The sequence below is a fragment of the Pezoporus flaviventris genome, unplaced genomic scaffold, assembly GCF_033815535.1.
Source record: "Pezoporus flaviventris isolate CSIRO_AGI_PZ_B2104156 unplaced genomic scaffold, CSIRO_AGI_Pfla_v1 ptg000069l, whole genome shotgun sequence".
In the NCBI taxonomy this organism is placed as follows: Eukaryota; Metazoa; Chordata; class Aves; order Psittaciformes; family Psittacidae; genus Pezoporus; species Pezoporus flaviventris.
This window is the reverse complement of record NW_026892617.1, coordinates 1,058,659-1,117,800: the sequence shown is the minus strand read 5'-3', so window position 1 is coordinate 1,117,800 and position 59,142 is coordinate 1,058,659. Positions and strand designations below refer to the sequence as shown.

The window sequence follows — 59,142 nt, the reverse complement described above, 5'->3', positions numbered from 1 at the left end:
GTTCACACGGCAGGATGGGGTGCGCTCCAGCAAGGAGGCCCATGGAGCCGGCTCCTTCTCCTCACTGCCGACGCAGTCCCCTGCCCCAGCCCCATACAGCCCCGATGGTCCCCCCTAATTCACTGCAATCCAAGGGGCAGGGTTTGCTGGAGACGGGGAAGGGGGGGAAGAGAAAGCCATTGCACACGTGCATGTGTGCACACACGCAAGAAAACACAGCCGGAGCCAAAGGGAAAACGCTAAAAGCAAGCCTTGGAAGACGCAGCGGCTCGTGTAATCCCAGGGTCTGCTGGGCTGCGATGGGGGGGACGGCCGAGGGGAGACAACTGCAGTCTATTAAACTTCCTTTGAGAACCTGCCAGCCTGACAGCAGCTGGAAGGAATTAACATTTCAGGTCCACCAGCTCCTCGCCTCGCTTTCACCCTGCCCCAAAAACCAGCTTGAGGCCACAGGCATCATTTTTTCCCACTCCTCCGTGTCTGACATTACCTGGTCCAGGCTGATCCTGTCTTTGACCCCGACCGCGAGCAGCGCAAGCACCCAAGCGTGGGTCCCTTGGGTGTTGGGGTGTCTGCAAGGTGGCCTCAAGCCATCTGCACGAGAGACAGGAAGGGAAAACCTTCAAGAGAGTCGAGGAAGGAAAAACCCACCCCGGCTTCTGCTCCAGGCAGAAGGGCCCTGATGGGGGGGACCCGCACCCCGGCCATGGGGATGCTGCCAGCCCGTACATGGGCCCGTCTGCTCCATGCAGAGGAGGCTTTGGCAGGAGCTGGTGGGGAGTGGGATGGGGGAGCAGCCCCCAGAAGAGATTACACAGAGAGTTGTGGTGTCCCGCAGGGAGGGGGTGCAGGAGCAGTGAGCAATTGGCAAATGCAGGAGGGGTTCTGCTGCCAAACAGCAACGTGCCTGAAAGCACAGGCTCCTCCAGCCAGCCTCGGGGCCGGGACCCAGGCGGAGAGCAGAGCTCCCTGCTCTGCCTTGCTACCAAGTTGGAGGAGGAAAACGCAGGAAGGCTCGGGTTAACCCTCTGCTGGGGAGGAGCAGAGAGGGCTTTGCCCCCGAAGAGACACCAAGACCCCAGGGCTACAAGCCAGGATGCACAAGACAATCTGTATGTACTCATAGGCACATGTATCCAGGGACCACCACTCAATGCAACCCTTCAACCTCCTGCCTCAAAGGCAGAGGAACAAGGTGGAAGCCCAGCTGTAGGAGAGCATGGGCCCCATCTCGCCTCAGTGGGTATTTTCCCTTGCCTAAGAGCATCCTGGAGCTCAGCATCACCCAGGGATCCAGGCAAAGGGGACTCTGCATCCCGAGCAGTGCCTGGGCTCCGGGCTGGAAGGAGCAGGTCAATTGGGATGTGTGGGGAGCAGATGACTTTCCCAACGTCGGAGAGGTTAGGAAAACAAGAGGGAGAATCAGGCACTTCGGAAGGGTTGGTGGTGGGCTCAGTGTGTGGTCTGGCCGTGTGGGGAAGGCACAGCTCGGGCACGCCTGGGCTGGGGCATGGGAAAGCCGGCTCCTGGTCCAGCAGCACCGCGCTTCAGTGCATCACCATGACCAGGGTTAATGACACCCAATGAGCCTCACACTGGGTTCTGGGCCCTCTGTGTGTGCTGAGCAGGGCCCTGAACCAGGAAACATCACTAAGAATAATGAGTGACTTCCTGGAGAAGCGAAGCTGTGTGGAGACCTCATAGCAGCCTTCCAGTATCTGAAGGGCGGCTATAGGGGTGCTGGGGAGGGACTCTTCATTAGGGACTGTAGTGACAGGACAAGGGGTAACGGGTTAAAACTTAAACAGGGGAAGTTTAGATTGGATCTAAGGAGGAAATTCTTTCCTGTGAGGGTGCTGAGGCACTGGAATGGGTTGCCCAGGGAAGTTGTGAATGCTCCATCCCTGGCAGTGTTCAAGGCCAGGCTGGACAAGGCCTTGGGTGATAGGGTTTAGCGTAAGGTGTCCCTGCCCACAGCAGGGGGGTTGGAACTGGATGATCTTAAGGTCCTTTCCAACCCTAATTATTCTATGATTCTATGATTTTGGGTTTAATAATATTTCCTATGCCTTCAGCACCTTTATGTGTTTCATCCATGAGTAGCTGATATAGAATCATCAAATCATATAATGGTTCGGGTTGGAAAGCACCTTAAGATCATCCAATTCCAACCCCCAAACCCGTCTTGAACCCCATCAGCTCAAGAATCTCCTTTTTTCCTGCTAACAAAAGCCATAGCATGGGTGTCTTTCAAGTGTCACCTCCTCCCTCTTGGGCACATGCTGAGGCTGGTGCACGATGCCGAAAGCTGGTGTGCAACGCCGAGGGCTGAGCCACCCCATCAGCACAGGGATACCTGCCTTGCAGAGCACGCAGCGCCTTTTCCATGCGGCTCGTCAGGAAGAGGTGCCTCATAAACCCAAATAGTGATTTCCTGCTGCAGTCGGTGGGAGTTGTTTGCTTTCAAAATGCAGCTGAAACCGGAGAGGAGATGGAGTGAGCTTAAATATCTGGGAGCTGGGGAGTTTGCTGTGTGCGAGACAGCGCCAGCAGCCAACACACACACACACGCTCCCGCACCCGCCAGGGATGCCAGCATTTGAAAGCCATTAATGGGAATATTTGGGGAGGAAACTCCAGCCCTACCTTTAACCCCCCACAGCAAAGCGCTGAGCAGCCCCCGTGAGTTATAGAGTGAAAGAAGTGGCACCGTTTTCCTTTTCATTCCAAAGCCCTCGTCCCTGCTCCGCAGGGAAAGTTGGCCCAGGTCGTGCACACGTGCGGGACGGGGCAAACAGACACTCATCTCCCAGGCTTTAATTCACTCCTCTTTACAGTCTGGGCCTCAGATGGGCTCCTGCTCACACCCAGCCTGCTCCCCTCTGTGCACAGATACAGCGTGACCTAAGCACTCCGGTTTCCTCTGTGTGCCTGTGTGAGACAGACTCCTCTGTGTGCTGGAGAGGCTGACTGTATGAATACATATATACACACTGTATGTACATATAGACTGTATGTATATACACATATATGACTGTATATGTACATACACGCACATATATGTATGCATCTATAGAGAGTGACACACATAACTACCTATAGATAGATGGATAGATAGATAAATAGACAAATAGATAGATAGATAGATAGATAGATAGATAGATAGATAAATAGATAAATAGGTAGATAGATAGATAGGTAGATAGATAGATACATAGGTAGATAGATGATGATAGATGATAGATGATAGATAGATAGATAGATAGATAGATAGATAGATAGATAGATGATAGATAGATAGATAGATAGATGATAGATAGATAGATAGATAGATAAATAGATAGATAGTTGATAGATAGGTAGATAGATAGATAGATAGATAGATAGATAGATGATAGATAGATAGATAGATAGATGATAGATAGATAGGTAGATAAATAGGTAGATAGATGATAGATTGATAGATAGATAGATAGATAAATAGATAGATAATAGATAGATAGGTAGATAGATAGATAGATAGATAGATAGGTAGATAGGTAGAGAGATGATTGATAGATAGATAGATAGATATAGATACTTTTGACCATTCATTTCCCCACATTCCTATACTGGCCCCAGTGTTACTCCCTGCATTGCGCTGCTGCCGCAGGCTCTAGGGTTCATTTCCCTGTGGGTGGGTTTCCCCTCTGCACTGAGCTGCCCTGGGCTGGGTTTCCCGTGGCAAACTGAACCTCCTGCCCATTGCCAGAGCTCAGCAGCCCCGCAGCAATCCGGGAGCCACCCCCTCTGCGCTGCCATTTGATGGTCATTAGTTGCCGGCGCTGCTGATGCTGGAGGGATGCTGGTGGCTGCCAGCAGCGTCCAAGCTCCATTTCCACCCCAGCCCCATTGATTGCCAAGCTCGTTAGTGCCTGAGCCTGCCCCTGGCCATGGGCAATGAAGGGTTTTCTTTATACAAGGCTCTTTAAAGTGTGCTGAATCATCACCACTGCTGGGTGCCTGCCCTGCTTGGGTGCCCCTGCTGCAAAGGGATGATGTGTATCTGATGTGTCTGGCTGGGTTATTTCACTCAGGGGTTTGGCAGCACAGAGAGAGCTCTCGGAACATAAACCCTGCTCAGAGCTGGGCACTCGGCTGCCTTCCAGCCACCTTTTATCTCCCTGCAATAAAGTGAATGCCGGGGTAGCCCAGTGCTGCTGCCCTCCCAGTTGTGCTCCCAGGGAGCTTTGCCACACATCTGCAGAGCGGTGAAGCCGCTCAGAAATGGATTCCAGATGTTGGCAGCCACCAGATCCCTCCTGCATCCCAAAGGAGCCGGGGCACAGGAGCCCCGGAGCCCTTCGCACCCAACCTGGCCGCTCTCCCAAGGGCACTTCGGCTTCCAGGGCCCTGTCCTGCACTCACGAGCACCGCACGATGCCAGCTTGCCCAAGGTTCGAAGTTCTTCCGATGCTCTCACCGGGCTCATCCAAAATCGCAGCGGTTTAAGGCGATTTTGTTGGCATGCTGCTGCCCTCTAGTGAAGGGATGACCAAGCATCTCAGCCTCCCCACCTCGCTCTTAGGCTCAGTAGCCTGATGGACACTAATCAGTCCTTGAGCCTCCTTTTTGTTCCTCGGGTGGGAAATCAAGAGGCAGGGACCCCATTTCTATCGCATCTGCACCTCTGAGCAACAGCAAAGCTCCTGCACAACTCCAGCTGAAGCAGTTTCTCCTCTAAAAGCACCAAGCCAAGACAAATCATGGTAAAGAAGATTAAAAGAGCTGTCAGAGGGTGCATTGGCAGCAAAAGGGATGCTCGGGTCTGACTGATCTCCTCCCTTCGTGTGGGCTGTGCTGGAAAGGCAGTGAGCTTCTGTGATTTTGGGGCTGAACCCCCCTGTTTGCATCTACAGCTCTGCCCTGAAGTCCTGTTGCTCTCATTTCGTACTGAGCACCTTTACTTTCCCAGCCAGGTTTTGCTCTTCTCCAAGTGCCAGGGCTCCCTGGAGCATTTAAGATAAAACAAACTGCTTTCTGGGCGTTGGGCTGGGGCTTGGTGATGGTGAGGTTCCTATGGTGGCGGTGGCCTCTGCCCTTCCCTATAAACTTGTACCCTTTGGAAAGGCCAGAGAGTCCCCTATGGCCTCTCACACCCTGCCCAGGGGCTGTTTTGCCAAGCTAGCTTGATCCCAGGGCTTCCAAGGCAATAGATATTTGGGGCTCTACTCACTACTACGCACTGCAGCTACCATTAGTCCCATTGCCTGGCGTGCAGAGCAAGTCTGGCCCCTCATCACTCTGGTACCCAAATCCCCAGGCTCCTGGCTCCACAGGGATGGCATCGGGGCTGGGAGGAGCCCCTTCCCTGCATCCCCATTCAGAACCAGCCTGCAGGACCAGCCTCTGCTTCCCTAAGCAGTCCCTGCATCCAAACACTTCCCATGGAGGAGTGGACACAAATATCCCAATCCCAGGTAGTATTTCTTGGTTGTTAAGTGGGAGCTGTTGTGGCCACAGCACTCAAATAGCCCCGTGGGTAGTTTCCTGCTTTAAAAGCTTTGAGCAGCCTTGCAGGAGGTTGCTTGGACTTGGGGACTTGCTCAGTCCCCTCTCTGTGCTTGCTGAGCACATGTAGCATCCGCGCAGCAACATCCCATGAAGTCGGAGCTGATCCCTGTTGTGGTTTATGCCCCCTCAGTTTTATGTTTACATGGAGTTATTTTCAATAAAGGGTTTTTTTTTTATTGCCTGAACTATTTCATGTCCATAAAGGTTGTTATTGAGGATGGCTCAATATGGCATCATCAAAATCGGATATGGCAGAGACAGAACGAAATCCCCTTTGACGACACTGTTGCACCCCACGATAAATTGTCACTTAAACCCTGGAGGAAACTCCAGGAAACAGCTTAGAATCTCATTACATTTTCTCCTAGGAGCAGGCATCCTGTGCCTGTGGGTGCTGGCACAGCCTCCTTGGAGCTCTCCTCCCAGTTGGTGATGGAGAGGCCAAATTGGAGGGGGTTGGTCCTACTTTTTGCCCATGTAGACAGTTTTGCTGAGCCACAGACCCAGTTTTCTACCTTTCCTCCTGCATGGCCTTCACACATGGCCTGAGCCCCTAACCCAGCCGTTTGTTCCCCTTCCCCAGGGGCTGCTATGTTCACCAGTACCTGGTGTGATGCCAAGGGATGCCCACCAGCAGCAGCTTCATCCCTCTGTGTTTGACTTGTGACAGTGGCTGATGAGGAGGCTTCAAGAAGATGCTGTGGCAGCGTGGATGTGGTCCAGTGCTGGAAGTAAGGGCCTGACTGTGCAAGCCCAAAGCACAGAGTTATTCATCCTTCCCAACCCTCTCCCTTTTCCCTATCAGATCTGGGGATATCCCCATTTACTGATGGGACATTAACCTGTGGGCACTTGGGATTACAGAGGGGCTTCTGCAATGCAGCTGCTCCGTAGCCGTCCCACCCTGGGATGGGGACAGTGGGACACCTTGGGATCCAGTGCCAGGCTGGAGGATATGGGTGGCATGTAGGTGAGTGTCCCAGCATGCCCAGGTGGGCAGGGGACAGACAAACTCCTCAGCAACCCCAGAACCCATCCAAGTGTGAAGCGATGACAAAAAAAGAGGGAGAAAGATGAAAAACTAATGAAAGAAAACTCCATCAGCTTGTTCTTTTGCCAGTATCCCCAGGTCTAAAAGAAAAAACCCTGTCCCTTTGTCCCCTCGCTTGCCCTCTACAGATGCATGTGCAAAATCTAATTAAAATTTAGCAGAAGAAGGGGGGGGGGAAGAAATGACACAGGGTTTTTAGCTTTAAAAAAAGAGAAAAGAAAGATCTTTAACAAAGGCCATAATATTACCAGGGCTGATTCGTCAGCCGCTACCTGATAATATAGAGTTGAGCGAGCTTTATGAATGTTGGAAGCCTTGGCTCTTTGTTAATTACGGGCTTTGCTAATGATTTGGAATATTGGCCAGTTCTGGGGGATGTTGATGAATAGAGACCTCGCCAAGATTTATTCCTAATTATCTCATTTGTCTCCCTCCATTACTTTTTATGGCTGAAATTTATGGAGCTATTACCAGGGACCTCGCCACGGCTCCGAGATGATTTGGGAGAAGAGAGATGTTTAATAATAATAACAATAATAATAATAATAAAAAGCCAGATTAATAGGAAACCAATTACGCAGCAGCAGGCGGCAGGGGCTGCTCCCGGGTGACCCCTGGCCCCCGCTGTTCCCCTCCAGCCTCTGTGTCCCCAAAGGGAGCAATGTCCTTGCCCAGCAGTCAAGGGACACCTGGAGATGCTGAAAGAGCACCTGTAAGACTTGGGGAACTCCTTTTGGGGGACATGGTGGAAATCCAGCGTGGTTTTCCTGTGCGGCTTCTCCCTCAGGTCTCCTCCCTCCCATCGGATGATGCTCCAGCTCCTGCTGCAACCCAAGAGCTGGAGTTAGCGACAGCATCAAACGCCCCAAAGCATCCCAGGGATGTTCCTTTAACCTCCCGTGCTTCCATTTCCCCACTCATCCCACCGAAATAAATCAATGCCTCCATTTGATCCTTTGGGCCATTCATAAGACATTTTGCTGCGTCCCCTTGATAGGGCACAAAACGCCTTGGCTGAGGTTAAACAGAGCATCCTGGTGGACTCAGGCTTTGGGTTTTCCACACCATCCTCAGTTTGGCTGCCAAACCAAAAAAGGGACTTGCCGGCACATGCTCACCTCTGCCCCATGGCACACCCCTACCAACTCCAGTATGCCCCACAGATGCTCTGAGCCCCTTTACACTGCCTGGGTGCTGCAGAAGGGACTTTACACCCATTATTTCCCCTCAGTTTTTTTGCACCCAGGTGAATTTGGTGCACATGAAAACAGAGCTGCCTGGAACCTAAGGGAGCTCCACGTTGGAAGATGGAAAGTGATTGCTGTGGCATCAGTGACGATGGATGGGACATGGATGGAGCTCAGCTCAGCCATCCTGCCTGCCCAACCCATCCCCAGGGATCTTCACTTACACATCCCAGGACCCTCAACGAGCCCACGGGGACCACAGTGATGCTCAGATCTCCCCATTCCCGTTTCACCCCGCTCTACCCGCAGTGGTGCAGGGTGAGGCTCAGGCTCCAGGCAGGGAGGCGACACCTCCTTCCCACCCGAGCTGCAGCCCGTCAACACAGATGGCAAAATCTAAATGTTATGATAAGGTATTTCTCCCAAATTTCCATCTTAATAGAATTACGAGCCTGTAATTACCCTACAAGCCTGAAAACCTGCCGGAATCCCAATTAGGAATCTGAGGACATAATTGGCCCCTAATTAGAAAGATTTGTCAAATGTGAACAATTTTCTCACCTCTTCTTTCTTTTCTGGTTTTTTTTTTTTTCTTCCCTATTCTTTTCCTCTTCTTTTCCCCCTGGTGAAAACAGGGATATTTTCTTTGCCCCTTCACCTTTTCCCCCATAAACAGGGGCTGCAAGCTTCCAGCTCCGCATCCCGCTCCATCAGGTTCTTGGGAAAGATGGGCTCCACGGCAAGTGTTAGTGGAAAACTGCACTATTAAAAAAAACAATAATTATTAATTAAAAAAATAATTAAAAAATAAAAAGAGAGAAAAAGAGACCTGAAAAAACACAGCTTTGGGGTTTGATTTTGTCCCACACTAAGGATGGGCAGTGAGGCAGCTGCTGGAGCAGCTTTTGGGGCTGGGAGATGCAGGGAAGGTGGCAGATGCTGGGCCATGCTATGGAGCATCACCCTGTGGCTGTGATCCTATTGGATCAGAAGGTTGTAGGGCACCAGTGCTGGTGCGGAGATTGGAATGTAGAAGTCCTGTTCCCACATGGTTAAATCCCAAGCAATTCCTCTACCAAAACCAGGTAGTGAGCTTAAACCAGGCTGACACTGGCACAGACCCACCAGCCCCAAGCTCTGCAGTGCCCATTGAGCACACAGAGGGATGAGGTATGAAAATCCACCCTGGAGCAAAGCCCCATTTAAGGGAAAACCTTGCTGCCCCAGCAATGAGATGCTGCCACTGCCTGCCAGGAGAGATGGAGCAAGGCAGGAAAACCATTAAGAAACCAAGGGAATAAAGGGAGCAAGTGGACAGACCCATCCGAAGGGGGAAAAATGTCTCTTTGGGGAATGTTAAGCACGTGGCCATGGGGAAGGGGTCACAAGCCAGCCCAGAGCATGAGCTGCATCACCAACACATTACTATGAACAACCCCCATTGAGGTACCCACTCACCCCCATATCCCTGTCCCTCTGCCCAAACCCCTGTCTGGAGCCAAAGACCATCCCAGTGCCATGTGCTGGGAGCCCAACCACCCCTCCGTACCAGCCTTTACAGCCTTCCCCTTCTTCTTCCTTCTTCTTCTCCTCCTCCTCCCATCAGAGGCTCTTTAGTTAAAAGCTACCACAGGATGGGAGGGATGGGGAGGGGGCTAGGGGGAAGCCTGGTTTTCCTAATTAACAATTAGCACAGAGTGTGCTGCTAATTATGTGGTTCCATGTAATTAAGAAGCTAATTAGTGCGGTGTCAATTAAGATTTAATTAGTCCCCTTGTCAAAAAACACTTGAAAGCACAGTTTATACGCGAGTACTTCAATATTTCTCTGCTCTGTGCTGGTGCAGGGAGCACCCGGCTCTCCCCACTTCATTGATGCTGTCCTTTCAAACACTGGAGCTCTGGAACAGACCCTTGGTATTGATTCTGCTGGCGCTGGTGACGTGGCAGAGCTCAGCTTCCCATCGGGATAAGGCATCCCCTGGCTGCACCGGGCAAGCATGAAGCCTCCCTTGCCCTGGCCATATAGAAGTACTGAGGCACTGAGCATGGGGCTTTCTTCAGCATCATCTGCCATTAAGGAGCATTGGACAGCCCCACATTGCCCCAGATGCTTTTATTCTCCTGGTCATTCCTGCTGCCTCCAAAAATGACATCAATTTGCCTGAGAGCACGTCGATGCCCTGAGATAAACCTATGCCCATCAACTGGACCCACCACACACCTACAAAGGGACACCCTGACCACGCTGCTCAATGGAGCCATGCCTTAAGTGTGGCTTCACTGAGCTATAGACACCCCGTCCCACACACACACACACACACAAGGATGGGACAGAAAAGGGTCCCAAAAAGCCCCAGGGACCAAAGGTGGTGGCTGGTGATGGCAGAGGAGCAAGAAGGAGACATGAAGGAAGGATGGGGAAAGCCAGGGCAAATGACACGCACCCAGGCAGCACCTCTGTGCTTGGTGACTGTCCCACGGCCACCTGCAGCATCCCAGCTCTTTCCTGCAGGGGTTGGGAGAGCCCAGGAATCCCTAACATCAAGAAGGGTGCAGTTTGTAAAGCATCCTCTGGAGGCAGCTCCAAGGCTCCTGAGACTGCAGGGAAAGAGCCAACCCCTCGCTGCTTTTCAACTTGAGGCACAAGGGCTGCTGGTGGAGCCGGAGCTGGGATGTGCCATGACAGCAGCTGGGAGGAGAAGCAGCTTCCATACGCCTTGGGAACCACTCCATGCCCTCATCCTGGGCACCTTCCCATCAACAGAGTCATAGAATCGTGGGATGGTTTGGGTTGGAAGGGACCTTAAAGCTCATCCAGCTCTAGCGCCCACCGAGCTCCAGCCTCCATCCAGCTCCAAGCCCCGTCCAACCTGGCCTTGAGCACTCGGGGATGGGGCAGCCACAATCTCCTTGAATAATGAGAGTTAAAACGTGATCTCCTTGGGCAGATAAAACCCTCCAGAAAACTGAGTTGTGCTTTTGGAAGCAAGACCCAAGCCTTCAAGAGCTGCAAAACCTCATTCAGATCCTATGTGACCCCACGCACTCGGGTTCAAGCGGTCTTTGCCATCCCCCCCACGGGGCACAACCTGCAGCACTGGCTCCGATGTGTGCGTTTATCCCCTTGTTTTAAAGGGAAGGAAAAGGGGATGGAGAAACTCAATCCCAAAGCAGCTGGAGCTGAGCCCAGCAAAGCGCCCGCTCCGGAGCTGCGTGGACAGAGGGACCCGGAGCGCAGGGAGCACTAAGGAAGCACAGGAGATGCTGGGATATTTTCTGCCCCCCCCTCTTTCCTTTTTCCCTCCCCCCTGCCTTGTACGTGGCTGAGCCTCCTGCTCTCCCACAACGGCTGCCAAAATACAGCGAGACAGGGTATAATTACAGACACTTACTGCGGCCATTACACCACCAGCACGGGCTGCGCGAAGTGACACACGACCCGTCAACTCCTTATTCACGCCATTAAGGGGACTCATTAGCATCTTCGCTCAGAAGCAAAATTACCCTCACTGCTCATTTCGAGATGTCATAAATTTTAATTTAGGACCCAAAGATAGCACAATGGGAGCGAGCTGGCGCTCCCCAGCAGCCGCTGCCTGGCTCGGGGAGGTGGAGGTGGTGGGAGGGAGGTTGGTGGTGCTGGAAGAGGAGAGGGGGGAAGAAAGAGAAATGGAAGGGTTGGTTTGATAGAAGATGATGGGGTTTGAAGGGGAGATGGGGAAGGAGGGAATGGGTGATGAGCCCCAAGGCTTGGCAAGTGCTCTGCCCCGCTGGAGGCAATGGAGGAGGAGGAGGAGGGAGCCTCCTGAAGGATGGGTGCTTCCCCAGGGGAACTGGGGCTATGAGGATACAGCAGGGATACAGCAGACCCCGAGTTCTGAGCCACTGGCACAGCCCGGCATCGTCGCGTTCCAATCCCCATCGCCAGGGGCTGCCCTGACACAGCAGCATCAACCAGGGCTGGGCACCGAATGGGTTCTGCTGGGAGATCTCCACAGGTTGGGTGGAAGGTTCCAGCCTTGGCTTCCCACTGGGAAGTGGGGATGGGAGGGGTAGGAGCCCAGGGATGTGATGCTGCAGCAGCAGGGAGCAAATCCCTGCATGAAGATGCTCTGCATGCCCATGGCGCACATCAATGGTAGACACAAACTGTCTCGAGCAATCCCATTACCAGCACTGCATCTGCCACCACTCACCAAGCAAGCAGAGCAGTGGGAACACTCAATCCTATGGGGTCAGCTCAGCCCAAGTCACCCCTCAGCTCTCCGGTTTCACATCCCGGACCTGTCAGGACAGGATGTTTGCAGCCTGGGGCTCAGCAGAAGAGTGGAAACATGCCATAGCATCCCACAACACAGTGGCTTTTATTCTGGGGCTGTTGGACCCACATCCGAATGGGAGGCTGTAAATGTTCAGCCCATCTCTCCTTCAGCCAAGCCCTTGATAAGCTCCCTGCCAGGGTTTTGGTACCCTACCCACACCAGGAGGTGAGCACGAGCATCTCTTCGCTCCCACCCCAGCCTCTGGGTGCTCACTTAAACCTTCCCAGCGAAGGACAGACACCTCCTCTTCCCCTTCCCTGCAAACTCAGGCAGGACCAAACGCAATTACAAACCCTCTTCAACTTCACCAGCTCCCAGGCTCCGTGATTAATGAGTTCAAACAGCCACATCCTTAAAAAACGAGGGAGGGGGGAGAATTAGAAGGGAAGCAGCTCCAATTAGAGGTGGCTGAGGGACTCCGGCCCACTCCTGTGCTATAAGAACATATATCCAGAAAGGTTATGTTAATTTTTAATGTACAAGGCTGTAATTAATTTCTGGGGCTGCCTGGATTAGCAGAGAGTGTAAATTCCAGCCTCAGCTCAGGCTGCAGAGAAACCAGCACGGCTGAGGGCTCCCCAGGGCCAGGAGCAGCACCGTGCCAAGGCCACAGCATTCAGTGGCTCCTGGGGACCCCGTATCCCCACACATAGACCGGGCAAGAACCCCTTTGCCAGCCCTGGAGCGTGGTGCTGGTGGTACCAGGGATGGGGCTGCCATGAAGGGTCTGGCCACCCACTGCACCGTGTCAGCCACTGGAGATGCTAAAGCATCCAAAGGCACTTTGGAAAGGTCGAAATGCAAACTAATCCCTGCAACGGCCTTTGGAGAGACTGCATGGAAAGGGTCCGGACCTGGCAGGCTGGGATCATGTGGCCTGGAAATACAGTAAGTTTTTAAAGGGGGAAAAAAGGCTCCATTATTCTCCCATTAAACTCTCCCCGGCTCTCCCCCTTCTCTCCCTTCCCTCTGTCAGTCTTTCCTTCGCTCATTGACTTCCCCCAGCCTCTCCGAAGACAGATCGTTCCCTTAATCACTCTGGAAAAGAACCCCAAGCCGATATAATATTATAATTAATTAATTCACTAAAAAGGTATTAAATTTCTTTTCCCCCCTGTGGATATTATCTGAATTCATTGACCTTTAGAAAAATCACCCTCTAATTGTAACCAGGTTCAAGTGCATTTCCAGCCTGTCCCTTTTACATTAATAATATCTTCCAGGACTCCACTCGGCTGCTTAAATATTGTATAAATTCCACTGCCCCCTCAAAAAGGGAGACAGAGGAAGGCATGAAATGAAAACTATGAGCTGATTAAACCAGCTCTGCAGTGATGGGGGGGAAGAGGGAAAAGAACTCCATTGTAGCATGGGAGATGGGCAAACCCACAGCGGGACCCTCAAGAAGCTGGGGATAAGGAATTCCTCACTGCCGAGGTCCCCGTGGTCACCGGCTCCCAGGTTGGAGGAAAAATCCCAGGATTGGGGTGGTTTTCCTGGGAAAGCAGTCGCCAAGCACCTTGGGGTGCAGCGTGGTGGGAGAAGGAGTCCCAGCGCATCCATTGCAACCTCCTTGGGGTGTCTGTGTGGCAGAACTGGTTTTCCAGAGGGATTCCTGAACACCGAGACAAATGGAGCACTGCTTGGCTCAGCCCTCCTTTGGGTGCCAGCACTTCCATGCGCTCCAGGGCTGCTGCTCCCTGCGGTTCCATTGCTGCATCCACTGCTCTTCTCATCCCAGGTCCTCTTTTCTGGTTGCTCTGCTGCTCTCAGCTCAGCAAGGCCAATCCAGGCAGCAATTGCTCCAGCATCCAGCACTGCAAAGCCAGTGTCAGGCATGGAAAATCCAGCTGAGCTGCTGCTGTTAAGTCTATGGGGAATCCCAGGCCAAGCTCCCCTGGCAGAATTCCCAGCCTTGCCAGGGCCGGTGGAGTGGGGCCATATGGCTTCAGTGGAGACTTGGGGATGCAAATTCCTGCTGCTCTACCCGTTGTCTCTCATTCCAGCTGAATCCAACCCATGGGGCTGTGCTCAGCCAGCCGGGAGCCAGGGATCTGCTCTCTGGAGCTCAAGCCTGAGGAATTTGCATCCCCCAGGGAAGGGGGCCTGCTCCAGCATCACTGCTTCACGTGAGCTGCCAGCAGTACCACTGGCAAGGGCCAGGTCATCTTCCTTGAGCCAGCCCCTGCTTGGTGAGGAAACCAAGTCATGAATCTTCTCCATGTCCTTCTGTCCCTCTTTTTCCTCCTCCCAGGGCTTTTCCCAGCATATCTGTACCCCTCTTACAACCATAACCACTCTTCAGCCCCAGCTCTGAAGGCCCCTTGCTTTATAGCACCCAAAACCAAGCACTGAACTGTCTGGAGGGGCTCCATGCAGAGCCCAAAGGGGTCCCTGACCCCAAGGCTGCTGATGGAAATACAACAGGCCAATGCATCCAGGGAATAACCCTTCTGAGCCAGAGCCTCGCCCCAGGACCAGCTTGGCCCCTTCTCCTTGGAAGCAATTTCTGGACAGGCATCAGAGGTTTTCCAGTCTCTCCCTCTTTATTGCATGCAAAGATTTACTTGCAGAGGTCTGCTTTGGTTTCTCAAGCCAAGGTGGCTGCGCTGCCTATTCCCCCACCTGAAAAAGCCATCCCTCCCTCCTGACCTCATCCCAACCGTTGCCACAACAACAGAGGATTGGGGCTTCAGATGGGGACAGAACAGCAGCACCAGAAGTGCTCAAAACACAGAAGGAGCTCATGAGAGCCAGGAAGGAAATGAGACATGGGGAGGAGAAGGAAAACTCAGGGAGAGCCCAGCACCGCAGTGGGGGGGGGTAGGGGGGTCTGCCAGGCTACAGGACCAGTTGGTTCCCCCCCAGGGATGCCATGGAGCCATGCAGGGATGCCTTGATCCCGGAGAGCCCAAATCACTTGAGAAGGGGACTGGAGACACATTTGTACCGCGGTACTGAAGGATGGTGATGTGGAGGTTGCAGCTCTCTCTACACACATCTTTGCTCTCATACAAGTCCAATCTGATGATAGAACCAATGAACCCAACTCATCACTAAGACCTTTCCATAGGGAAGACCAAGGGGATGCAGCTGCATCCTCGTGGTACCACGGCTCAGCCCATCAGTGGGTTCTGGTCCCATCCCACTTGAGTGCTGGTGCTCATCCCCCTTCACTTCCCCAGCCCGGTCCATCCCCAGCCTCATCCAGGGCTTCTCCCCTTTCGCATCTTTTGCTGCCACTTCACACAGGTCCAAGTCAAAGCCGCTTCAAAGAGGGGACGGTGCCGCTGCCCGGCGGTGGGTACCGGGAGAGATGCTCTCTCTTACGGGGGGGGGCAGCGATCCCGGGGGATGCTCTGGGTGCTGGGGCCCGGCGAGCCCCGGCAGCAGCCCCGGGACCGCCCGGTCCTTGCAGCGGTTCCCAAGGGAGGGATGCGCTTCACTGCGCTCCGACGGCACCGGGGACACCGCGAGGGGGAAGGACGCGGCCCCGGCGGAGCCCCGCTCGCTCCGGCAACCATCTGGCTCTCCCTGGTGGCCGCTCAGCCCCGGTGCAGCCCCGCCGGTCCCCGGTCCTAACCCAGTGATGGAGGAGGGGGACACACACCAAGTAATACCCCAAAACTCCCCCGGTGCGATGACTGCAACGCGCTGCCCGGTACCCATCCCACTGCTCCGTGTGTGCATCCATCCATCCATCCATCCATCCATCCATCCATCCATCCATCCATCCATCCATCCCGCGGGCAGAGCCCGGCGCAGCTCATCACACCGCAGCTCCAGCACACCCGCCCTCCCTTTTATATCCCACTTGGAGCCCAGACACCGTTTTTTCCCTGTCCGTGGGTGGCTCAGACTGTAATTAAGAGCCCTTCTCCTGTCTGCCCCAGCTCCCGGCTCCAGCAGCCTCTGTTCAAGCAAAGGGAACCTCCTTCTGTCCTCTCTTCTCCTGCATCAGTTCATTTTTCCCCTCCCTTCAGAACATCAGGGGATGACAGCGCTCCAAGCCAGGGGCTTTTGCATTTCTGAGTTGGTTCTGTTAATTGGAAGGAGGGTTAAGAATCTGCAAGGTCGTTTCAATCTACATCTGACCTTCAGAGTAATCCTCTATGCCAACACCAGAGCATGTCATTAAAATGAGGCCCCTCTACCATATCCCGGCATCCCTTTATTCTCTCCTTGCGCACATTAATTGCTCATAAGTTGATTTGATCTCCCTCTTCTGCAAGAAGTAAATTGCCCTCTTATTTCGCCATTTTCATCCTGTTTTCTTAATTAGGCCCTTAAAAACCTCCAGGGCCTCAGCCGGGCCGCAGGCCTCGTCCTGGGAATAAATTCTGATCTCAGCCTGATAAAGAGTGAGCAAACGCGGAGCTCCAACAATGTCATCCTCTCCCCTGCCTCCCGCCGCGCTATTCTCTTGACATGAAAAGGCTATCAGTTTTTCCCTGTGTTAATATAGGAAATAATTCACACTTCAGGCGTTGTTCTCTATTTAGCGCTCGCGCTCCCCAGATAAATCAAAGCAGGGAGGGCTGGGGGATTTTGAAGGGTCTGAAACTCCTCGCTTTTCCTCTGCCCCCAGCCTCCTCGAGCTCCTTTTTTCTCCCCTTCCTAATAAACTTCCCAAGATTCGCCCCTGTGGTTTTCCATCCTGGCAAGTCCGTTTTAAGGTGGATTTTCCGTGTTTTCCCTCCTGTGTGGGGGTATTTAACGCCGTCGCAGCAGGGAACAGGGGCAGCAGGGCCCTGGCACGTGGCTGCGCGTGGAGGGTCTGCAAACATGGCATGTGATGGGTCTTGCAAAAGCATGGGCTCAGCCCCCAGGATGCTTTATAAGGTTCATTTGCCCCTTTGCTGCGAAGAGGATATGGGGAATATCCTGCCCCAAACCCTGCCTGCATCCATGCCCAAGCCCCCAGAAGGGTTTCACAGCACCCAGGGGTGATGCTAAGCCAGCCACATTGAGATGGGGAAAGCAAAGCCCCCCCACAGCCCCATGCTTGCTCCAGGTGCCACCCAACAGGCAGGAAACACACCTGAGCTCCTGGGATGGCTCCAGCATCGCTCTCACCCAGCACAGAGCAGGATGGGTACCACAACCCCCCATTTCCAGCACCATGCTCAGCCTCGGGGACACAGCTCCTTCCCACTCAGCTCTCTGGGGCCTTGTGTCTATTATTAATCAGGGGGCCAAGCCTGGTTCCAATTAAGCCATCAGCAGATAGGTCAGCACCTCCAATTCCCAGCACCGGGAGCTGGGGACCTCCCTGAAGCATCCCTCCGGAGGGACCCCAAACATCCCAAACCACCCTGGGACCAGCTGAACAATGGGAACAGCAGTGCCTCCCCCTCTAACTGAGCCAGCCAAATACATCCCAGCTCCCAAGCAGCCCCCTATATCCCAGGCAACCTGCTGCAAGGCAGGGATGCTGCAGCAGCCCCAGCTTTGGCATGGCCACAGCATCCCAGGGGGAAAGGGGCTCAGGCTCCCTCCCTCCTGCAGGCCAAGAACAAACAGCCCACACTGCAGTGCTCCGGGATGTTGTAAATAAATATATTTTAATGATTCTTTCTCCATTCCAGTTCATTCTTTTATACATTTATTTATAAAACAGTAGTAAAATTTTTTAATCAGAGCACAGTGCATTAAAAAAAAAAAAAAAACAACCAAACAAAACCCCAAAAAGATTAAAAACAACAAAAAATAATCCACAACCGTTTCCTCACGGGAGATGCCACATCCTGTGCTGGCATCAGACAGTGCCAGAGCAGGATGCCGGCCCCACACGTGCCGGGTACCACCAGCAGAACCACCCCATAGCCACGATAATCCCAAGCGAGCAGGGATCTGTATCCCACCCTGAGGCACCCACACAGCCCTTCTGGTGTCCACGGATCCCCACACCCAGAGGTAACCCCATGTCCTGAGCGCAGTGTGCGGGTGCTGCGGCCCTGCCAGGGGATGCTTCTCATTACAGGCACTAATGGCAGTGCAGGAAGGATGCCGAGGCCTCCCGGGAGCACACAGTGGGGAACAGCCCCAATCCCAGCTGCAGCCCTGATGGCTGCTCCCTTCCCTGCACCCTGAGACACCTCCAGTGCATCCTACCTTGTCCTTTCCCCCTCTCCTCCCCATCTTCTGCACTTCCCCACACCCTCATGTCCCATAGGCACCTCTGCAGGGGGCACCGGGGCTGTTCCCCACCTCCCAGTCCCAAATGCAGCCACCAGTGGAGCTTGTCCCTACTTGGCTGGGCTTTCCCTTCACTGTCCTAACCTGGCAACATCCCCCATCCTTGGTCCAGGATGCTGTGCTCTCAGGCAGGATCCCAAAGGGGTCTTCTCTCCCTGGCCTTCCCTCCTCTCCCTGAAAAAATTCCTGTGGTATTTTCCCTATGAACAGTGTCATCCCCCCCCCCCCCCCCCCCCCAACCCCAAACCCTGAGCCAGGCTGTGAAGGCAGAAGGTGACAGAGCCCAAAGCAGGTCCCCATCACCGAGGCATCCTGGCTGCGGAATAAGCTGGTGGTGCTGGGAACAGAAATAAACCCCACGAGCCAAAGGCAAAGGAAGCAGCAGCTCAGGTTTGGCACAAACCATTCCCTGATCTCCAGCCACAGCCGGGACCTCCGTGCCCAGCTGCGGGGCAGGACATCTGCTTGCCACAAATATCCCCAAGGAAAAGCATAAAAACCCCTTTATCCTTCCCCCTGAAGAGCCAGGGCTTGGTTATGGGGCAGAGGCACCTCTGTGGGGTTGTCTCAAGAGAGGCAGAACATCACCCGGCACCATGCAGCCCCTGTCCGGAGGCCAGTGAGGTTTGGGGGTGGTGGATGCTGCCAAACCCCCAGGAGGCAGGGGTCAGGCCACAGCAATCATTGACCAAACATCAAACACCCTGTCCCGGTTGTTCTGGAAGCCTTCAATGTCAACCCCAAACCCAGAGCCTCAGCCTCATCTCCCTCAGACAACACCCCGGTGCCCCATGGATTAACGTGCTCCAGTTAACACCTCGGAGTGCTCTGAGGAAGGAGGAACCATGAAGGACGTGGCAAAGGGAAGCATCCACGAGGCTCAGAGGCTGGGGAAGACTCATTGAGGATGCAGGCTCCAGGAGGCAGCAAGGCAGACACAAAGCTCTGAGCATCGTCCCTCTCCTCCCAGGGAAGGCTCCTTGGGCTCCGAGCAGTGCCCTGGGGAAGGGGCTCGGTGTGGCAGGGGGTTGCTGAAAGGCAAAAGCAGCCGGGAACACGCTCCTGGGATGTGGCATCCGCAGTCAGGCCAACGCCACGGCAAGCCAAGGTCGGCTCCAGCTCCCGGCCAAAGAAAAGCTTGCGAAAGACACGGCGGCACCCGGCGAGCCTGGCTCCGAGCTCTCCCCCCCACACCCCGTTGCATAGAGAAAAGGTTCTCCTCACTCCTACGTAGATTCAAGTGCACGGCAGGACGGGCTCCTCCTATGGGAAGAGGGGCCGGTAACTTCACCAACCAAACCCGAAGGTCCGGTCCTCGCCCCAAGCGTCGGCTCCTCGTCACAGCATGTCAGCATCCTCCATGCTGAAGCTGCTCCGGCGACTGCTGGCCTTGGAGGCCTCCGGGGACATGGCTGAGAACAAGGGGTCGGAGGCCAGAGGCAGCATCGTGTCCTGCATCAGCATCAAGTCCAGCTCCTTCTTGGATAGGGATGGGAAGGAAGCGCTGTGGCCAGGCTCCAGGCTGTCTGGGAAGCCCCGGGAGCCGTCGTCGAAGCTCAGGCTGTGGGTAAAGTCCAGCTGGTGGTAGGGAGACTGGGGTGGTGGAGGCAGCGCGGGCTGCGGCTGCGATTCGGGGTCCAGGGCAGGCAGCAGTGGCTCCAGTGTCCCCTCGTCCCCACTGGCTTCTTGCTTGACGACCTGCTGAGCCAGCTCGGCCACATTGACACCTGAGGGCGAGGAGGTGGGCAGCCCGTGGACGCGCGCCTGCATCTCCAGCTCCTGCCAACAGAGCACAGGAGGGCTTTGGTGGGGATGTCCCACACGGAGGCGGCAGGAACAGAGGGACCGAGAAGCTCACTGGGGAGCAGCACAAGAAGAGCTGAAGGATGGAAAACGGTGACCCACGCAAAGCTCAGCGACACTCGCTGCGGTCAGGTTGGCTGAAGACTTTGTTCCTGGTGTGACTTGACAGCAGCGAGAGGGAGGAGAGCCCCTGCTGCTCGTGGGGCTGGAGCAGAGCAAAGGGAAGAGCACAGGGAAGCTCACCTGGATGCGGAGCAGCAGCTGCTTATTTGTCATCTCCAGACGCCGCGAGTGATTCTCCAGGTCTCGTGACCTCTGCAGGTCCTTCTGCATCCTCTTGATGTAGTCCACAGACGCCTTCAGGATCGTCCCTTTGTTCCAGCGCACGTCCCTGTCGGGCAGGATGGAAACAGAGATTGCCACCTGCGTGCCAGCAACGTGAACCCTCGCCCCTGCTCCACCAAAGAGCTCCTCTGCAAGTATCACCCGCCCCTGAGACCCACACTTATCCCAGCCCCACGCCGGTACGTACAGGTCGTTGGCCTTGGGGATCAGCATCCCCAACTCCTTGATGCGGTCGTTGATGTTAAACCTTCGCCGCCTCTCAACTGCAGGGTGAGAAGAGAGGGATGGTTGTGAAAGAGGCATCAGGAGCAGGAGGAGCCCCACAGCCCCCAGCGACCACACTGCTGCTCCTGGCTCATAGGGCCGGGAGCCACCAACGTGCCCTGGGCAGACCCTCTGGAGGTGGGGTCTCAGGATGAGAAACCTTTGGGGTGAACCCTTTGGCACCGTGCTCCCACCCATTACCCCATGAGGTCTGACCTTCCCCCAGTGACAATGAGAAGGACAACAGGGTGTCTCCTGCACCGCAGGTATTCGGCAGGGATGGGAAAGAGGGATCCACGGCAGGGGGCTGTGAGGGTGAGGTGGGATGGGAAGGGAAGGGAGACCCAGCTCAGAGAGAGGGGGAACGAGAAAGAGGAGTGATGGGGAAAGGGTGCAGGGTGGCACAGGGGAAGCCACTCCGCTCCCGAGCAGCCAGCACTGAACTCACTCAGGTTGTGATTGTCTTTCTTCTGGCGTTCCTTAGCCAGGGCTCGGCTCTCAGCATCTGCAATCGAGACCCACACCATCACCCAGAGGGGACAAGGCTGCATCTGACCCCACGAGCACCACGGGTCGGTGTCGGAGCATCCCAGCACCCCCAGAGCCGCCCTCCCCACCCACAGGACAGGGCAGGTCTGGCACTCGCCATCACCCCACCAGCTCTGGGCTGGGGACGTACCTGTCAGCTCTCTCTTCTGGGTGAGATCAGCGGGGCAGGAGCTGCTGGTGACACCTACGAGGGAGGCTGTCACCTGGGGGTCCCCGCTATAGACATTCATGTGACTGCTGGACATCGGGAGCTGGAAACCAGAGGCACAGGCGGGTTAGCTCCATGCGGGGCTGCAGGAGCGGGGCGCAAGCCCGACTGCTTGGCCTCTGGGCTGCGAGTGCGCAGCCCGGGCAGGTGGAATCGTCTTCCTGGGCCCTTAAACCAGCTATAATCAGAGCAGCAAAGAAAACAGGACTTCAAAGGGCGCAGCTGATCCCCTCCCACGGCCAACAGCTAAAATAGGGCAGGTGAATCACATCCGAGGAGGGCTCGGCAGGATGAATGCCACTGGGAGGCACAAGCTGCCACACGGATGTGACCCGGGAGACGGTGCTGCTCTGAGGAAAGCTTATGGCTGCGAAACCTGGGCTGGCACCACTGCAGGGATGTGGCAGGACAGGTCCCCTCTGTGCCACCTGCAGGCACGGGGTTGCCAGATCAGGCCTGATCTCTTCCTAACGCGCATCAGAGACTCACCGTGTTGGGCATGTGGACTTCGGGGTTCATGTAGCCCAAGACGTCATCCAGGCGCATGATGTCATCGATGACCTCATCAAACTGAAAGGGAAAGGTGTACGGTGCCAACGCACTGCTCTGCCTGAATTTCCAGCCCCTTTGCATCCCCCAGCAGCTCGGCGGCACCTCCTCACCTCCCGCTCCGGGTTGGAGCCGATGTTGAGCATGGCCATGGGGCTGTTGGGCGCGCTGTTGCCCGCCGAGGAGGACATGACATGGCTGGCTCGGACACCAGGGGATGCAGCGGGGGGCGGCTTGGGAGAGTGGCTGATGGGGCTGACATGGGCAGCAAACTTGTTCCCATAGGTTTCAGAGAGATAAGCCTGAACCTTCTTATCCCGTGACTTCTGCAGGTGGTACGTGGTGGGGTTTTCCAGGTAGGACTGGACCTGCAAGGAGGAGACCAACCATCAGGGACCCCGAGGGGTCCCCCATATCCCCTCATCCCCACTGGCTGCGGGGACACACTGTACCTTGAGGACCTCTCCAGGCACAGGCGGTGGGGACTGGTAATGGACAGGGGTGTTGATGGCCGGGGTGGAGGCCACCGGCATCCGCTGCTGCTGCATGTAGTTCATCATCATCTGCTGCTGCATGCGCTCCCTCTCGGCCTCCTGCTGCGCTTGCTGCTTCATCAGCTCCATCCGCAGGCCGATGCGGGACGCCATGGTGCTCCGGGGGGGTGGGATGCGGGCGCCCGCCGAGCACGGAGGTGACCCTGAGAGGAGGACACGGCACCTCAGCAACAGGGAAACTGAGGCACGGGGAGGGCGCAGACACCCTGTACCCCCCGTACCCGCTGTGACCAAACCATGACCGTCCCCGTGCCAGACGGACGGGTCTGCCCTCTCATCGCAGCTCCCCACCATGCCACCCCTCTCCTTGGGGATCACTGGGGCACCCAGAAGGTGACAAGGAGGGGGGGGGCAGCGAGGACCCTTGCACCCGTCAGGTCTGGACTCACGTACTGCTGGGGTCAGCCGGAGCCTGCTTTGTGCCACCAACTTCCGAAACACTGGAGCAAAGCCCGAAGGGATGGGAATAAATCAGAGCCCAGGAGCGGAGCGAAAGGGAAAGAGAAAGCAAGGGAAGAGCAGGAAGAAAAGGCCGGCGGGTGCCAGGAGCCAGGGGCAGGGTCGAAGCCTCAGCCTGAAGCCCTTGCTGAGGCACGGGGTGAACAAGGCAGCTTCTGTGCGGGGCCGGCACGCGAGCGCGGCACCGGGGGGAGGCTGCGGGGCCCCCGCTCCGCACAGACCGGCCCTTGTTCACCCGTACAAAGGGGACGGCGGCCCATGGAGGTGGGGAAGGGGATGCCGGGGCTCCGGGTGCTGCCCGGCCCTATGAGGGTGGCTTTCCCATGCGGGGCTGGGATGGGGATGCGGGAGATGCTGTATGGGATGGAGTCTGGACCACAGCACCCGCAGGACCCGGAGTAAACACTGCAGGGGAACAGGAGGAAACACTCAGTGGAACCAGGCAAATCTGGAGGGGGCTGCATTTAAAGACGAGGTGTAATTGCAGACAAAGGGGATCCAACGCACCAGGGTGTCGGGGAGGCATCCGATTTGCAGTGCCACGCGGTATCCTAAGGGGGAAATTAAATCAAGGCAGCGTGGACAGCAATACATTACATAGATCAAGAGCCAGCTATTGAACAGCAAGAGGAAGGTAATTAATTAGACATGGTGGCCCATCCGAGGGGGATGGGAGATGAGGACAGTTACCAGTTGTGGCTTCATCACAACCAGCCTCAGAGGAGGGCACATGGGGATGCATGAGATGAGCAAGAGCAGAGCCTGCGAAAGGACCCAGTGACACCGGGACAGCCCGCAGAGGATACAGCAAGGTTGAAGGGGGATAAAGCACAGCTGGTGCCCACAGGAGATGTACTAACCCCAGATACAAAGGGCAGGGCGAGGGGAAAAGCCTCCAAGAGCCACATGGAGATGGGATGAGGCATTGCGGTGCGGAGGGATGGCAGTGTCCCACCACCCCGCAGGACACCCCCACTGCCCCTTATAGGAAACAGGGGAAGTGCTGCCCTTTCCCCTGGGAAGCTCCCGAAAAGAGGAGCTACCAAGGGTGAGGATGAGCAAGGGTGGCCAGAGCAGGGCCGGATAAGGAGAGGGGGGAAAATAGGTCAGGTTTAAAATAACCCCAGTGGTTCTGCTTGGCTTCCCCCCTCCACCCCAAAAGGCCAAGCAGCTTCTGCTTTCGCTCTGAGTCAGCCCCAGCGGGAAGCAATGGGGACCCTGCCACAGCACCACAGGGACACGTCCCACCCTGGGGTCACCTCTCACTAGCCTGTAGTCCAGGGGGCAGAAATAAAGCAAGTGGGATGGTGGCTCCATCCGGGATGCCTGTTGTTCCCGGGAAGGATGTCAGTATCCCGGATAAAGCAGAGCAGAGCTGGATCCATCCCTGCGCCATGGCAGCCCCAGTCCCCACACAGGGAAGACCCCAGTGAGGGTCTGTCCCAGTGCATGGGCAGTGGCTGGCCTGGCTTGGAGCGGGCAGCGCCGTGGGCCAGGGAATGCCTGGGCATTGGGTTTCCTGGTGGGAGCTGCCAGGGCACCTGCTGGGGCAGCGTCCCCATCGGTCACGGAGAGGGAAGAGCAGAGGAGGGGAGGGAGGAAGGTGGTGGGAGAGCCAGGGCGGGCAACGGAGCATCAGGAAAGGGATGGAGAGGGAGAAGAGGGGCGGGAAAGCAACCGGGAGCAGGGAAAGGGTGGATGGCTCTGGCCCCTATCCACATCCAAACTCCACCTTTCCTGTCTGGGGGACACAGAGCGGCTTTTCCATGCCCAGAGCATGGAAAAGCGATGGATTTCCCCAAAGGAAACTCAACCTGTGCTCTGCAAACCGCCTGACCCTGCCTCCTTGGGATGCAGGAAAAAGTTGATCCCGCTTTGTTTGAGGACCGAACCCTAAAGCCAGAGCTCCTCCAGTGAAAACCGTGCTCCATCAACACTCCAGAGCCACCACCAGGACAAGGCACGGGGCTGGAGCCAGGGAATTAATCTCCCTTCAAAATATCTCTGGGGCTGTTTAGCAACACGGTTATTTCTGGACCTTTCTTGCTTTTCCTCTGGGGGTGTTACTTCACCAAGAGCCCAACACGCTCCCCCTGCGCTGGGGGTGGTTCTAGATGGAGGATGCCCAGAGGCACCCAGAGCTGCTCTGACACTTGCCTGTGCCCCATGGTGTCCCCCATCCCTCTGGGAGCTCGGTGGCACCATAACCCAGGCTGTGACAACCAATCTCTGCAGTGACACTGGGAGCTGCTCCACAATGCATGGGGCCGTGATGCTGCAGGACCGGCTGCAGAGAGCCAATGTGGCTACCCAGGGCCACCCCTAGGGATCAAACACCCAAAGTCTCCCTCCCTCCCCATCCCATCGCTGCACCAAGGTGTGGGTTAGAAATAAAAGCTGCTGTGAGGCAGCTTCCAGATTTAGCCCCTGTGAAATACATGGGATCGCGTTTCCCTGCCCGGCACCCACAGGGATGCAGCACCCACTGCCATCCTGGCACCCACACTGCAAACACAACGCATCTCCTGCTCACCCAGCGATGCTCCGGAGATGGAGCTGAGGACCCCCGAGCTGAGGAGCCGCCTGCCCAGCCCCGCTCCATCGTTTCTCTTTATTTCCTGGTCGATCGTGGCCGTTTGTAAGCGGAAAAATCAATTTTGCAGCTTCAGCCATGAGTGGGGACCCCCAGGGAAGGAAGAGAATGGGGGGGGTAGGGGGGGGAATTTGCTGCCCACCCACCCGCTGCTGTGGGCTGCTGCAGAGAACCATGAGGGCAGGAAGAAGAAAGAACTGAAAGCGGCTCTGCTGCTTGCTACCAGCACCAAGCGCCCGCTGAGCCTCCCTTCCTTCCTCCCTCTTCGTTTTCATATAGTGGGGATGGCGAGGGAAGGAGCAGGCAGGGTGCAGGCAGCTCTGATGCCACCAAGCTGCCACCCCACAGATACCCCCAAAGCCACCCCACGGCCTCGTGAGGGTCTCCGCTGGCGCCCCAATGTGTGCGGAAGGAGGATGATGACGGCGCAGGGGTTACCTGGGTGCGGGATGGGGGGACCTCTGGGTGCCCGTGGGTCACAGCTCCTCGTGCTCCTCGCCGGGGCCAGCCCCGCTCCCACCCCAGCCCCACGTTTCCTCATTTTCAGGACCCTGTTTTGAACGCAGCAGCTGCCACGCGGGGTGCAAAGGGGGGAAGTTGCAAAAACCCTTCCAAACCTGCTTGCTTTTCCTCACTGCAACGCAAGAGTTGGTGACTGAACTGAGGAGCAGCGTGGCAAAAACAGACCCAGGCACTGCTGCCGGGTTCACGGCGATGCTGGAGCCCAGGCGGGCTCTGCCCCATCGCATCCCCTCCGGAGCTGCAGGTAGAGCGGCTGCAGGGCTGCCCGCAGTGACATGCAAACACAGAGGGACAAAAGCTGCCCTTTGTCAGGGGATGGGACACATGGGGATCCCTCATGCTCTGTGTGCCTGCAGCGGATGCAGAGTAAGCATCAGCATTACACAGCCGGAGCCAGCCCCAAATGCATCACACGGGATCCCTCCAGCACCCACATCCGATACCCCATTGGCATCACCGTCACCAGACTGGTGATACCAATACCTGCCAGGATGACAACGACAAAGCCAGGGGACAACGAGGATGCCTGTGTGATGCCCCAAACACCCAGCACAGTGCCGGAGACCCCCGCTATGGCCCCACTGAGCAAAGCTGCTTTGTACCACATCCCCTTTGCGAGCCGCGGCCGTGCCACCCCGTCAGCAACGCGGCTGGCACCCATCTGCTCCACGCAGCTCCCTCACCCTGCCCTAGTGAGGCCGCCGTGGGGTGATTTATGCCGTGCCAGTGGTGTCACGGTATCATCTTCATCGGCACGCGGAGGAGCGCGGTGCTCTGGGTTGGCAGCCCCAGAAAGGGGCAGTGGGACAGGGTCTGACCTGGGGTGTTAGGATGGGGTTCCCCACCATGACAGTGGCCAAACCCTGGCAGTGGGGCAACCTCCCTCATAGAATCCCAGACTGATTTGGGTTGGAAGGGACCTTAAAGCACATCCAGTTCCATGGGCAGAGACACCTTAGACTAGACCAGGTTGCTCAAGGCCCCACCTAACCTGGCCTTGGAGACCCCAATCCAGCACTAATATTGGACATGTCTGAGGCTGGACCAGAGGCTCTGAGGTCCCATCCAGCCGATGCTGCTCTGGGATAAGGATGGGGTGGTGGGAAAGAGGGTGGATGGCCCCATTTTCCAACCCCAAAGAGCATCAGTGCCCTCCCCATCACCCACCCAGCAGGCGGGAGATGGGTCAGGCAGGAGACGATGGGGTGGGCAGGAGATGGGTCAGGCAGGTGGATGGCCAGAGCCACCCTCGCCCTGTCCAGAGGCTCCTTCCCCATGCAGTGAGCATGCAGCCCTGAAAGGGAGAAGGAGCAGGAGGAGGGACTTGGCAAATAGAGACCGGGGTCAGTTGACAGCACCAGATAGAGACTGAGTCACCGGGACTGTTTTTAGCCCCGGCATCTCAGAAACGTGGACCGCGACGTTGTTAACAGGCACTTGGGTCAGAGGCCAAGTGTTTTCCCTTCCATGCGTTAAATACCGCTCCTGGAAGCAGCCCAGGTATCCAGCACAGTAAAAACATTATACAAGTCTTGTAAGGCAGCTAAAGCAGCCCCCAGATTGCCCAGGTAAGCTTGGGATGTGTCAGGGACCCAGTGGAGGGAAAAGCATCTGGGTACCAAGAGCCAGGGCTGAGCATCCCTTGTCACAGTCTCACTCCCAGCACAGAATGAATGAGGTCAATAGAAAAGACCCCCTGGTTCTGGTGGTGCTGAGGTTGATCTATAAGAGCCCACCTGTGCAGGGCAGCCATTATGGGGTTAATAACACACAACCTTGCTCTGACCCCCTTCCTTCACCCCAAAAAGCTTCTCCTTCACCTCCAAAACCCCTCTGCACACCTGGGGACAGCGTGTACCAGAGCACGAGCCTGGCATCCATGTGCCAGCATCATGGGCAGCCCCCAAAGCAGTGCAGGTAGGAAGGGGAACCCCATGGACCCCACCACGGCAGAGCCAGACCCTCCACGGCCGCAGCAGCATCCGCAGGGCGGTTGGTGCGATGCAGGAACCCTGATTGAAACATCACTGTCCAATTGCCCACCCGGGGAATTCACAGCCCTTGGGTGCAAACAGCCCCCGGTGCCACGTTCCTACCCCCCCCCCCCCCCAAGCCCCTGCAATTAAAAATAAAAGTGTTAACAGGCAGAAGGACGTTCCTGGGGCCAGGATGAGCCAACGGGAGCGCGGGGCCGGGAGCGACTAATCAGCCCCGTATCGCATCCACCTCTCAGCGGGGACAGGAGCGGGGTGACCTTGGAGGGGCTGAAGGGTTTTGTTTAAAGAGCTGCCCGAATTCGGGAATGGCTTTAACCTGCCCCAGGGGACGCTGAGATGGGATCTTAGGAAGCTCTTCTGTGTGAGGGTGCTGAGGCGCTGGCACAGGGTGCCCAGAGAAGCTGTGGCTGCCCCATCCCTGGCCAGGTTGGACACAGGGGCTTGGAGCAAGCTGCTCCAGTGGAAGGGGTCCCTGCCCGTGGAACTGGACGAGCTTTATGGCCCCTTCCAACACAAACCATTCTGTGATAAACGAGCAATAAAGGGAACTGGCAGCACCATCCCCAGCCCCAGCTGGATTCCAGCAGTGCAGATGCACCACACCACAACGCAAGGATTTAGAGCCACCACGTACCCCCAAAATCCTAGAAACCACCCCAGAAAGCGGTGCCGCTCATCAAAACCAGCCCTCGAGCTCCGCGCACCCCATTGATGCCATTTGCCACGAGCAGAAGGCACAAGGTGACAGCGGCCACCCCGTGTCCCCATCACCCCGGTGCCGGCGGCTCTCCCAGCACCGCCCCCATCCCTCCTCCTCCTCCTCCTCCTCCTCCCTCCCCGTGCTGCTGGAAGGAGGTAATATTTATAAATACACCGCGTCCATCCAGCCCCTGCGCCCGGCGCGGAGCCTCCTCGGAGCCGCCTTTCCCGCAGTGCCAGCGGCAGCCCCAGCGCCGCGGCCGCCCCGTCCATGGAGCCGCAGCTGTTTTCCACCCCCAAGAATAAAACAAGCTGGGGACAGCCTGTGCCTTGTCCGCCCAAAGAGCTCCCCGCTGCCATCCCGGCCCCAGCAGCACCCAGCAGCACCCAGCTACCGCCGCTTACCCGCAGAGGAGAGGGTTCCTCCTCTCCCCCCAACCCCGGCTCAGCCCAGCGCTTCCCTGCTCTGTGAAGGTCAAACTGGGCTCTCGGGGCCCTCGCTGCCGATCCAGCCCCTGCCCTGGCACCGCGCCGGTGCAGCCGGGTCGGGTCCTGGCTGCGGGTGCTGCCGCCTCCCTGGCACCAGTTCTGACCATGAGGTTTTTCCCACCGGGTTGGGCTTTCTCCAGGCGACACCTTCCAGGCTGCAGCGGTCCCGGAGGAGCTCAGCCGGCGCTGAGCATGGCACCCACCCCGACGCAGATAACGTGGGAGCTGCAGCCAGCACCCAGCTGCCACCCAACCTCCCCTCATCCCATGGGGATCACAAGCCAGGAGCAGGGAAGCGCTCCCTGCATGCTGAGTGGCTGCAGTCCCCTCCTCGTTTCCTCCTCAAAATTCCCCATCCCAAAATCTCAAGGAAGTTTGTCCCTGAGGCTCCAAAAGCATCCCTGATCTATCCCCATTGCCATCAACAGTGTCCCTGCACCAGAGAGCATCCGCAGCCCCTCTGCTTGCTCCTAGTGGGGGGGTCAAAAAGTGCCAACACTGACTGGCCCTTGGCCCTGCTCATGATTTTGGCGCTTGGGCACTAAGGCAGCAGCTGCATAAACTGTGCTGGAGGATCAGGGCTCACTGCAAGGAGAATTTACAACCCAAGCAGAGCAGGGCCAGGGCTGAGCGCTGGGAAACCTTTGGCTTTGCAACTGTTTATACACGAAGTGAATCACTTTCGCTAACAGAGTGCATGGATGGGACGGGAAAAGAGGGATGTAACCGCAGGGAAGGATGCTGCCTGGGCGTTTCAGGTTTATCCGGACTGAAAGTTGCACCGGTTGAGGTGAAGGAGAGGATTTAAGCCAATGGGAGGGTGCGGGGAGTCTCTTTGGAGTCAAATGTACTTGCAGGAAGGGTGACAAAACCCCGGGAGCGATTCTTAGAAGAGGATTTAAAAATAAGACGGCACAGCCTCCTTGCACAGGCTGTTGGGACCGCGGGGCTGGGGCAGGAGGTGTCATTGAAAGACCTTGAGCCCTTCCCAGGAGACTCCATCCAGGTGAACGCAGCCACCATCACCACGCCAAGCAGCTCCTGGCGTGGTTCCGAGCTCACCTCCATCGCTCGGGGCTCGACCCTCCCGCGCTCCTCCTCTGCCCGCAGGGAAACCGTGTGGTTCCTGCCTCTTTCTTTCTTTCTTCTATCTATAGCTTTGCTCTGCTGCCCGTTTGCTCCACAGAAACCAAGGGGGAAGGTGTTGGGAGAAGGGACAGCTCCATCAAATCCGGCTGTCAGCATCAGCCGGACAGGGCCGGCATCGGGCCGGCATCGCGCCCATCGCTCCTGGTTCTCATTGGTGCCTCCACCTCCAACCAACTCACGGGTCTCCCTGCAAGGCGAGGAGCTGGAACTGGAGCTCATCCCAAAGCACGGGGCTCAGCCTCCTGCATCCCTGCGCTGGCCACGTCATGGGACCCTACCTACATGTACATCAGCAAGGAAAACCCACTCGGACCGAAACCAGGCACCAACCCTGCGGTGGGGCATGACCTCGAAAGGGGAACCACAGGGGCTTTTTCTGGATGTACCAATGGGGGACAAGAGAAACCCAACAGATGAGCACGTATTTCCTGCGTGTTCACCGAGACATCACCCTTTTTGTCCCTCCAAGCATTACACTGTCAGCACCCAGCACTAGCTCCTGTGTCTGTGAAGAGCCCTGTCCATCTCCCACAGCGAAGACAGGGTCAGGGAACCTCTCATGAAACAGCCACCGTGGGTTGACACCAGCATGGGCTGCGGCCATGGGATGTGGCGGCCATGGGATGCCGTGATGCTGCCTACACCAAGGACACCACTGGGTTATGAAATGGCTCCCTTTTGGCAAGTGCAGCTCAAGGTCCATCCCACTCAAAAACCCAGGTCCCAAACTCCAGATGTGCCCAGGGACGAGGCCCAGAGATGATGGGGATGTGCCATGGCCAGCATCAGAAGAGCCCCATCCCTCCCCACCATCCATCCGCACCCCCAGAAAGGAACAGCAGCAACACAGGGCTCAGACCTCCTGCATCAACTCAACATCGAGACCCCAGCACACAGGGAACCTAAGGGCTGTTTCTACCCTCAATGCACACACTTTTGAGGAGCCCCCCCCCCCCCCCCAAAGCCCCATTTCCCTGCAGTGGCTGTTCTGTTCCCCACGGCTACCCCACTGCAGCCCTGGACACTTCCCCCCTGCTCCAATGATTCACCCCTTTTGTCCCTGTGGGCACAGGGCTCTTCCCTTTCCCCACAGCACCACCAAGAACCGGCAAACAGGGAAACCTCATCACTGCACAGGCAGTGGCAGGGCAGGGGTGGGACCAGAAACACATGGGCCGTAAACCCGGCACCGTGAAGCATGGAAAAAGAAATAAAAGCCCCGGCTTGGAATCACAACCTCCATCCATCCCAAACACCCAGATGCCGGAGTCGCCCCATGGCAGGCAGCTCCACCCCGGAGCAGTTTCCTACTGATAAGGGCAGGAGGCAAAGCCAGCATCCCTCGGGAGGTAAAGCCAGCATCCCTCGGAAAACACACCGGCTCCCCCTCCGTGCACACCATGGGCTCGGCACACGCTGCCCATCGCAGCCATCCCCACCCACCCCAGAGCCTAAATCTGGTGGTTTCCCACCTCCAGCAGCCCGATTCCCAAAGGCCCATCGGTCCCAGCGTGGTTTTCCCTGCTGGGTCCCCCCGCAGCAGGTAAGCGCAGGCTCAACGGGCACCCAGAGCAGGGAAAAACCAGCCTGCGGCCGCGGAGCAGCCGTGCATGAAGCCGAGCAAACATGGCAGGGAAAACTAAAGGGGGAAGGAGGGGGAAAAACCCACGAGGAATCCCCCAAACTCCGGCCCTTTCTGCCTGCTCCGCTCTCTGCTGTTACATAAAACAAATCACAGCCCCCCCCCACCCGTGCCCCAAGGGCCGGGAACGCGCAGAAGCGCCGGGATTCCTGGAAACAGGCCCCTGACTCGCACAGGCTGATTTATTTACCTTAGAGCAGCACAACAACAATACCCACCATCTTTTCTCTCTCTTTCCTAGGGTATTTTTGGGGCTTTAAGGAAATTTCCCCATCCTCTGACTCACTGAGGCTCTAGGGGACACGGCCATGAGGGCTGTCGTAATCCTTCCTGCTTCGCAATTAAGTCATGAATACAATTAATCGGCGGCTGTAGGTGAAGTGCAGCCCCTGCCCCACTCCTGCTGCCCCAGAGGAGCAAGTCGCAACGCTCCCGGTAACCCCTCTAAAAGCTGTGTGATGTGGGGGGGGAGCCCAACTCTTTCTGCACACCCCCAAAGCAGCAAGGGGAGGGGGGAAGTCAGTTCCGGGTGGGACCCCACTCTGCTGCACCCCACAAAGGAAGGCATTTGCACCCTGTCCAAGGAGGTCGATGCACCCAAACTCCCCCGTGAACCCCGCGCGTCGGGGGCTGCCGCATCCGTGCCTCAGTTTCCCCTCGCATAGAGTAAAGGGTCCGGGGAGGAGAGGGGGGGGTTTGGTAACGGCGACCCGAGCAAATCTCCTCCTGGGGCTCTTTCCATGCGGGGTTGGGGGGCACTCAACCAAGCGGCCGGAGACCCCCCCCCCCCCGATCCCTGCCCAGCCGCGGGGCTGCTCCCGCTGGGGGCCGGGCCGGGCCGGGGTGGGGGGGGAACACGTTAACATTCACAGCAAAGGAGCGCAAACAAGAACCAACCCCGGGGCTGCGAGTTCAAAGAGCCCCGAGATGGGGTCCCGTCCCCCCGTCGTCGTCCCCCCCCCCCCCCCCCGGTACGCCCCGTCCGCGGCACTCACTCTGTGGCTGCGGGGAGACGGAACCGCTCCGCTCCGTTCAAGCTCCACTCGGCCCGGCCCCGCTTGCTCCCGCACCGAGGGAGGGCAGCACCGCCCGGCCGGCTCGGCACGGATGGCCCAGCCCGGCTCGGCTCGGCTCGGCTCGGCACGGCCCGCTCCGCTCCGCAGCACGCCGGGAGCTGTAGTCCGGAGCGGGGCAGGGCTGCCCGCGCCTGCCGGGACTTGTAGTCCCCGCCTCGGGCACGGCCGGGGCTGGGCTCGGTGATTTCCTCCCCCAAAAACGGGTTTTTCCACCTTCGGAACGGGGGTGAAGGCGGCGCAGGGCACGAGTCCTGCAGCCCGGGTGTATGGGTCTTGTAGCAGCTCTTTCCACCGGGATCATGCGCATCCTTGCACCAGGGGCATGTGGCTCCTTGCACTAGGGGTTTGTGGCTCCTTGTACCAGGGGTTTGTGGCTCCTTGTACCAGGGGTTTGTGGCTCCTTGCACCAGGGGTTTGTGGCTCCTTGCACTAGGGGCATGTGGCTCCTTGCACCAGGGGTTTGTGGCTCCTTGTACCAGGGGTTTGTGGCTCCTTGCACTAGGGGCATGTGGCTCCTTGCACTAGGGGCATGTGGCTCCTTGCATTACGGGTTTGTGGCTCCTTGCACTAGGGGCATGTGGCTCCTTGCACTAGGGGTTTGTGGCTCCTTGCACTAGGGGCATGTGGCTCCTTGCACTAGGGGTTTGTGGCTCCTTGCACTAGGGGCATGTGGCTCCTTGCACTAGGGGTTTGTGGCTCCTTGCACTAGGGGCATGTGGCTCCTTGCGCTAGGGGTTTGTGGCTCCTTGCACTAGGGGCATGTGGCTCCTTGCGCTAGGGGTTTGTGGCTCCTTGCACTAGGGGCATGTGGCTCCTTGCACCAGGGGTTTGTGGCTCCTTGCACTAGGGGCATGTGGCTCCTTGTACCAGGGGTTTGTGGCTCCTTGTACCAGGGGTTTGTGGCTCCTTGCACTAGGGGCATGTGGCTCCTTGTACCAGGGGTTTGTGGCTCCTTGCACTAGGGGCATGTGGCTCCTTGCACTAGGGGTTTGTGGCTCCTTGCACTACGGGTTTGTGGCTTCTTGCACTAGGGGCATGTGGCTCCTTCCATTAGGGTTGTACAACTCCTTACACCAGGATCCCACGGTTTCTTGCCCCGGTGCCATAGGCTTGCTGCAGCCGTGGTGAGCATCCTGGGCAGCAACAGCCATAGGTCCCTGCTTAATGACTAGGGGTGTTTGATTCCCCCCAGACAGGACCCTCAAGGTGGAATCTGTGCAGGGATGCATGGACTGAGGAGTTTTTCCTATAGGATGGACTTGGGATAAGGTGGGGACTCCTTGCCCAGCCCAATGCTGCCACCCCACTGCACAGGGTGACCCTGCCACCAGGCTGCCATGGCTCTCAGTGTCTGAGCTCTGCAGGACCCACCATGGCAGATTTGGCTGCAAAAAGCCAGTTTAAAAGGTGGTCACATACCCCAGCAGGGTGACTGCCATCTGACTGGGAGATGGGTGCTGGAGAACGGGTGAGGGGGCCCTTCGGTGATGCATCTCCCATGCCAGACCTCGAGGACCAGCCTCTTGGGTCTGGTCCAACTTGTCTGATGGTGCATCCAGCAGCTCTTCGTTGGGGGGGGGGGGGATCCAGACACACCAAGCTTTGGTCACATTCACATCCCAGACTTGCCACCCCTTCCTTCTCATTGTCTGCCCTTTGCAGCTGCAGCAATGAAGAGAGAACAAAACCAGGGCATTTTCCTCAGCGCGACACCTTCCAATCCCTCATTTATTTGCAAATACGTGTGGGCAATTCCCCCAAACCTAATGACCCGGGAGCTGTTCACACGCAGCTCCTTGTCTCTGCACATCCTGCTCCAAACTGGTTCCTGAAGCCTCCAGCAACCACATCGGCTCAGCCCTGGGGTCCCCAAGCCATGGCTCAGCACGAATCTCTTCCTCTCATCCTGCTTTCCCAGCCAGGGATCTGGTTCCCAGTCAAAAAGGTGATCCCAAATTGGTCATTGCTGCAAATTCAAAGGCTCCGTGCACATCTGGAAGCCCAGGCAGTGCCTGGAACCTTCAAGCATCATCTCAGACTTTGTTTTATTAAGAGCTGTGCCAGGTCCTGCTCAGCTGAGACACAAGGCAGTGACCTTTGCAGTTCTTTATTCGGTACAGGACATTTGGAGGCTACTCATCACCACACATAGGTCCGAGGGAGAACAATGTCACAGGGGCAGATATGCTCCGGGTGATGCTCAGCATCCCTAAGCTGACAGGGCAAAGCCAACCCTGTTGTTGGCCATGTCAAAGATGGAGTAATACTGCCGGAGGAAGAGGTTGCCGAGGATCCAGAGAGGCTGCCCACTGGCAGAGGACACGTACGTGCTCTCCACCCCAATGGTGCAGAAACCATCATTCTGTAAGGGAGAAAAGGAACCAATTTCAGTACCAATGGTGTGTGTGTGTGTGTGTGTGTGTGTGTGTGTGTGTGATGTTGCCCAGGCCTTTGTGGCTACTTTGGCTGGGGTTAAACCACCCTTACGGTCACAGAGATGCAAAAGCATCATGAAATCAGCAGGTGGGAAACACAGCCCTTGGGCTGAACTACCCCATGATGGCAAACACACATTGGGGCTGATATAAGTCACACCTACGTTTAACACATAGACAGAGGGAGGCAGCAGTAACTGGGCTCCACTGATGGCAAAGTAAAGGGTGGGCAGGCTCGGGACGTCGCTGCAGTTGACAACGAACTGCAAAAGAAGCAAAGAGGGGCAGAGATGCTTGGGGGCCCCCCACAGCTCAGCATTGCCACCAAACGCTTCCTCATCCCACGGCATTCATCAGCCCCTCCTGTGCATGGCATCCTTTAACCTACCCCGTAGTCGCTCTCCTCCGCACCCAGCGCCTGCAGGAATGCTGACAGGAATTGTCCTGGCACCGTCAGCAGGAACGTCCCCGTGTCCACAATGCCCTGACAGCCTTGGCTGCACCAGCCGGTGGCTGAGAGCCCCATGGAGAACCTTTAGAGAGCAGCAAAAAAGGCATCAGAAAAGGCCCCCCACCCACTCCAAGCCCCATTCTAAGCCATGGTGCAGCACTTACTCCTCAATTCTGATCTGCCAGTACAATTCTTGGACCACAGGAGCCCATAAAATCTCCCCTGAGTACAGCAGAGGGTCAACCCCTCCGAGGATGACTTCCCCGCCATAACTATATGATGGGTTGCTGGAAAGACACAAAATTAACCCCAAAGTTCAGGCAGGATGCTCAGGAGAAAGCTGTGTAGCATAAAGTGGGAGGAAACGTGGATGGAGAGGGAATAAGGAAAGGACAGATCCAAGCTGTGTCTATGGAAGAGAGAGACCTGCTGTCTCACCGAGAGTAATAGAAGCTGAAGATGGGCTCAGCGAGCTGGCTCTGCTGCAGCATGTTCTGCATCAGTGTGTTGTAACCAGGGACGCCAACGCCTGGGTAAGCCATGCCCAAAATCCCATCGAAGTCCTGGTAGTAAAAGGGTCTGGTGGGTTCATCCAGGCTCAGGCCAAACTCCTGGTTGCTGATGACAATGTTCTGGATCTAAAGGGAGAGGAAAGATGCTGGGAGATGGCTTGTAGTCTTTGTCCCATCACGCTTATTATTCCACAAAAATACCCCCCAAAGTTGTTTGCCTTGGTTAAATTGCTTTAAAAATCCCATTTTCACTGCAAGCAGGTCTCATTTCTTACATCCTGCAATGACAAAGCTCAGCCATCAGTGTAAAAAGCAAGCGCTTATGGCCAAAGTTATCCCTTAACCCAAAGCAGTGATGAAAAGCCCGGGGGCTCAGACTGAGTTGGTTGCAAATCCCAGTCTCCAAGTAAGTTTATGCCCTATGGGAGATTCAGGCACTAATATCCAGACCAAGAAGGTACTTTGAGCTCCCCCTGCCATTTCTTAACCAAATGAGGTGGGTCACAACCCCAGCCACGTCTTACCCGGGTCGCACACATAGAACTCACTTACTGTCACAGTGTCGTACCCCAACACCACCGACAGGTCACCAAACCCATAGCTCAGGGTATAGGTCTCGCCGATGCCCGAGAAGGTGGTTGAGAGGCTGCTGTTGAACCTGGCATGATCCACTGCATGGAGAGAAGCCCCCAGGTCACATCCTGCCCTTGGACCCGCATCCCGGTCCCCAGCAAGGGGCCATCCAAAGCCAGCCCCACCGGTGGCACAGAGCAGAGGACAAACCCCATCGGCTCTCACTGAATTCCCTGTCACAGCTCCAGTCTATTACATGCAGGGGATGCCTGGCCCTGGCTCTGCTGTATCCCAAGGGATGCTCACCGCACGCTGGGGTCTGGCAGTAGGTGGAGGGCACCCAAAGGTTGGCAGAGCCGGTGTCAAAGAGCACCAGGAAATGCTGCGGGGGGGTCCCGATGCTGATCTCCCCGAAATAGAAGGACTGTGAACAAGAGCGTTTGTGGATGGCTGCTGCTGGCTGCTCTTCTGAATGAGAGTTTCCAGCTCTCTGCCCTCTGCGAGCTGAGAAACCCAAACTGCTCCGGGTCTGGAAGGGCTCCTGCTCCTCAAGTGCTCCCAGGGCAGCTGAAGCACAGAAAGGGGCAGTGATTTGCCTACAACACAAGGCCAGGAGCAGCAGAACTTCTCTAACCATCAAGATCTGCTTCTTCTGAGAAGGGAAGCCAATTCAGGATGAGATGTGCTGCCTCCTGCTTGGCTCCCAGCATCACCCATCCTTCCGAGCCAGGCTACAGAGACAGCCCATGCCCACTGCAACCCCTTGGCTGGGGAGGCAGCCGAGCTGGAGCTTCCTGCAGCGGCCGGGAAGGGAGGAGGACATTCCTGAACACCAGAACCCAGAGGAGGAAGGAAAAGGTTCAATACTCACATCCAGGTAGTTCGCTAGCGGTTCATAAGCCACAGCGTTACTGAGCTGGTATTTCCTACCAGGGTCCCCTCTGAGGTCCATCAGGAAACGCTCCGGCACCCCCTTCTCCCGCATCACCTCCCGCATGGACCTGCCTTTCCTCAGGGGGATCCTGCGCGGGATGGAGATGGCACCAAGATGCTGAGTGAACCCATCCACATGCACTGAGGCCAGACCCTGCGCCCTGGCACCCACCCTGGCCTCACCTCACCATCCCCTGCCCGAGCTGGAGGCAGAGCAGGGCCAGCACCAGGCACCGCACAGCCCTGGCTGCTGGTGGCTCCATGGCAGCTCCTGCAGCACCTTGGCCAGGACAGGGTGTATATAGCTGGGAGCCGTGCCCAGTCCCTGCTCCAGACACCCCTTTCCCCTATCGCTGCACCCACCCACACCAACGCTCGCAGTGTTTGTCACTGCAGCCGCCCTGATTTCCCTTCCTTACCCAGCTATTCAGCCGCTAATTGTCCAGTGCCTCTGATACCGAGACCAAATATGTGACATCTGATAAAAAGCAAAATTATGCTGCTATCAAGAAGTTAAAGTATTTTCTCTTGCCTTCAAGCACCAGCTTGATCGTTCCAGAAAACAAAGGCAAAACACACCCTTTGTGGTAAGTGGAAATTCATGATGCTGCTGTTCCGGGTAGGCAGGAGCCGCCCCGCTGCCCTGTGATGCAGGGCTCCTGCAGGCTCCCCAGTCCCTGCTAGCAGCAGGGATGGACCCCAGGGGAGCTGAGCTGCTTCCATGCACACTTTGGGGCTGGACCATTGCTTTGAGCCTGCAGCAGCTCAGGAAAAGCCCCCGCATCCCTTTCTCCTCCATCGCATCCTGATGGATCTGCCTTTGCTTGGACGGATCCTGCAGGGAGCAAAGGGAAGAGCGAAGACCAGCAGGGACGTGGTCAACCTTCACCTGTTCCCTTCCTGCCACCACTGCTGCCGGAGCAGCTCCAGCTCTCAGACCCCCACCCCCATTTCAGAGGAAAAACTCCCACATCCCAGCTCCACGCATCCCAGTTCCACACATCCCAGTTCCACGCATCCCAGTTCCACGCATCCCAGCTCCACGCATCCCAGACCCACGCATCCCAGACCCACACATCCCAGCTCCACGCATTCCAGTTCCACACATCCCAGTTCCACGCATCCCAGCTCCACGCATCCCAGTTCCACGCATCCCAGCTCCACGCATCCCAGTTCCACGCATCCCAGCTCCATGCATCCCAGCTCCATGCATCCCAGTTCCACGCATCCCAGCTCCACGCATCCCAGCTCCACGCATCCCAGTTCCACGCATCCCAGCTCCACGCATCCCAGTTCCACGCATCCCAGTTCCACGCATCCCAGCTCCACGCATCCCAGTTCCACGCATCCCAGCTCCACACATCCCAGTTCCACGCATCCCAGCTCCACGCATCCCAGTTCCACGCATCCCAGCTCCACGCATCCCAGATCCACGCATCCCAGTTCCACGCATCCCAGCTCCACGCATCCCAGTTCCACGCATCCCAGCTCCACGCATCCCAGCTCCACGCATCCCAGACCCACACATCCCAGACCCACACATCCCAGACCCACACATCCCATCCCTGTCTCGCCGCACTCAGCCTGTGTCAATATTTTGACACAAAGCACGGAGGAGTTTGTGTCCTTTCTCTGCTGAAATGACAGTGCTATTAACACATCCCATAATGAGCTCCGGGGGTGAAGAGCTTCCCAGAAACAAGTTTGGATCCCAGGAATGAGCGGTGTTACCCGAGCCCTCCCCGGCCAAGGTGCTCCCCATCCCCTTCAGCCACAGACCATTCCTGATGTGCTTTACCCGAATAGCCCCACTTGAGGGTTTGGGGCTCATTTGGATGCCATGGCTAACCTAAGCTGCTCTCATATTCCCACTTCGCCTTAATCACAGGGCCTTATCCAGCTACAAGGAAGAGCAGTGCCTGCCCACATGCACCTCTGATGAGGTTTCCCCAGTGCCCAATGAGGGATGGAGGTGGGGACCCACCGGACAAGACGGCATCACCGAGGTCACCACAAACAGCAGGCAAAGCGATGTCCACCACCACTCGGTATTTGCCTGGGTAGGAGCTGGGGAGCATCAGCCTCGGTGCAGCGAGCAGCGGCTGGAGGACGATGAAGGTTGAGGAGCCCCACGGCCTTTCCATTCACACACCCCGATGGCACAGAGCAGAACTGGCTTTGTGGGGAATCCCATCCCCAAGGCTATGGTTGGGGTCTGAGACCAACCCCGGTGATGCTCTGGTGCACTGCAGCCTGGCGCGGGGTGCTGCTCACCTGCAAAGCGAAGCCCTGGCAGGAATCAGGCTCAGGACTCTCATTCTGGGCTTCAAGGAGGACAGAAGCGGGTGATGATTGGGGATGGTGAGGTTTATTTGTAACAGGAGACTGCGGGAGCACAGAAATCCCGCAGGGACAGGGAGCCGTGCGGGCACAGAGAGGAACATCAAGGTCCAGAGGAAGCCCGCAGCGCTCCGAATGCTGCCGAAGCCAGGCCAGGAGAGGGGCTGGATTCTGCGGCTCTGCTCCTCTACAGCGATGGGGCGAAGCCGATGCGGTTGTTTGCCATGTCGAAGATGGTGTAATACTGCTTGAGGAAGACATCGCCCAAGATCCAGAGCGGCTGCCCGTTCTGGGAAGGCAGGTAGGTGACCTCGATGCCCAGAGTGCAGTAACCGTTGTTCTGTAAGAGAGGAATAACGGGGAGTCAGAGCCTGCTGGGTGGGATACAGGGAAGCACCGGCTCCTCTCCTGGCCCGTCCATAAGGCAGGATGGAGCTGCTGGGCTAATACGTACGTTCAAGACGTAGGCAGAGGGGTAGAGTGGGAGCTGAGCTCCATCGATGACGAAGGTGATGGGGGGCATGTTCTGGATCTCATTGCAGTCAACTGCATACTGTGGGGAGATGGTGAAGAGGAGGTTATGGCTGGGACAGCACCCACCATGAGAGATACCCCCATACGTGGGGGTAACACCTTATCCCCTGGCAGTGCCATGTCACCTCATCTTTCCCTAACATGCCCACAGTACCTTGCTCTGTAGATGCCACCTGAGTTTTGGGGGCCCACAGCTCACTCACAAGCCTCCCCCCTGCTCCACAGGCACCCCCAAAGCATCCCTTGCGTGCTCACCCCATAGCTGGTGAGCTGGGCTCCCAAGGCCTGGAGGAAGCTCTCTATGTATTCCTCAGGCACCGTCAGCAGGAACGTCCCCGTGTCCACGATGCCCTGGCAGCCCTGGCTGCACCAACCGGTCATTGACTGCCCGATGGCAAACCTGGGGGGAGGATAAGGGGATGGACACCATTTCAAGCACCCACCGGCAACTAAACCTGGTTTGGCTGGATCTATACGTTGGGATGCTCTGAAGTGCAGTGCCAAAGCCCTGCCTCGAGCCCATGCCTGCTGCAGTAAGCTGTTGTGGAAGACAACTGTACCGCCTTCATTGCAGGAGCTGCCGGGGTGGATCGTGCCCATCAGGTACAAATACAACTCACTCATTAATGGCAACCTGCCAGTAGAGCTCCTGGGTCACTGGTGCCCATGCAATGTCCCCATAGTAGAGCTGAGGGTCAACTCCTCCAAGAATGAGCTCTCCTCCATAGTAGTAGGTGGGATCGCTGCAAAAACCCAAGAGTTACAGCAGCAGAGGTGGGTAAATCAGTGCAATGCGCATGGGGTAGCGAGGGACAAACCCAGCAGGGAGCTGCATGGGGACAGGCAGAGGGATGCTGCTGCATTAGGATGTGTGGGGTTTTTTACCGGGAGAAGTAGAAGCTGAAGATGGGCTCGGCGAGCTGGTTCTGCTCCAGCATTCCCTGCAGCACGGTGGGCGTCCCTCCCACTGCCAGCGAGGGGTAGGCCATTCCCAGGATCCCATCAAAATCCGCGTAGTAGAAAGGCTGCGTTGGCTCGTTCTCACTGAGCCCAAACTCCTGGTTTGTGACCGTGATGCTCTGGATCTGGAGGGGAAGGAGATGCCCGGTCAGCCTGTGCACTTAGGGAAGCCAAGCAGGGGTTGGGTGGGATGATGGATGCTCTGAAAGCCCAAGGGGCCAACTGTGAGTAGAAACATCACCAGGCAGCTGGGAAATGAGCAGCAATCGCATTAAAACCAACCTAAAAGCCAGCTGGGTAACCGATAGTGGCAATAACTGGTCCACAGTGGCCAGGAAGACGAGGGCATCGCGGGCGCACTCACCCTTAGTGTGTCATAGCCCAAGAGCACCGTGAGCGTGCCGCTGCCATAGGAGAGGGTGTAGGACTGCCCGTTGGTGATGAAGGTGGAGGACTCTCTGGGCCTGAACTTCATGTGGTTGACTGCATGAGAGAGAAGAGGGCACAGCTCCTGGGTACGCGATAACCGGGCTGGGATGGGGACTCACCTGCGGTCGCTCTGCCAGGATAACGCCTGGGAAAGCAGTTTCTCCTGCAGGGAGCAGGTCTGGAAGAGCAGAACAGGCTGTGCCTCTGCCTCACAGTTACCTCTAAGGCAGGGTTTGCATCCCGGTTCTGCCTGCATCCCTCTGCGGGGAACGGGCACTGCAATCCCAACCACATCAGCCTCAGCGTCAGGAAAGCCATCAGCAGGGAGTGACATGGGGTGAGTGCCAGGGAGCAGGACATCAGCTCCATGATTCACAGCTTTGCTTTTTCCATGCCAGCTCAGGCACTGCCAGCAAGATTCCTGCACCCACAGTGGTCATAGGGATTTGGCCATCTCCATTAGCAAGGCACATGGAATCCCAGACTGGTTTGGGCTGGAAGGGACCTTAAAGCTCATGCAGCTCCAACCCCTGCCACGGGCAGGGACCCCTTCCACTAGAGCAGCTTGCTCCAAGCCCCTGTGTCCAACCTGGCCTTGAACACTGCCAGGGATGGGGCAGCCACAGCTTCTCTGGGCACCCTGTGCCAGCGCCTCAGCACCCTCACAGGGAAGAGCTTCTGCCTAAGAGCTCAGCTCAGTCTCCCCTCTGGCAGGTTAAAGCCATTCCCCTTGGCCTGTTCCTACATCCCTTGTCCCAAGCCCCTCTCCAGGTTTCCTGCAGCCCCTTTAGGCACTGGAGCTGCTCTCAGGTCTCCCCTTCAGGAACCTTCTCTTCTCCAGGCTGCCCCAGCCCAGCTGCTGGGAGCTGTGTGCGATGTGGTACTCACAGCACGCTGGGTTCTTGCAGTAGGTGGAGGGCACCCACAGGTTGGAGGAGCCGGTGTCGAAGAGCACTGTGAAGTTCTGGGGGGGGTCCCCGATGCTGATCTCCCCAAAGTAGGAGGACTGCGAAGAAGAGAATGGGAATCTCCATTGGCCACAGGAGCAGGGACAGACCGGGCATCCGAGTGCATTGCAGGGTGGTGCAGGGGGAACGCCAAGCTCCCTCTTGCAGGCAAGGAGGTAGTGATGGAGCTGACTCTCACCCTGCTTTTTCTGCAGGAGGATGTAATATTAACTATGTATTTTGTTGTGTTTTCTGTTTCACACAGAAAAGCCTCACTTTTCATGGCAGGGGAAAACTCTTCTAAAGTAGAAGCTTAAAGAAGAGCGGGGAAAACCATCTCTCACTCCTGGAGGCTTGGGGTGAACGGATCCCTGGCAGCTGGGAAGGAGGAGGGAAAGGGATGCTCATGGTATACAGACAGGCAGCAGTGGGAAATGGGGTACTCACATCCAGATGGCTGGTTATGGGCTCATACACCACAAAGTCCTCTCTGAAGCGATGTTTCTTAGCTGTGTGATGTTTCATTCTCCTCAGGTAGTCCTCCAACACTCCAGCCTTCTTCATGTTCTCCCGGATGGATTTGCCTTTCTTCAGTTTGATTCTGCACGGAGGGAAAACCAACCCAAACCAACAAAACTCAGCAGGAAATCCGGGGATTTGGGCACTGCCAGGTTATCTCTGTGCCCAGCCATGATAAGAGCCATCCCCTCGGCTGCTCTTTACACCCCCTGACCCAGCCTGGGCCAGGACCACGATGGTCAATGGAAATGCAGGAGGCTGGAATCACACCCGGTTGAAGGTGTTCAGGGTCACAGCACAGCCCATGCAGGTTACAGCTCTGTTACCACCCCACTCCCTGCCGGACACTCACCTCACCACCCCCTCCGAGAGCTGGAGACACAGCAGGGCCAGGACGAGCCACTTCATGGTGCAGGAGGTACCCACCGGTCCACACTCACCCTCCCGATGACCGCAGCTGGGCTGAGCTGCCCGGGCTCCCTGGCTTTATAACCGGGAAGCAGCGATCCCCCTTATCTGCTGACCTCTGTTTTCCATTGCCACGCACACCCTTGGCTTCAAGGGTTCCTTTGTGTTTGGGGCCACGAGGGCTCTCGAGGCGTTCCCGTCGCGGGGCGCGAGGTGAGGATCGAGCGGCGCCCGCCTTCGATAGCGAGATGGAAGCGTCCCCATCCAATTGGCGGCCGGCCCTTATCGCAGCGCAGAGGAGGGAGCCACGCGTCACCGTGCTGGGCCGTTATCTCTGCCTAGCAAAACCTGCCCAAGGCTTTTCCCGAAATGAAGGAGCCTTTTTTCCTCCACACACATATTCGGGACCTGGCCTGGAGCTGGGAATGCTGCTGGAGGTGAGGCTTTGCCAGGAGCAAAGCGCTGCTTCCTCCTCTGGTTCTCTGTGTTTTCCCCATCCTCTCCTGCAGGACCAGCTCATGTCACACACCCCAGTCCTGCCGCTGCTTGTGTGCTGTTTGGGTCAGAAATCCCGCAGTTGCCCACTTATTTTGTGGAGGAGCTGCTCCCTTCCCCATCCTGCATTAAGGGGAGCGCTGTGCCTCCCTGCATGGGGGAGGTTTAACCCACCACGGGGTTTCAGCCACCTTCCGGGTCCTCACCCCAGCCCAGCGAGACAGGAAATCCCTTGTTTGCTTTTCTTTTTCATGTTGAAAGAAGAGAAGCACAAACACAGAGCTCCCAAACCGCCAACAAATACCCAAACAGACCAAAACCCTTCCGGTTATAACCCAAATATTTCCTAGCAAATGACTCCAAAACCTAAATATTTTCTAGCAAAGAGACCAAAACGTTTTGGGTTAGAACCTAAATATTTTCTAAGCCTCCTGCCTTGCATTCCCGCTGCGAGCAGCCTGGCTCTCCACAGTGCAGGAATCACACTCATCCTCATCCGGCACTCATCCCGTGCCAGTGCTCTGCACAGATTGCGTTCCCTCGGGAGCAGCGGGGAGTGTGTGTCCTTTGCTGGATATTGAGACTATAATAAAGCAATTATCTTGTTTGCTAGCAGGATTGATAGAAAGATCAACTTATTAAGATTGGATAAAAAGCAAATTCTGGCTGAAAGCAAAGAGCAGTTATCAAAACGTCAATACGCCGACTGTTATCTGCGGGTCCCGAGGGGAATCGGCCCTGCCAAAAGACAAAGGAGGAAGGTGCCCTCTACAGCACACAGAGATGCATTCTACTTTTGGCACTTCTTGACCCAAAGATAGGCACAGCACTTGTCTGCTGAGGCATTCAGCCTAACAGGATGCTCAGTCCTTAAATCAGAGATCCCATCTCTACATGGGGCAGGACTCCGCCAGCAGCACGTACCCCTGCTGCCCCAGGGCAGGGCTTCTCCTTGGGACCAAGCTCTGGGCATTTCTCCTCCTTTGCTTTGTGTTTCTTCTCTGTGTTGATGCAATGGCTCAGCCCACATTCAGACAACTCCAGGTCTAAGAATCCCATCTCTCCCAGATGAGCCTAGATCCCTTCTGCCTCCCATGGGCAACTCCACCAACCTCTCCCGGGATACTACAGCAGGGAAAGCCAGCAAATGAGATGAGCTGCGAGCAGCCGGAGGCCTTGAGCACTCCCAACATGAGCCAACAAATCCCAGTAAACCAGCAGAAGTGGCACCATCTCCCAAAAGCTGGCAGCTTGTGACAGTGTTTAGCAGCATTAGAAACAGGATCCAGCCTTCCCTGGGACCCAAAGAGCTCTCCTGCCCACCGACAGGGAACAGAAACCTTTTCAGAGACGCTGCCATCGCCTGGCTTTCCTCATCTGCTCTGGGCTCTGCTTTACCCATGGCAAAAAACAGGGAAGTGGCTGTTCCCAGCTCCAGGACAAGGACCATGTCAGCTAAAACCCTTCCTGAAGAGGCCAAATCCCATCCAAGTGAACGCTCTCCTTTTGACCACCGAACAGCCTCGCGCTGTGTGGTTCATTTAAACCAGCTCCGGCCCCTTTGCCTGGAGCATCAGTGCTCCCTGGCTGGGTTCTCCAAGCAGGAGGAGCTGGTGGTGGGAGCACAGCACACGACCAGCTGTGTTTATGCCCCACACACAGCACACGGATCCTTTACCCAGTGCTGCCCGAGCAGGTTTTAGGGGTTTATTTCCAAAACAGAGCTCACAGGACACAGAGGAGCAGCTTCCATCTGTCTCCAAAGAAATATTCCTCTTTTCCTGTCCAACCGCAACAACAGCTCCTGAAATAAACCCCTGGGCTGCAGGTTTAACGTCCCAAACCAGGGCGAGAACCTCATCCAAACACAGCTGGAAGTCCAGCTTCCAGCTCCGACCAACAGCCCATGGAATCACCCTGCAGAGATACCCACATGGGTCAGCAGCCCACAGAGAGGGAAAGGTGTCTTATAAATAGGCTTATTTTTTAAGCCTATGGATGGGGCAACCATTGCTCCAGGTAGGACACGTAAGGACACAGGCATTATTCCTTCAGGGAAGGGAGACCTGGACAGCACCCCAGACAAAAGACAGGACCACTGGCTAGTCATCATGTTCCATTTATTCTGTATACATTCGTAGTGCACATCAATGTAAGACATGAGCACTCCCCAGGTCACAGAGCACTGCTGCTGTTCTTCACCTCTGCGGCTACACCCGGATGAGATACAAGGAGGGACATCCATAGAGACAACCTGAAGAAGCAATTACACAGCGAGAGCAACGCCTCTGGTCAGAGCAACTGAACCCCAACAAACCTTTGGTTTTCTGCCCCATCAGGGACGTTCAGGACCAAAGACACCAGAACAACGACGAGGGGAACCACAGGGGAGGAGAGCTGGAGATAACACAGATGCATCTGAGCCTTTTGACTGTAAAATCACATTCACTTACAGAAGAAGGAGACACAAATTAGACCCCTTCTTCACAATTAGCCTTTGCCATACCCTGGCCTGTAATTGCCAGCCTCAAAGCTCGCAGGATTTCCACGAATGTATTCACCTTTGGTCCTGTTGGGTAACAGGGATCTAAACCTGTTCTGCCACCTCTGTGTGGCATTTCAAGACGAGCCAAGTTTAGGGGAAAGACAAACTCCCACAAGGACTCAGAGCAGCCAGCCCAGGAGCTGAATTCAGGCACCACCTGCATTAACCATCAGCCAGATACCACCCCAGAGGGCTGAGCAGCATCACAGGGAGGAACAGAGGAAAGACTTGGGGAGGAAAGAGCCGAGCCCTGGTTTGGTTCTTCTCCAGGGAATAGCATGGCTTAGGTAATAATCACAACACTTCAGTCCCAGCTAACACACGTGAGCCTCTCTGCAGAAACAGTGATCATTTAACCCCCACAATCCAGCCTCTCCTTTGCCATCCTCTCCTGTGAGGCAGGTACAGCTCAAGGATATTCCAACGTCCTTCCCTAGGGGAAAAGCAGGAACATAAAATGGGTTAAAAGAAACAGGCAAATCCAAACTCCTGCCATGGTAACAGACAGCTGAGCACCAGGAGAAGCTGCATTCCTACCAACAGGATCTTGGGAAAGGAAGGGTGAAAGATGTGTTTATGCATTCACCAGGGAAGAATGATCAGGGGAAGAAGTCTCACTGATTGACTCAAAACTCAAACAAGAACCACTGACAAAGGTTAAGACAGTCAAACTCCCTCTGCACGGCACAGGCTGCTCACCAAGTCATCCCCGGAACGTCACTCTCACAGGCAGAGGACGGAGACCTGGCCCAAAGCAAAGATGCCTCTGGACAAGGTGCCATAAAGACACTACAAATGGCATAAACATCATTTTCAACCAAAAGGAAACGGTACCGAGGGAAGACTCCAGGGTTATCATCGAATCAGAGTGGTTCGGGTTGGAAGGGACCTTAAAGCTCATCCAGCTCCAACCCCTATGAAATCAAAGTCCCTATGAAAACAACTGAAGGGATGAGAAAACACTGATGCCCTCCTTGCCTTTCAACCCAACGCTGATTCCTCCTCTGAAACCGTTTCCAGCGTGGCCACTAGAGGAAGCTGTGACACCGGCCAGCACCGCCCGGGCTGTGCCACCCTGGAGCTCCCAGTGCCCACGGACCTGATCCCTGGAGCTCCCAGTGCCCACGGACCTGATCCCTGGAGCTCCCAGTACCCACAGACCTGATCCCTGGAGCAAGCAGTGCCTACAGACCCTCACAGCAGCCTTCTCCCACTCATCACAGACATGCAGCCAGGCTGGAGCTGCCCCACAGGGTGACACAGCCTAGAAACTCTTTAGTTAAATCATTTATTTAAAGCTTAATGCCGTTAACTTTCATATATATATTTATGTATATATATATATAAACAATTTCTCTTCTCACTTCCCTAACTGAAAGCTAGATTTAGGGGGATACATTGCCTTTCCCTGTCAAATAAATTCATTTGGCATCCATATAAAAATATATTACTTGGGTTTCCTCCCAGTTACAGACCACACAAAGGATGGGGTGGAGAACAGTATGGAAGACAAGCACAAGCACTTCCCCAAAACCCAGTGAATTTAAGCACGAGGTGAACCTTGAATTTATAGTGCACCAGCAAGACAAGAGATCCACGTCCTGCCCACACAAGCATGGCACTGCTCACACCTTCTGACCTGCAGGAGCATGTCCTTGCTCCCAAAAGGGTCACATTTCAGCGTGACATTACAGCACCAAACCCAAAAAGGCTGAACTTAATTCTGGACGCCAAGTTTCTGGACCTCAGAAGCAGGTTGCAACAGGACAAGGGGGTTCTCTCCTCTTTCAGCCCAGAGGTTTTGACAGTGGAAACCTTAGGGACAAGGAGAACACAGCAAGATTTGGCAGTGGGACACATCGGAGAGCACTAGCTCTCCCCACTCCTATCCCAGGGAGGAAGATGAACACAGGCAGCAGAAGGGTGGGAATCCAGAGCACTTGTGTCATATTGGAATAGCTTATAATGGCAAAGAGTGAGCCAGGGAGGGACTAAGCTGCAGTGTGTCACCATGTGGAGAGGGGTGGTGGGACAGCCTGCAACAGGACAAGGAGCAGAGACCCTACACAGGGCCTCATGCAGAGGCCTCACAGCTCAGCTTAGACTCAGCCCTGGTATCAAGAGAAAAAAACCACATCAAAGGCCACAGATTTACCCAGGAGCTGAAGCTGAGCCCTTCCAAGCCCCCAGCTGCAGGAAACCAACTGCACATTCCCTCAGGACACCGATCAAACATTCCTCATGGAGCCAGCCAGGCACGTGGGTGAAGGCAAAGACTGATACAACTCCAGGCTCGGCTGCCTGGCAGCTCCGCTCGCACTCCCACGTCTCCCATTTGCCACCCAGCCTGCGACAGTCGGTCCCAGTTTAAACATGTCTATTGAGTCACAACTGCTCTTTTCCCCAGCAGCAGCTCAGCAAAGCCACCAACCTCTTCTGAGAGCTGTCCCCCCCCCAGGCAGGAGTGAGCCACGGCGAGTGCTCGTGTCCTATTGGCACTGGTCTGGGCAATCACCATTGGGATGCAAAACATCATCGAGTGAATAAATAAGCAAATAAATAAATCAACACCATTTTGGAACAGCCACCAAAAAGAACCTTTAAAGAGCAGGGTATGGTACAACTGAAGATTTCTGTACCAAACCTCAAACCTCTCTCACAGTTGTGGTCTTCCCCTCCTTTTAAAGCAGGGTCTCTTTAGGAAGTCAGGTTTATGTGATCACAGTGTCTGCGCCCATGGCTGTCTGTCCTCTTCGTTTCTAGAGCTGCCCAATTCAAATGGAATCTGAGAGAGGGACAGAAGTATCAAAAGCTTCTACAAGAAAACACGGAACAGTGCAGAGGGGAAGAAGGAGCTGAGGGGGGAAAGACCACAGCATGAGCCCCCACATCCCCAGGGACCGGCGAAACCACAAGGCCCAGCTGCAGCAGTCGCCTCGAGCCGCAAGGCATGGAATCCATGGAAAATAGGCTGGATTTGCAGTGGAGCTCCTAAAGCAACTCACTTTGGGAAACATGCCTCCACCATGCTATGCTCTGCCTCTGGAGCCAGGCTGTTGGCACTGCTCATGGAGCTGCCAGGCGAGAGCAGAGCTAAGCCAATCCAAGGCTGGACCCACACAGCACCGGTGCCACTGCTGGCACCTCCTGCCCCTCCTGCTGGAGGCTGAACCTTCAAACAGCGATGCTGAATACCCCACAAGGCTTCAAAAACGAACGACATGGGACAGACAGAGAGGGGAGGACAGACAGACAGACTAGGCTTAACATCAGCTGTAGGAGCCATCCCGTGACACCAAGTAATGGGGTAAACAGGGAAGCAGAAGGCAATGGCGAATGGAAGTCACACCGAAGGCAGGTACGGAAGCCACGACACGGTGCTGGCACTCGGCGGGCCCCCCTCACAAGGGCAGGTCAGTGCTGTTATGCCGAGTTTTCCGTGAGGTGCCATCATCTCTGGGCAGGGCCCGTTGCAAACTGGACATGGCTGCTGTCTTTTTTAGGTCGATGACCGCGTAGGAGTCCGTCCGGCGGGCGTCAGGGCTGGCAGGAGCTGGCACACGGGAGGCCGGGGGGTTCTGAGGGCCCTTGTGCGGCTCAGCCTCCAGCTCCACTTGGATGTAGTTGAGCTGCCGTGGCTGCTCCGGGCAGGGCCGGGGGAAGTCGAAGCTGAAGACGTTGGGCACGCAGCTGCGCCGAGGCTTCGGCAGGAAGCTGCTGCGCCGCTGGCCCCGGTGCAGGGCCGTGCTCTCCGAGTTCATGTAGTTCTGGAGGGGATCTTCTTCACCAGCCTCGGAGTAGCCGCTGGGGGAAGGGGTCAACCCATCGCCCGCGTCCTCCTCGCCCCGCGGGAGGGGTTGGCATTCCCACACCGGGGGCAGGGATGGCAAGTTCTCGTAGTGCAGCAAGGCCGTCCTGCGATGGGAGCAGCCGGCTAAGCCCGAGTCCTCCCGGGGCAGCTTCAAGCGCCCGCCTCGGCAGAGAGAGGAGGTGCTGGGGGGCAGCAGGCCATTGACGTTCTCATAGACGCACTGGGGTGAAGGACACTCCTCCTCACACTCGTTGTTGTTGTTGTTGGGGGGGCAGAAGTGTGTCCTGCACTCCCGGTGGTGCCGACAGGAGCGTCTGCAGTTGGATGTGGGACCTAACACGAACTTAACCTCCCCTGGCTGCAGGAAGACCTGGGGATTGCGGTCTTCGAGGGAGCAGCTGCGGTTCCTATGGGGGAAAGGAGGGTGGACTTCAGGCAAGGAGTGCATACAGTGTCGGCCCCTCAACTCCTGATCACCATTGGCCGTGTTGACGTAGGTGTGGGACTGCAAGGAGAGAAGCAGAGGGACAGTGAAGGGAGAAGAGAAGAGACAAGAGCAAAGCAGCTGAGAAACCAACAGGGATGGAGAATAGGTTGGTGGCTGATGCAGGAGGGGGTGAAAGAATTTCAGAAGTTGGAAAGATCTGGGGGGAGAAAAAAGCCATTTCTGGATTTGTGGGCTGAAGGAGAGACCAAAGGGAGTCCAACTGCAGGAGAAACACATCGTCTAGCTCATGCTCGATGCATATGGCACAGAACTTAAAGTTCTGCTGTGCAAATACTAGTGGATTAAGGAAGGCACCTCAGGCAGAGTGCCTGTTGTAGTGAAGTGTCACACAGCAGAAGTTTCCAAGAGTAAAATGAAGCAAAAGAGGGGAAAAAAAGGATGACAAGGTATGAGGATCCCCTGGGTTGCTGAAGAAACCCAGAACTGCCCAGAACCATGAGCAAACAAGCTGCTCGGTCACTGCTTGCAAACAGGAGAATTTAGGACATCCAGGTTTACCTGTTCATCAGGCCCAATAAGGGCATGAGTAGAGTCTTCACCCACAGAGGAATGCTTCAGGCTGCTCACAGAGGGGTGGTGGGCTGCAGAGTATGGTAGGGTTTCTCCAGAGTAGCTGTGAAATCCATTAGGAAATCCTGGGACAGTGTACCCCAGACCTGGGAGAGAATCAAGGCAGGTAAGGGGGTTACAGCACTGGTTTGCCACAAATAGAGTTTACTTCCTTTCTGCAGTGAGCTGGTACCTGTAAGTCAGAATCAACCTCTCTGGGGAAGACCCCTGTGACAAAGCACCTCATCTAAACACAAGGGCTGTGCCCTCTCAGAATAACAGAATCAACCAGGTTGGAAAAGACCTTTAAGATCATCAAAGCCAACCATTACCCCAGGGCTGCCAAATCCACCACTAAACCATGTCAGTGAGGGGCTCATCTCTTGTTTTAAATCTATTTAAATCATGTGGGTCAGCTGTGAGGGAGCACATCCCTGTGTTCCCCTCTCTTCTCCCAGACACTGAAGGAGCCTTACTGTTGGATGCCTGGGGGGTCCTGGAGAGCTCCCGCTCGGTGGGGTGACTGTTCCTGGTGATGACAACAGGCTCTTCCACAACGTTGATACTGTTACACTGCATCAGGTCCTGGAGCAGGTTAAAGATCTCCTCGGCTCTGGAACACTTAAAGGCAAAAATCCCTGCACAGTAACAAAGAGGAGGGTCAGCAAAGCAAGACAGGGTCCTGCTTTACCAGGAGTGTGCGTAATTCCTGGCTCTAAATGAACAGGCAACTCTGATTTCTTCTGCTGTGTTTAACGCAATCAATCCCTGCAACCCACAGGGAAACAACCAACCACTGTGGATTATTGCATCAACAGGAACACAATGTTATGGCTGCTATCTGACCAAACGGTGCATCGTTACAAGGAACATACTGAGCATCTCAAGTTCTCTTACAAGAATCAATCCCACACAAGCAGAGGTGTGAAAGGACAGGCTACTCGCTCTTGTTTCAGCTCTAATCTGTTCTAACTCGCTTGGCACACAGTCCAATTCTCACTGCCAGGGGAAAAGCTACCCAGTGGCTACCCAAAGCTGAACTGGGCCCTGTGGAGCATGCACATGAGGGAGGGACAATGGAATGGTTAAAATCTATATGGAATTAAACAGCATCTCCCCAGAAGAGCAGCCCCGGCAGAGCCTGTGTGCACGGAGCTGCCAATCCAGGCTGGCAGGCACACGAGCCATGGCAACAGGAACAGCATGGCAACAACGCTGCTGCCACTGAGAGGAAGGCTTTCAAAATCCTGGCCCAAAACACAGCTCTCTCTGCCTTGTACAAGGTGGGGAGCAGCATCAGGAAGGAGTCCTCCCAGTGCAATCAGCTGAGCAGAATCAAATCCTACAAGGGAGGCAGAAACCTCCTCAAAACACACTGCCACCCCTCTCATTTCCCCCTGCTTTGAGACCAGTGAGTAAGTATGTATCTGCTAAAAATCCTGTAATATGTGAAAAGCAAACGGCTCTGCTTCACCACCAGTACCTGGCCCTGAACAGGACAGGCTGTTAAGCACTGCTCTGCATCCTGCAAAAGGCAAACCAGAACCTGAAGAGAAGCGATTCCCACCGCTGGCAGCTGATAAGCAGAGGACTCCAGGAGAGGAAAACCCCATGTACATGAATATTAAAAAGGAGCATATGGCACTACAGATCTGCACAGAGCTCTACCCTGACACTGAACAGTCACACAGCGTCCTTTTGGGTAAGGAGGAGTTTACAAACACACTAAAAGAATGAGGAAGCAAACTTTTTTTGCTCCTTGGGAATGCAGATGCCAAGAAAATGTTCAGCTCTTTAAAAGCAAGAGAGACAGACTGGGAAAAGAACTAACAGGCCCCATTGTAAACTGGAGTCTATTCCCAGTGCTGCTGATGACTTGGCACGTACTCCTGGGTGACTCACTTCCCTTCTCTAGGCACAGCAGCCCCATGCATGAGGTCTGTAAAGCGTAAAACTCCTCTCCCTCTATGTTACAAAGTACTGCCAGGCATAAAATGCAAAGCATTGGGTAGAACCAGCACTAACTAAGGCAGAGAGAATGCCCCCAGAAAACCAAAACGTGCTCAAACAACTGTTGCTACTGACATGCATTTGGCAGCTCTGTGGAACAGAGCTCCAAGAGGGTCCTGCAAAAAGGTGCAGTGATGCCCTTTCACTTCATCTCAAGTTAAAAGATGCTCAACAAAGTTTCAGCCTTGCAAAAAGTACTTTCTAGCTGCTAAAGAAGCCCAGCACACCCTCCTGTGCATCCTTTAGTACCTAGGCAAAGCCAAACAGCAATCTGACAGGAAATCCACCCCATCCAGTGCTCAAGCCTGCTCCACCAATTGCCTCACGAGCACCAATGCACTAGCAAAATGAGAGCATTAGATTTACACCCAGGTCCTGAGCCACAGTGTTGGTCTCATCAGTGTTTTATCAGGGGCATTAAGTGTATGATCTGCACACTCCAGTACTGTGGGGGAACAGAGGCTGCAGAAGAACCTGTCGATGCATCAGATGAACAGAACCTGGACACTCACCCTGCCCCGTCTGGCAGCGCCGGCCGCTCTCGAAGGAGAAGAGGTTGGAGTCGTAGCCGTAGCGGCGCAGGCAGAGGTAGGGCCACCTGACAGCATCTCGTTTGTGAGTGTGCAAGATGAGCTCCATCTGTGTCAGCTCCATAACCCCAGATCCCAGCTCGTTACCTTCATCGTCCACGTTCGTTACCTGCAGAGGCCACAGGGCTCAGGACACTCAGTGCATTTGGTGTCGCAGAAAAGCCCACCCGTGAGGACACTGTAATTGCTGTGGAGTCCCCCTGTGCTTGCTGAGATGGCCCTTTCTCAGCTGAGAGCACGAATTCAGTGCTGGCAGAAGGTGCCAAGCCAGCAGCCCTGGAGACTGCGTGCCTGGCAGTTCAGCTGATGTGTCTCAGCACAGACACTGGAACACAGCCCTGAGCAATAAAAGGTTTCTCTCCAGTTCCCCATTTCCTCGCTCAGGCTGACTCTCTGTGCAGAGGCAATCTCTCCTGCAAACACAAACGTATTTGCAGCAGAGGTTGCTTAAGGAAAGGGGAGAAAAGCCAAACAAAACAGTGACGTATCTGCAAATCTTATAAAGCAAAAGACTTCTCAGCAAGAGCAGAGGTTTTCTTTCTTTTCATGCCTGGATTCCCACCAACACCGGGCTTTTCTAGTAGTTGGTGCTGTCACAGGCTCTCTGATGGGGATAAAGGTGCAACACTTACCTTGAATTTGGTGGGATGGTTGTCTGGGATGCTGTCTCTGCACAGACAACTGCAGCAGCTCCCCATCACGTCAGTGTAAGAGGTAATCCCTGGGGAGAGGACACAAAACAGAGGACAACTGTATTTTCTCACCAGCTCCTCCCACCACACAGCATTTACAGCCTGTTTCCTCCTCAACTCCCCCTAAACATGGCCCAGTGGGCTCAGATCTCAAACTCCCCAACACGTTCCTTGATTAATGGGTACAATAGAAGGCTAATTCAAAAGAACAGCTTCCTTACCATTAGGCAACTGTTGGGGTTTTTTGGAGGAGTGAGAAGAAATTCCCACTACTGTCCCTCTATCTCCTTCGGGACTTCATGGTAACAGGTATCAGAGTCACCTAAAACACAAGGGAAATGGTCCCATCTTCCACCTGACAAGGAGAATACAATGAAACAGGTTAAAAAGCAGAGAAGGCTACACAGGGGGTAAGGAGGTGACTGAAGCTCCTTTCAACTATCACAAGGATATTATTTTAATTCACGACCTGCTTTTTGTATGAAAATAGAAATAATTTTTCAAAGAGCACTCCTGTGACTGCTAAAAAAATACATTGTCTACAGCTCAAAAACCTAAAACTAAGATATTTTACCCTTTGAAGGTGCTGCTTTGGGACTCTACACAGGGTTTCTCAGTTGTGCAAATAAAACACAATGCTGAGAGGTGGTGAGGATATAAGGAACCACACACATCTGCTGCTCAGGAATGTGCGGATACCTTCATGCCACGCAAGGTCCTTAAGGGTCAGAGAACCAGCAGCCTTAAAAGCAAGTGAACACAACAGCCCTTCTGCTTCAGGCTGTGAGAAGGAATGGCAGAAACCCCCAAAGCTCCGTGCTCTGACCACAGCCAGCGAGCACAAGGACCAAGCAGGCAGGAGCTGCACGCACCGGGAGTGAGAAATACCAGGGACTTGGATGCAAACGTAAAGGATTCCGCGTGCACTCGAGGGCAGGGGACCCAGCAGCAGGTCACAGGGGAGATGTCCCCTTGGGTGAGAACAGCCGCTGAGCTCTCCATCCACGGCGTGAGGGAGTGAAGTCCTACGGGTGAGCAGCCTGGCAGCGGAGCAGCACACGAAATGAAAAGGCTATTGGAAAGCTCTCCCCCTGCCAGGCCAGAACCCGCCTCAACACTCGCTCCAAATTAAACCATGAATCACAGAGCGGCCTCTCCGAGCAGAGCCACGCTGTGCCGCTGCCCTCGGGCTCCCACTTCATCTCTGACATCGAATCAACCACCCCCCCCCAGCTGCAGCCCCACGCCTCGGCTTTGGCTGAAGAATGCCCTCCCATGTCCTAACCCTGCCAAGCCCCCTGGAAGAGCAGTGTTTGCTTTAGAAAGCAGGAAGGAGCTTGGGCACAAATCAAGCCACCTGCATGTCCCCATCACCCCAACGCCCTGTTCAACCCCATCCTATTTGCTTTTCTAGGCTCAGTTATGGATTTACTCCCTGCTGACCTTACAAGCTTTGCTCAATAATGTAGCAACAGATCCCTCTCTGCTCCATCTATTCTGCTCACTGAGGGCCTTGTCCTCTGCTGTCTCTGCCCTCCTGCTCCCATCACATCAGTAAAAACACCAAAACCTGGTATAAAACATCTTACCTTTGTCTCCTCTTTCTCCTTTCTCCCTCTTTCTCCTTTCTCCCTCTTTCCCCTTTCTCCCTCTTTCCCTCTGGTGCTCCCTCCCCTCACACCTAACCAACAATGGGGTTTGGTTGAAGAGCTGCTGCCTACCCCAAGCAGTTGTTGTGGCCAGAACTGCACAAGCAAGAAGCAAACGCACATCTCGGGATGCCTGAACGCTCCCTGGGCCCTTCCTGCTCCTCCTCACTGCTCCGTATTTCAGGGGCATCACTTCCACGCTTCACTCTCCAGGCTCCAGCCTCTCGCTCAGCGCCTCCCCAGTTCACAGCCTTTAACCTGTCAACCCAAGCACTCCAATGGCACCACCGCTGCTTCCCCCCCCAGACCCGCAACCCACCCTCCCCTTTCCCAGCACCCAAACCTAAACCCTCCTTACACCTAAACCTTCGCACCCCTCCTCGGCCCTGCCTGCACTGCTGCCTGTTGCTCCCACAGCAGCCCCGTCCACCCAAGACCCCCCTTCCTCACCCCAGCGCTTCCCCCTGCTCCCAAGGGACCAAGGCCCCAGCGGGCAGCCCTGCACACGGACACCGGGAGCGGAACGGCTCACACGGCCCCGCACCGACCGACGGCAGGGAGGGAGGGGAAGGGCTAAAGAGGGCCCGCGGGAAGGGAAAGGGGCTGGAGGGGAGGAGGAAGCGGCGAGGCCCGGGGGATAACGGGGAAGAGGGCGCAAAGGGAGCGCGGGGAAGGGGACGAGGGGAGCGGGAGACGGGAGCGCGGCCGGTGCCGGGGGAAGGCCCGGGTGCGGGTCGGTACCTGAGGCGCTGCCCGGCTCCGCAGAGCTGAGGCCCGGGCCCCCGCTGCCGCCCGGCCCCCGGCCCGGCCCCGGGGGTCCGGGTGCGGGGGTCCCGGTGCGGGTCGGGCCCCGCCAGCGCCGCGTCCCACAGCGCGGGCCGGGCCCGCCGGGAGCAGCGAGTCCGGCGGCCGCCGCCTAGAGCGTCGCGGGCGGGGAGGACCCGGACGGGACCAAGGGCGGCCGCCAGGGGGCGGGCGGGGCCCGCGGCGACAGCGCCGAGAGGGGGCGGGGACTGGGGAAGGGGCGTGGTCAGAGAGAGGGGCGGGGCTTGGGTGTCCCCGGGGTTGGGGGGGGGGGATTGTGGGGTCTGGGGCAGGATGCGGAGCTGTGGGGTCAATGGGGGGGGCAGTGGAGATGGGTCTGGGGCAGGGGAGATGCTGAGGGGTCAGTGAAGGGGACTGGGGGTGATGGGGGTCAGCGCCTCAGCACCCTCACAGGGAAGAGCTTCTGCCTAAGAGCTCAGCTCAGTCTCCCCTCGGGCAGGTTAAAGCCATTCCCCTTGGCCTGTCCCTACATCCTTGTCCCAAGCCCCTCTCCAGCTTTCCTGCAGCCCCTTCAGGCACTGGAGCTGCTCTCAGGTCTCCCCTTCAGGAGCCTTCTCTTCTCCAGGCTGCCCCAGCCCAGCTCTCTCAGCCTGGCTCCAGAGCAGAGCTGCTCCAGCCCTTGCAGCATCTCCATGGCCTCCTCTGGCCTCGCTCCAACAGCTCCACGTCCCTCCTGTGCTGCTGCCCCAGAGCTGGATCAGGGCTGCAGGGGGGGGTCTCATGAGAGCACAACAGAGGGGCAGGATCCCCTCCCTGCCCTGCTGCACATGGGGGGTTCTGGGCTGCAATGTGTTCAGTGTCCTTCCTTAGAAAGCCCCAAATGCTCCATGTGTCAGCTCCGAGTCCCTAACAAAGATTTTGCCCATCCATCATTCCATGCTGCAGAGGGATGCAGGAGCGCTGGGAGCAGTGGCAAGGAAGGGGGCCCAGCACCACCCAGGGGTACAAAGTCCACAGCAGCGAGCGGGTCAAGATAAAGCAGCACAGAACAACCTCCCAGCAAAGCCAAACAGTGGATTAACGTCCCTGGCACAGATCCGAGCCCTTAAAGGGTCCCTGTGGAATTGCAGGGCTGGTTTGGCAGCTCCAATAGGACTCCTGTGCGGGGTTCGGAGGCCTATAGAGATGCTCGTCTGCCCTTTCTCCTTTTCCTCTTGCTTCTTTCCCTGCCCAGGTGATTTTGCAGAGGTATTTGCAAAGCTATAAATCACCCATG

General features: G+C 56.0%; 4 protein-coding genes and 1 long non-coding RNA gene across 6 annotated transcripts; all 5 read right to left on the bottom strand.

The window, feature by feature from the left end:
- Positions 1-7,310: 7,310 nt before the first annotated feature.
- LOC133278829 (uncharacterized) lies at positions 7,311-9,228 on the bottom strand. Its single transcript, XR_009746701.1, has 3 exons — positions 9,156-9,228; positions 8,450-8,553; positions 7,311-7,428 (listed from the first exon to the last, which is right to left on the bottom strand). It is a non-coding gene; the product is annotated as an uncharacterized LOC133278829 (long non-coding RNA).
- Positions 9,229-17,660: 8,432 nt separating this feature from the next.
- TFEB (transcription factor EB) lies at positions 17,661-33,355 on the bottom strand. Of its 2 annotated transcripts, XM_061471877.1 has the most exons (9): positions 33,131-33,355; positions 22,484-22,728; positions 22,145-22,399; positions 21,972-22,052; positions 21,405-21,525; positions 21,174-21,230; positions 20,649-20,724; positions 20,360-20,507; positions 17,661-20,092 (listed from the first exon to the last, which is right to left on the bottom strand). In XM_061471877.1, the coding sequence occupies exons 2-9, from the start codon at positions 22,676-22,678 to the stop codon at positions 19,652-19,654; spliced, it is 1,374 nt and encodes a 457-aa protein (XP_061327861.1). In that variant the 5' UTR covers positions 22,679-22,728; positions 33,131-33,355; the 3' UTR covers positions 17,661-19,651. The 2 variants fall into 2 exon arrangements, with proteins under 2 accessions (XP_061327861.1, XP_061327860.1); XM_061471876.1 differs by lacking the exon at positions 33,131-33,355 and having other exon boundaries at positions 22,484-23,422.
- Positions 33,356-35,239: 1,884 nt separating this feature from the next.
- Positions 35,240-38,473, bottom strand: LOC133278846 (pepsin B-like). The gene is made up of 9 exons (XM_061472006.1): positions 38,299-38,473; positions 38,054-38,204; positions 37,489-37,606; positions 37,162-37,280; positions 36,536-36,735; positions 36,262-36,384; positions 36,035-36,179; positions 35,811-35,909; positions 35,240-35,573 (listed from the first exon to the last, which is right to left on the bottom strand). Exons 1-9 carry the CDS (start codon positions 38,376-38,378, stop codon positions 35,421-35,423), a joined length of 1,188 nt encoding a protein of 395 aa, XP_061327990.1. The 5' UTR covers positions 38,379-38,473; the 3' UTR covers positions 35,240-35,420.
- A 2,138-nt stretch (positions 38,474-40,611) lies between these two features.
- On the bottom strand, positions 40,612-44,479 carry LOC133278845 (pepsin B-like). The gene is made up of 9 exons (XM_061472005.1): positions 44,197-44,479; positions 43,773-43,926; positions 43,267-43,384; positions 42,314-42,432; positions 41,875-42,074; positions 41,610-41,732; positions 41,245-41,389; positions 40,910-41,008; positions 40,612-40,795 (listed from the first exon to the last, which is right to left on the bottom strand). The coding sequence occupies exons 1-9, from the start codon at positions 44,250-44,252 to the stop codon at positions 40,643-40,645; spliced, it is 1,167 nt and encodes a 388-aa protein (XP_061327989.1). The 5' UTR covers positions 44,253-44,479; the 3' UTR covers positions 40,612-40,642.
- Positions 44,480-48,566: 4,087 nt separating this feature from the next.
- On the bottom strand, positions 48,567-57,994 carry FRS3 (fibroblast growth factor receptor substrate 3). Its single transcript, XM_061471909.1, has 7 exons — positions 57,843-57,994; positions 55,674-55,807; positions 55,393-55,481; positions 54,683-54,869; positions 52,637-52,798; positions 52,110-52,267; positions 48,567-51,608 (listed from the first exon to the last, which is right to left on the bottom strand). The coding sequence occupies exons 3-7, from the start codon at positions 55,456-55,458 to the stop codon at positions 50,694-50,696; spliced, it is 1,488 nt and encodes a 495-aa protein (XP_061327893.1). The 5' UTR covers positions 55,459-55,481; positions 55,674-55,807; positions 57,843-57,994; the 3' UTR covers positions 48,567-50,693.
- Between the last annotated feature and the right edge of the window lie 1,148 nt (positions 57,995-59,142).

Coding starts and splice junctions, on each gene's coding strand:
- TFEB (XM_061471876.1), bottom strand. CDS start 22,879: ATGGTGGGGAGCTGCGATGAGAGGGCAGACCCGTCCGTCTGGCACGGG. Junction 21,231..21,404: donor CCAGAAGAGAGAGCTGACAG/GTACGTCCCCAG, acceptor TCTCGATTGCAG/ATGCTGAGAGCCGAGCCCTG. Junction 20,508..20,648: donor ATCCCCAAGGCCAACGACCT/GTACGTACCGGC, acceptor CCTGCCCGACAG/GGACGTGCGCTGGAACAAAG.
- LOC133278846 (XM_061472006.1), bottom strand. CDS start 38,378: ATGGAGCCACCAGCAGCCAGGGCTGTGCGGTGCCTGGTGCTGGCCCTG. Junction 36,385..36,535: donor TTCAGCTTCTATTACTCTCG/GTGAGACAGCAG, acceptor GTGTCTTTCCAG/CAACCCATCATATAGTTATG. Junction 35,574..35,810: donor CCTCTGTCTATGTGTTAAAC/GTAGGTGTGACT, acceptor TCTCCCTTACAG/AATGATGGTTTCTGCACCAT.
- LOC133278845 (XM_061472005.1), bottom strand. CDS start 44,252: ATGAAGTGGCTCGTCCTGGCCCTGCTGTGTCTCCAGCTCTCGGAGGGG. Junction 43,385..43,772: donor CCATAACCAGCCATCTGGAT/GTGAGTACCCCA, acceptor TCTTCTTCGCAG/TCCTCCTACTTTGGGGAGAT. Junction 41,733..41,874: donor TTCAGCTTCTACTTCTCCCG/GTAAAAAACCCC, acceptor GGGTTTTTGCAG/CGATCCCACCTACTACTATG.
- FRS3 (XM_061471909.1), bottom strand. CDS start 55,458: ATGGGGAGCTGCTGCAGTTGTCTGTGCAGAGACAGCATCCCAGACAAC. Junction 52,268..52,636: donor GACCCCCCAGGCATCCAACA/GTAAGGCTCCTT, acceptor ATTCTCTCCCAG/GTCTGGGGTACACTGTCCCA. Junction 51,609..52,109: donor TTATTGGGCCTGATGAACAG/GTAAACCTGGAT, acceptor CTCTCCTTGCAG/TCCCACACCTACGTCAACAC.